Source organism: Chiloscyllium plagiosum, unplaced genomic scaffold (genome assembly GCF_037043375.1).
Source record: "Chiloscyllium plagiosum isolate Xiang-an unplaced genomic scaffold, Cpla_swu_hap1 HiC_scaffold_38, whole genome shotgun sequence".
In the NCBI taxonomy this organism is placed as follows: Eukaryota; Metazoa; Chordata; class Chondrichthyes; order Orectolobiformes; family Hemiscylliidae; genus Chiloscyllium; species Chiloscyllium plagiosum.
The window spans coordinates 31,574,202-31,646,290 of record NW_028270176.1 but is presented as its reverse complement, the minus strand read 5'-3'; the positions used below and the strand labels follow the sequence as shown (position 1 = coordinate 31,646,290).

General features: G+C 43.7%; 3 protein-coding genes across 3 annotated transcripts; 2 read left to right on the top strand and 1 right to left on the bottom strand.

Moving 5' to 3' along the window:
- Positions 1–10,977: 10,977 nt before the first annotated feature.
- Positions 10,978–11,901, top strand: LOC148139393 (putative G protein-coupled receptor 139). The gene has a single exon (XM_087980922.1). The coding sequence runs from the start codon at positions 10,978–10,980 to the stop codon at positions 11,899–11,901; it is 924 nt and encodes a 307-aa protein (XP_087837048.1).
- A 12,339-nt stretch (positions 11,902–24,240) lies between these two features.
- On the bottom strand, positions 24,241–57,724 carry LOC122547426 (putative G protein-coupled receptor 139). The gene is made up of 2 exons (XM_087980921.1): positions 57,652–57,724; positions 24,241–25,151 (listed from the first exon to the last, which is right to left on the bottom strand). Exons 1-2 carry the CDS (start codon positions 57,722–57,724, stop codon positions 24,241–24,243), a joined length of 984 nt encoding a protein of 327 aa, XP_087837047.1.
- A 4,430-nt stretch (positions 57,725–62,154) lies between these two features.
- Positions 62,155–63,078, top strand: LOC148139392 (putative G protein-coupled receptor 139). The gene has a single exon (XM_087980919.1). The coding sequence runs from the start codon at positions 62,155–62,157 to the stop codon at positions 63,076–63,078; it is 924 nt and encodes a 307-aa protein (XP_087837045.1).
- Positions 63,079–72,089: the final 9,011 nt, after the last annotated feature.

Here is a 72,089-nt window from a genome sequence, read left to right as displayed (position 1 = left end):
CGCTCTGTGTCCTACCATCAAGCCAATTTTGTATCCAATTTGCCAGCTCATCCTGCATTACATGCGATCTAACCTTCCAGAGCAACCTTATCAATGGCCGAACTGAAATCACAAATCGGCCTGCCCTTTTCAACCTTCCTGTCCACTTCAACAATACACTCTAACAAATTTGTGAGGCATGATCTCCACATACAAAGCCATGTTGACTACTCCTAATCAAACCTTTCCTTGAGAAATACAGTTGTCCAACAGCCTTAAGAAAAATAGGATCAGTTTTTCAAGAGCTCTCAATTCATGGGCATGTCATTCTTCCTGTGAGGTTTCAGATAACTGATGAATCTCTGACCCACTCTGCTTCTCTCTGAACACCCTGCCTGATATCCCTTACAGCACAGACACCATTCCAATAGCCCCATTCCCCAAAGCCCTGTGAAGTGTAATGCAATTTGGATGGTATTTTAATATTCAGCTCAGCAGGCAGTGGTCTGGATTACCTCGTGGGCTGTACCCTGACCAAGGGTATGAGAACGGTCAGTTTCTGGTTGACTGGAAAACTTCCCTCACCTCTTTTTCTCTCCTTTAAACACATTGGAGGTGATTCTGTTCACATCTGAGGGAGTATTCAGGAGGAAATAAATAAAAATAATGAAAAATGTACCATATGTACTTTGTGCCTTGGTGTTACCTTATTCCCTTCACAATCCTGACATGATGCAATTTGTGCGACTTCAGAAAAAAAATGTAAGTTGTGAATGTTGGGTCTTGGTTTTATGTGATTCCCTTCACCAATCTCACACGATCTATAATCATGCACACTCAAAATGTTCTACAGGAAACAAAGAATTTAAGGTTTAACGTGATATTTTCAGCATGAGACACATCACTGAAGCTATTTCTGTCTCCACACATCCATAATTTGTCCACATCGCTCATTTTACTATCATTCCTTTCTCATTCTCTCCATCTGATGGTTCTACATTCATTCACAACTGTGTTCACTCATTCAAGGTATATCACTGGGATTGGCTCGCGGAGCATTTGTGACCCATCCCTAACTTCCCCGGTGGAGGGGTTGGTAGTTCACAGTGAAGCACTTTTCTGAGGGTCTGGAGTCATCTGTCGGGTCAGACCAAAGAGGGATGGTGGTTTGCCCTTCCCTGATGGATATGAGTGAACCAGATGGCTTTTTAATCCACCAACAATGATGGACTGTTTCACGGTTCCTTTTGAGTTTCTTATCTCCAGATTTTCAGTGTGAGGATATCGCTGTGGTGGAGTGTGGATTCGGGTTCTCAGAACATTGGATGAACAGCCTGTGATAACTCCACAAGGACATCACCTCATCCTAACTTCCCTTCTCTTCCACTCCTTTTACCTTCACTGAATCCTCCAGGTTTCCCTTTCTCTGCTTCTCTCTGTGTCTAAAGACAAAGTCGTTCACTACATTATAATGTGGAGGTGCCAGAGTTGGACTGGGATGGACAAAGTCAGAAATCACACGACACCAGGTTATAGTCCAACAAGCTTCTTTGAAATCACAAGCTTTCGGGGCGCTGCCCCTTCATCAGGTGAAGTGGAGGGAAGCTCACGTGGACAGATGTTACATGCGGAGAGATAATGGCAGAATAATGCCAGGAGATTGAGACAATCTAAAGAGGACTGTTGAGGGGCTGAATAACAAAAAATGTGCAGGTGATCAAACATGACGGATGGTGTGAGTGAAGTGTCAATCGCTGAATAACATGTGAAAGGATGGTCTATGATCTGATTAATTGAGACAGAGATATAATTACAAAAAATAAAAGTAATGTGGTGCTAGAGTCAATTGACATGACTGGAATAACATGATAAGCACAAGAGGCATATACTGGGTGTCAAAACAATGTAACAAGTAATTTAAAACTATACAAACTAAAACAGTAGAGAGATTCTAGCAGGTTATCCAGGTGATAGCGTCAAAACTGAACATGAAGTTAGTGTTTATAGATACAGAACTGTGTGGTGGGGTTAGTTGTAGTACAACATGAACCCAGGATCACAGATGAGGCCATCCTAATGGGTATGGAACTTGGCTATCAGTTCCTGCTCAATGACTCTGCGTTGTTGTGTATCTCGAAGGCATGCATTGGAGAATGCATACCAGAAGATCAGAGGCTGAATGACCTTGCTCCCTGAATTGTTCCCCAACTGGGAAAGAACATTCCTGTCTGGGCTATTTTTGTGCGGTGTCCATTCACCTATTGCTGTAGCATCTGCACGGCCTCACCAATATATCGTGCCTCGGGGCATCCTTGCCTGCAGCGTGTGAGGTAGACATCACTGTCCGAGTCACATGAGTACCTGCCGCGCCCATGGTGGATGGTGCACCCTAGTGCGATAGTAGTATCCATGTCGATGATCTGACACATCTTTCAGAGGGTGCTGTGGCAGGGTTGTGTGGTGTTGTGGTCAATGTGATCCTGAAGGCTGGGCAGTTTCTTGGGAACGGTGGTCTGTTTAAAGTTTGGTGGTGGTTTGAAGGTGAGAAGTGGAGAGGTAGGGTTGATCTTGGCGAGATATTTGTCACTATCAATGACGTATTGAAGGCTGTGAGGAACATGGCGTAGTCATCCACTCCGAGGAAGAACTAGACGATAAAGGGCACTCTATTGGCTGTGTTGGTCTGCCGGCAAAGATGCCCTGGGCATGGTGTATTAGCGAGACCGTGCAGTCGCTACAACAGAAGATGACTGGACACTGTGCAACAATCGCCAATCCCGGGTCCTGTGACCTCTCGTCTGCTTTTCCTCACAGTTGCTGCCGGACCTGCTGAGCTTTTCCAGCATCTTCTGTTTGTGCTCCATGTTATTTCAATCATTTGGTTTGTCTCCAGCACCACCTTCTTATTACGTTGTTGCCATTATCTCTCTGCCTCATTTAGTCGGATTATACATCATCCCTCCACTCGGTAATCAGCTGTTGACACTTCCCTCACACCGTCTAACACAGTTTGTCACCTGCAGAAACTTATTATCCCACACTCCACTCACACCATTTGTATGATCTTTTGATTTCTCTGCAGCCTCTCCCCCCACCACCCCCCACCCCACCCCAGGTCTCCCTGTCTATCAATTCTGTGTTCTGTGAGCTTCACTCTCACTTCACTTGACAAAGGGGCTGTGCTCCGAAAGATTGTGATTTCAAATAAACCTGTTGGACTATAACCTGGTGTCATGTGATTTCTGACTTTGTCCAAACTAGTCCAAAACTAGCCTCTCCACATCTGTGTTCAGAATGGACCATGGACCCAAGTGGGAAAAGGTGTTGCTTTGAACAAAAGGACACTGTGTGGGACGATGGTCATAGTCTTAGAATAAGCTACTGTCATAGTCATAGAGTTAGAGAGCATGGAAACAGACCCTTCATTCCAACAAATTCACACCAAAAACAATCCTAAACTAAACTAGTCCCACCTGCCTGCTCATGGTGTATGTCCCTCCAAACCTTTCCAATTCATGTGTCCATCCAAATGTCATTCAACCTTTGTCAATGTACCTGCATTCACCACTTGCTCAGAAAGTTCAATCCACACCTGAAACACCATCTGTGTAAAAAGTTTGATTCTGATGTCTTTATTAAATCTTTCTCTAATCACCATTTCTGTGTCCCGTATTCAAAACTCCCCACCTGAGGGAAAAGGCAGTTACCATCAAAGTGATCAGATTTATATTCATTGTTGTCTCATTGAAGAAGAAACTAATCCAAAAAAAAGTGTGCGTGTACATCTGTGTGTGTGTGGATTGATATGGGTGTGTTTTTGCACGTGCATGTGTGTTTGAGTGTGCATCTGTGTGTGTGTGGATTGATATGGGTGTGTTTTTGCGCGTGCATGTGTGTTTGAGTGTGCATCTGGGTGTAAGTGCGTGCGTGTCTGCGTCCAAGCACATTTGTGGATGTGTATGAGTGTGCGTACATGTATGGGTAAGTTTGATCGTGTGCGTGTGTGTGTGTGTGTGAGAGAGAGAATAAGTGTGTGCATATGTGTGCGCTCGCGTGTGCACATGCACATTCGGTGCAATTCTGATCAGAAATGCTATTTCGGTTAGTTTTCTAAATAGCACCAGTTGTTGTGTGTTCAGGAGAGCTCAGCACATTGACAATCTCTTGTTTGTTTCCTGGGCAGGTCACTGCAGCCAAGCGCATGGAGAATACCAGGGTATGGAAAAGTCTGTGAAGCTAAAGCATCCATATCACTTTATCGCAAAATGGAATATTTGTGTCTTCTCAGACTTTGTTTATGTGAATGGGATTTCTTAAAAGTGAGAACAATTAAATTGTAGTTACAGATTGGCAATTCAACACAGCTTTTTTTTTGTCATTGGTTTAAATTGGTTTGATTATGTTAAACAGTTAAATAGCAAAGAAAGCTGCAGGCCCATATTCTTTTAATATGATGTGTATCGTTGGGCAATTTGGTGCTTTAATCAAATGTTCACCTTTTTGATGACTCAGAAAATAGTGGGGCTTGATTGCCAGTGCACAGTGGGATAAACTTGGTTAGACTACAGACAGCAAACTGCACATTTCCGGAGGGATGTAATTGCACTGGAGAGAGAGCAGAGGAGATCGAACAGCTCTCTCTCATCTCTCCTCTGCTCTCCCTGAAAACCCCCTGTTGAAAGGGACAGTTGGACCCCACTTTCAGAGACCCAGAAAGGGTGAATTCTGAAGCCCACTGGTACAGCGTATCATTCAGTCAGATGGTGCAGCTCAATTTTCCTCACTCGCCCTTTGTCTGTTTGTGCAAGAGAATTGTGCCCGTGCTAACAATGCATGATGCAATTCATTCCCAGCATGGTTAGTGATTGGGGGGAAGGTTTCCAGATCCCTACTCTGCCTGAATGATTGAGGTACTTTATGATGTCAGTCTTTCAATGCACTTGGCTCACATTTTAAGACTGTTTGCCCCACCCACACATCTGTTCCTGTTTCCCCCTTTCCACACACATAATCCCATCCTTTATCTCCTCCTGTCATTCAGCTGAATCCACACTGTACATTTTCCAAAGACCAGTACCATCTTCCTGAGGAGCGGTCCCTAACACAGTGATGAACGTACACAGATCAAGTGTAACCATGGGTTTATCAAACTGAAGCCTAACTGGGTTCCCTTTCCATTCCAAACACCATTGAGGAAGGATGGCACTGCTCTGACCATCTTGAATGTTTCTCTGCTTCCTTACTCTGATTGTCACACACGGACAGGTGGATCTGCTTTCTTGGTAAAACGTTAAATTCCTCACTATGTGGAAACTTACACAGCTGACCTTTCCGTGGCACAAGGCAGTTCCACCATTAGATCCATTAGAGGTGGAAAACTCTCTTTGTTTACTTTATGACCAACTTTAAATATGCTGCTCGTTTCCCTCATCACTTCCATAGCAACTGTTCCATGTTCACTGGTAAGTGCTAACATTCCCAGTCTGTGCCTTTACACTGCACCATACAGTGTCATGCTGGTTTTCCACTTGAATTTGCATTCTTGCCCTTTATCCTGATAAGTGCAAGACGAAACTGCAACAAACTACTTTCTTTTTTAATGCTAATTTGATGAGCCGATCCATCATTTGCCATTATGCAGAACACTGAATCCATGCTTCAAAGAGTAAAACACAGAATCGCTAGCAGATCTATCCAGTGTGTATATTAACTCAACTGGAACAATCTTAGCAACTCAATGATATGAACAAGTACACAACTGTTGCTGAATGTGCCATGATATTGGGTTCCTTTGGAATTGGAATCATTGCATCTGGGTGTTGCGTTGATCTCGCACAGAGTGAGTTCAGGTGTGTGAAAGCTGCATGAGCTGAGCTCAGTTGAGTTCCAATGGACTCAGTTGGATGGGGATGGGTTGAGTTGGACTCCAATTGATGGAGCAGGAATGGGCTCGGTTGAAATCCATGTGATTGCTTCATTGTTTTATTCAGTGGAAGATTGCTACATTTTGACATTGATTAGAAACGTGTTTCAAGTTCATTTTAAAATCTGAGAAATAAAATGTTTCCCATTATTTTAAGATCATTTCAATTGCAAGTACTATTTCTGAGCTCCTTAATACACAATGCACCGTTGAAAACATCCTCTTGAGAAGTTAAAGGGCAGCAGTCTGTTGCTGTCCCTTAATTCCAGGGTGTGAGCCCTCCATGGACAATAATATATTGAGTGACTGATGTGAAACAAAACCGAAAGTAAGTAGGAGATGAACAAAAAATAATAATAATGAATGCTGTCAGAAAAGGGTTTGGAAAACAACCACAATTGTTTTAAAAGTAATACCCTTTAGAGAGTGCTGTTTGCAATCCTTTTACATCTCCACATGGAATATACCAATATTGTGGGAATGCACTTTGTTATATGGATGGGTTTGAAGAGGGTGTTTAATAGACTAGAACAGACACCAGACGTCACACACGGTGTTTATGATCATGTATAAGGGAGTGTTGATTCTTATCCCAGGAGCTCAGTCCAGACTCCAAGCCCTGTGTGAGAGTTAATGAATGAGATCACCCAACATTAACAATGCAAGGACCAATAATTCTGCAGGTCTTATTCGCTTTCTTCCATTTCTTTGCAATTGTCTGTGTTCCAGGTGAGGAGATCTTCCCCGTTACTGAATGTGGGGTTTATAGTTCTGTCTGTGTTTTATGGTGAGATATTTGATGGATTACTTTGGAACCGAGATGTGGATGGTCTGATTGAAGGAGTGACCTTGGGGAAGCTGCAGTGCCATTTGATAGGAATGTTACCAGGAATGAGAATCTTCAGTTGTATGGAGAGAGGAAAGAGGTTGCCCAGTGTCCTTGGAACTGAAAGTGATGGGGGGTGTGAAGGAGTGGGGGGTGTTGTGCGGTGGGGGGCGATCGGGGGCATGGGCAGAATAAACCCTAAAACCTGCATAAATGTCCCAGAGCCTGATTCAGCAATAAATAAGATCTTAGATCCTAGATTCCTCACATCCTGCTTTTCCCCCAATACCCTTGATTCCCCAACTGATCAAGAATCCAGGAACACAGCCTAAAATGTGCAAAAGGATTTTTATACCACAGCTTTCAATGATAAAGATTTTGAAAGACTCACAACTCTCTATGTTCAGACATCCCTCATAATTTCAGTGCTAACTTTTCACTCCTATATTCGGAGACTGTGCCCTCTTGTCCAAGACCCTCTGATGATGGAAACATCCTCTCAGCATTTACCTTGTCCAGCCTCTCAAGAATCCTAGTTTTTCCAATGGTGTCACCTTCCATGTTTCTGAACCCCAGTGACTAGATTCTTTACCTGTGTAACCTTGGTAATCCCTCCACTTCAGAGGGTCATGCCAGTGAACCTTCTCAGAACTGTCTCATATGAAATATGTCCTTCCTGAAATAAGTTGACCAAAACTGCTCACATTTCTCCAGGTGTAGTCGCCCCAGCACCTTGTACAGGTGCAGTAAGACTTCCCCACTCTTATGCCCCAACAGTCTTGGGATAATGGCGGCATGGTGGCTCAGTGGTTAGCACTGCTACCTCCCAGTACCAGGGACCCGGGTTCGCTTCCAGCCTCGGGCGACTGTCTCGTTGGGAGTTCACACGTTCTCCCTGTGTTTGCATGGGCTTCTTCCAGTTGCTCTGGCTTCCTCCCATAGTCCAAAGATGTGTAGGTTAGGGTGTATTTGACGTGGGAAAGTACTCATAGTGTACAGGGATACATAGGTTAGGTGCATCACTCGGGGGTAAATATAGAGCAATAGAGTAGGGGAATGGTTCTTGGTGGGTTACTCTTCAGAGGTTCGGTGTGGACTTGTTGGTCGAAGGGCCTGTTTCCACACCATAGGGATTTTATGATTCTATAACCATTCCATTAGCCTTCCTGACTACCAGCTGCTCCCCTGTGCTCGCTCTCTGTGTTTCGTGCACAAGTCTCCCCAAGTCACTTAGAGTTGCAGTTTTCAATGATAGAGATGATTAAAATTATAATAACAGGGTGAAGGGAAGTGATGCTTCCAGTATCAGGACTTGTATTAACCAGAGGACAGAGAGTGTGCACAACTGTTGAAAAGGCAAGGATTGGAAATTGGTTGTATGTTTGAGCAGTAACACTGCTTTGATTTGAACTCTGTTCCTGAGCAGTTACTAAATGGAGGAGATTACTGTGAACTATATTAAAATAAGGAATTGGAGAACTTCAGATCTATAAAGAGCTTTTAGAGAATTGTACATCCTCCTTGGATCAGAAAGGGTCTGGGAATATTTCACAAAGCTGCCTCATCTAGTCAATAGTGTTGATGGAGAAAATAAGGGGAATGTTTCCAGTAATTGGAAATCTGTAAGCAGAGGAAATCGGTTTTACACAGCTCTTCTTCAGAGCAGGGATGAAATGAGAGTTCCGTTACTAGCCATTTGTTATCAGTTCAATTCACTGCCTGAGCAGGTGCTGGAGGGAGATGAGTGCTGGCAATTTTATGAAGGGTATGGGGTAAGAATGGGAAAGGATTAAAGTCACGGGTCACAGAGTGAAGTTGAGGGGTGGCGAGGGAGAGAGAGGGACTATATAGAAAGCTCCAACATAAATCCAGTGTTATGAGTTGAATGGGATCGATCTGTGCTTTATTATTCCATCGGTCTATGCATCCCCATGGAATGGTGAACACTTGAGTAATTTATAACATTGCAGGAGTGAACAATGGAATCCAATTCTGACAGAAGGAATTTGCCTTTGTGGTAAGGCCTACATGTGCTGGTGTCAATGATGTAAAGCTAACTGGCCAACCTGCAGGCTGGATGGTATTGTTAGGTAGAATACAATGGGCAAGGGGAACAAATGAGCTTTGAAGGAACACTGTTTCATGGTAGTGAGTGTTTAGAGGTTGGAATGTACTGCTGAAAGGAATGGGAGAGAGGGGTTCAATCTGGGCAACCCACACGGAATTTGGTTTTCATTCTGAATTGGAAGAATATGGTACAATCGATGTGTACCATCCACAAGATGCACCGCAGACATTCACCAGGGCTCCTTAGACAGAACATTCCAAACCCATGATCACCTCCATCCAGAAGGACAAGGGCAGAAGATACATTGGAACACCACCCTCTGCAAATTCCCCTCTGAGCCACTCACCATCCATACTTGGAAATATATTGCCGTTCCTTCCTGGGTCGAAATCCTGGAATTCCCTCCCTGAGTGAATTGTGAGTCTACCTTCAGCACATGGATGCCAGCAGTTTCAGAAGGCAGCTCACCCCCACCTTCTCAAGGGGCTGCCGGACATGGACAATTAACGCTGAACCAACCAACAATACTCTCATCCCTTGATGAATGTTTAAAAGTCTCAATTTCCTGTCAGATACCACAAAATCTATGGTCCAACCATTGTCTTGAATAGGAAATCTATTTGCAATTACTGTGCAGTATTGTTGGTTGCTCTCAGATGTCTTGTTGCTGTTAGTTACTCTTTCTTCTACTGAGGGGACTCATGGTTAGCAGAGCAACAGTATTGAAAATTTTCACATTGATATCAATCACCATCAATTCATTAACCAGTGTGGGTGGTACTTTGGCTCGGTGGTTAGCACATCTACCTAACAGCACCAAGGACCTGGGTTCAATTCTCACCTCAGCCACCTGTCTGTGTGGAGTTTGCGCATTCTCCCTGTGTCTGTGTGGGTTTCCTCCAGGTGCTCTGGTTTCCTCCCACAGTCCAAAGATGTGCAGCTCAGTTGAATTGGCCTTGCTTGATTTCCCATGCTGTTAGGTGCATTAGTCAGGGGTAAATATAGAGGAAAGCAATGGGTCTGGGTAGGTTACTCTTCAGAGGGTTGCTGTGGACTTGATAGGCTGAAGGTCCTGTTTCCATGCTTTCGGGAATCTAATCTAATCAACATTCACTCTTCAATTTTGTGGAGTAAAGAGATACTTCTATTTTGTTGATGACTTTAAGAACACTATTCAACCAAAAAATAGATTTGTATAAGAGACCTACTTTAGTTTGCTTTGCAATGTCAATATTATTCTGAATAACTTTGTGCATTGCAGAGAGGGCTGTGAGAAACATTTAATAATCTGTTCATCATGGACGCAGCACGTTCTTGTTTAGGCTGTACATGAAGAGAAAGATCTAATCATATTTCGGTTTAATCTTCCAATATCCATCAGCGCTCCTTGCTAATCTAATTCAGAATGTCAGGATAGATGTAGCTTCAGTCATTTGCCATGGATGTGAATTCAAATACTTGACAGGGTTTGCTCCGAGCTCATTTCACCTTCTCAGTCATGAACATATTGACTTGAAGTTGTTGTCATTCACTTTGTGCACATTCAACATGTTATACAAAGGGAGACTTCTCTGTCAAACCATTTAGAATGAGATAATTTTGTCCATCTTGTCACCAGCTCATCATATTGAGGATTTATAACTCCCATTCAGTTCAGCTTTCTCGCCTTACTCAGTTGCTGCTTTGAGTCATTGTTTTGCATCAGTTGAATCTCAAGATTCTGTGTTCAGAGCGGACTCTAGAATTTCAGCACAATACTACACTTTATCCTGTGGAGCAGTACTGATGGTGCCCTCGTCAGTCTGAGATGCTGATTCCATTTGCAGTATCAGGCCAGAGCTACTTCTGCCTGATTTATTGGATACTTAACATCCCAAGGCTCCACTGATCCTTGGTATCCTCATCAATCTATCTCCCTTAATCTGCATCACACATGAAAATAACAAGTATCTATTATTCTGCTTGTTGGAATTTGGTCAACCTTGGCTACACCTTTCCTTAATTACAATATTTTTCACTTTTAAATCATGCACCGTAGGTAAGAAACTTTTTTCAGGCATCTTGTGATCACTCATTTGGACTCCTCCCTGCACTTGTTGTTGTAGCAATGTCCCTATTTTTGATATTGGCACCTACTGTGGCATTGAAGGGTCATGATCCCATATACGGAATAACTTTTCAATGTCTCTTCCAGCTAACCTCGTGACGATTGTGATCCTGATTCGCGGAAAGTGTGGCATCACCAAATGTATATCCATCTATTTGATTTCCATGGCAACAGCAGATCTCCTCGTCATTGTATTCAGTGTAATACTCACAACACTTGGTTTTAAATATTTCCCAGTTTCCTTCCTGTTTTATACAGTGGTGTGCAGTTTTAACAACATCATGGGTTATGCTGCTATCGACTGTTCTGTCTGGTTGACCATTGCTTTCACCATTGACCGCTTTGTGGCCATTTGTTGCCACAACCTGAAAGTCAGGTATTGCTCTGCTAGAACAGCCACCTCAGTGATAACCATGGTTTGTTCTGTGAGCCTTTTGAGGAACATTCCATTTTACTACAAATACAAATCTTTGGGCACATGGGGTGGTGTGCCCTGGGGATGTGGCATCAGACCAGAGTTCTACATCTTGCCAGGATGGGTGGTATTTTTCTGGATCCACCAGTTGCTGAACCCATTGATCCCCTATCTCCTCATCCTGCTGTTCAATGCCCTGACCGTCAGGCACATTGTCTTGGCAAATCGGGCACGCAGGGGCCTCCGAGCTCCCAGTAACAGGGACCAGAGAGGAGATGCAGAGATGGTCAACAGGCGGAAATCCATCATCCTGCTGTTTGTTGTCTCGGGCAGTTTTATATTGTTGTGGATGACCAAGATCAGTGTTTTCTTACTGATGAAGGTTACCAACAACCATTTTTACCCCAGTTATGACCATCCTGTTATGATTGCTGACACATCTGGGACTGTGCTCTTCTACCTGAGCTCCTGTACAAACACTGCCCTTTATGCCCTAACCCAGAGTAAATTCAGAGAGGAGCTGAAGAGGGCTCTGAAATATCCCTTCACTCTCATCCGTGAATGTATCCCTACATCAAAATAAGAAACAAGTTTGAGATGGGAGCACAGTTTATACGCCTCATGATGCTGTCTCCAGTCCTTGGGACTCACCTGAATTTCCCTGTTATTTTCCGTATCAGTAGGAGAAGAGGCGGAATTGTCCTCTTGAACCATGAGACTCAAACCTGTGTTGGCTGGATGTCAAGATGAGTTCATTTCTCCTGGTTCTGTCACTGGCTATTTCTCTGTCACTTGATTTCTAGCCCCTGGCCCAAGTGAACATATCACCGCTTTCCTTGCGAAAGTTAGAAGCCACATGACACCATTTTACAGTCCAAAAGGGTTATTTGAAACCACAAGAATTCAGTGCATAGGTGAAGTTGAAGTCCATCCCACTCCAACAGCAGCATGTTTATATCTTCTTTTGAGAATTGAAGTTGCTCTTACAAAAAAAGATGGTCCGTCTATTAAAGAGACATGGATTCACGGGCATATGTCTGATCAAACAATGTCTGTTACATAACGCCTGGGCAATTTATTTGATCTCCAGGACCTTGAGATGCTGTAATGTTGTCCTGTGAACCAAAGTAATCATTCTCCTCCATTACACATCAGCAGTCACTGCCCCAATCTCCAGGGTGTCCCTAATCTCGGAATCCTGGATATGAAAACGTATCCGTTTGTGACCCTGGGCCATCGACAGCTCTTTGTACTGGAAAGGCAGCAGGACAAAGAACATCTTTTATATCGGTGCAGCCTCTCCAGCCCATCAGCCGGACAACTATGACTGGAAAGCTTCCCTCACCTCCTTTTCTCTCCTTTTAAACACATTGGTGGTGATTGTCTCCATATCTGAGAGAGTATTCAGGAGGAAATAAATAAAAATGAAGACAAATGTATGTTGTGGGCTTTATGTCTTGGTTTTACGTGATTCCCTTTGCAAATCACACATAATCTACTGTGTTCTCCAGGGGAAATAAAGGACCATCTCAAGGTTTAAAGTAATACTTTCAACATGAGACACATTATTGATGCTATTTCTCTCTCCACACATCCACAATTTGTCCACATCTGTCTTATCACTTATATTCCTTTCTCAATCCCTCCATCTGTTGTTTCCACATTCATTCACTTCTGTTCAAACTTATTCGAGGGGCATCACTGGGATTGGATAGACCAAGATATATTACCCATCCCTAATTACCCAGGGGCCAGTTTAGAGTGAAGCACATTGCAGTGGTGCTGGAGTCACATGTCGAGTCAGACCAGGCGAGGCTGGTAGATTTCCCTTCCCTGAAGGGAATGAGTGAACTAGGTGGGACTTTATCCCCCAACAATCAAGGACTGTTTCATGTTCATCCTGAGGTTCTTAATTCCAGATTTGTATTGAAAGAAAACCTCCATGATTTGGACTCAGGTCCCCAGAACGTTATTAGTGTCATTGGAATGAACAAGCCAGTGATAACAAGGCCATCACCTCACCCCATCTTCCCTTCCCTTCCACTCCTTTTATCTCCACTGAGCCCTGCAGGTCTCTCTTTCTCTTATTCTCTCCCTATCTAAACAAAAGTAGTCAATTGAAATCAGGAGAGTTTGTGGGAATGCCTACAGGATAAGGTGTAATACAGATCAGAGTTCCCAATACGGCCTGATAGTATCTGTTTATATTGGAGAGAAACTGTATCAGGTCAGTCAATGTCTGTTACATAAAGCCTGGGCATTTTATTTGATCTCCAGGGCCTTGATGTGCTCAAACGTTATTCTGTGATCCAAATCAATGATTCTCCTCCATTACACATCAGCAGTCACCGCCCCAATTTCCAGAGTGTCCCTAATCTTGGAATCCTGGATATGAAAACATGTCTGTTTGTGACCCTGGGCAGCTCTTTGAACTGGAAAGGCAGCAGGTCCCAGGCAGGACAAAGAACATCTTTTATATCGGTACAGCCTCCCCAGCCCATCAGCTCATGTTTACCTGGTTTCCCAGTCCCTGGGAACAGCAGAGAGCACACCAAGTTCTGGGTCACAGCGTCAGTCAGATTGAACAGCAACACTTCACCTGTACCCTCCTCCAATCTTGCATTGGCTGCACCCAATGTGGCCAACTCGACGCTGGGGAAATCAAACACAAAATGGCTGACCATTTTGCAGAACACCTGTGGTCCGTGAGCAAGTGTGACCCTGACCTTCCCAAAGCCGGTCATTGTAACCCAGCTTCCTGCTCACATGCCCACATATCTGTCCACGGCACGCTGCAGTGTTCCAGTCAATCCCAGCGCAAACTGGAGGAACAACCATCACATCCTCAGGCTAGGCGTTTGACAGCCTTTTTGGCTCAGTGGTGATTTCAATTCCTTCGGAATGTGGACCCATTCCTTCCCCTTCATTTAGCTTCTGTAATGCTGCTGCTCCTTTAGCAAGTTTATGTGGTCCTTGTTTTTTTTTTATCAGACACTGAAAAGTCTAAGTTTGAAGGGTTTTAGGGTAGTCTTGAAGCTGTTGGGTCCAAAGAAGCAGATCTTTTGCGATCCTCCTTTCTCCCGAACTTCCTTCCTGTAAGACCCTGTGTTTGATTTTGCCTTGTGTGCCAAGGAGTGTTTGTGGGGATTGTGGCAAGTATTTGGAACAGTGTCATTAACTGGGATAATCTGCTGAGTTTCCAAATAGTTGAAGTCAGTTCTGTATTATGTTCTCTTTTATTTGTGTTTCATTTGATAATCTTGCAAATAAGTTCCTTTTTGTTTAAAACTAAGTGGTTTGATCAATTGCATCCACATTACACCTAATTAAAGCAACTACCAAAATTAGGGTCCAGGCTACTTCCTTGTAATGTTTCGAGAGGGCATGGCCTGATCCATACAGGATTGTGGGCTCCTTGTGAGATTTGTTCTATTGTTCCAAATTGGGATTAGGAGTGTTGGGACTTGAAAGCAGTGAGTCAGAGGTGTAGAGTCTTTTGTTCTGGGTGTTGGATTCAGTTGGTTTAAACAGAGCTTGTGATAGCAGTGGCTCTTTCAGTCACCAAGAGTTTTCAAGGGGTAGATGAAGAGACTTTGGGGGTTTTACAAAAGGTGAGCAAAGCCAAGTTGCTGAAATTAACAGAGAAACTGGGGTTGGAGCTTGGAGATAGAATTACAGGAATACCTCAGTGTTTAAATTTGCTGGAAACACCATCAGACTCTTCAGAGATGGCTAAAGTTCAATTGAAAATGACTCATCTTGAGTTAGAGGCAGAAGGTGGAATCACGATTAAAAGCTGAGGGAAGAGAAAAAGAAAAAAAAATTGCTTGAGCAGAATAAAAAGAAAAAGAGAGAGAAAGAAAGAAAATGGAGAGAGAGTGAAGGAAGAAAGAGAGGAAAGTTGAACTTCAGAAGTTGGCCCTTTGACACGCAAGTCAGCTTAAAAGGATGTTTCTGAAGGCCAAAGATAAGCTTAGTGAGGATGAGCAAACCCCTTGCAGCCAAAAGCCTGATGAGAAACTGTTTAAATATAATCAAGCGTTACCTAAATTTGATGAGAAGGATGTGGAATCTTTTTTTATCTTCTTTGAAAAGGTTCCTAAAGAAATGTGGTGGCCAGAGACCATGTGGGATTTAATTAAACTAAACAAAACTTGGAGGTGGAGCTGGTGAGGTGTTTGCATCACCATCAGATGAAGTATCTGGAGCATATGAGGTGGTGAAGAAACCCATCTTAAGCACATATGAGCTGTGCTATAGGCCCTACAGACAATGTTTCAGGACTCTAAGGACGGACCCTGGTCAAACCTACATTGGGTTTGAAAGGATCAAATAAAAGCTTCGATAGGTGGATGAGGTCATTCAAAATAGAACAAACCTGTGATGCTCTTTGAGAGTCAATTATTTTGGAGGAGTTCAAAACCTCACTTCCTGAAGTAGTGAGAACTCATGTAGAAGAGTTGAGAGTTAAAACAGCAAGATCAGCAGCTGAAATGGCAGATGGTTATGAATTGGTGTGTTGAGTGAAGTTTGGCTTGCAAGATCAATTTCAATTGGTGAGGGATAGAAATTGTGGAAAAGAGACATCTTCACATGGAAGGGGAAAATAGATCACGGTGAAGATCATAAGGATAATTTACCACAGGGTAAAAAGGAAACCCTTGAAAGGGAAAGAGAAGTTAAAAAAAACTCTGGTGTTTTCACTGCAATAAAGTAGGCCAGATGAAATCACAGTGTTGGCAAGTTAGGGAATGCACTGTGAAGCCAAAGGTAGGAAAACAGGATAAGCCAGTGAATTTTGTTGGAGTGGTAATGGAAAGCGCAGAGGGGGCTAGAAAGCTGCACTAGAATGTACAAGCTGGTCGGAGAATGGTTAAGGAGGAAGTGCCAGATCTTCTTAAACCAAGTACTTATGAAAGTAAAGCTTACTCGCATTGGTCGGGAGCAGCAGGTGAAGAAGTTACAATGCAAAGAGATACAGGATTTTATCAATCTGTGATGTGGAAAGATGTGGAGATACACACTTCTGGAGGACTCTTGTCAGAAAAGGAGATAGTAATGTGAATTCACGGTGAGCCAATTATGTAAAGTGAGATTAGAGTGTCCAGGTGAAGAGTGGAAAAGTGATAAGAATCCTGGACAACTCCCAGCTCCAGAAATACAGTTTGTCCTTGCTAATGATATAGTTGGTTCACAGGTAGGAGTGCTGACTGCTGTGGTTGATAAGCCAGTGAAAACTCATGGCAACCTAACTATTGAAGGGCACAAATCCTGGGATTTTTCCTGGCTGGGGACTAACAAGGTCACAAAGTCACCAGTTGAAACAGGAGAGATCAAAGAGTGCAGATAAGAAAGTTGAAGTGGAATTAGCAGAGCCCCTGTTTGATCAGATGATTGACACAAACTCGGAGCAGATAAATGACGTAGCATCTTTTGCTCAGATAAGTTAACTGAGTTACCGCAGAAAGATGAAAATTCAAAGCAATCACTTCAAAAGACCTACACAGAAACAGAATCTGAATGTATCCCTCAATGTTACTATCTTAACAATAATGTCTTAATGAGGAAATAGAGACTATCACATACTCAGACAAATCAGAAATGGGCAAAAGTTCATTAAGTCATATTAGATTAGATTAGATTAGATTACATACAGTGTGGAAACAGGCCCTTCGGCCCAACAAGTCCACACCGCCCCGCCGAAGCGCAACCCACCCATACCCCTACATTTACCCCTTACCTAACATTACGGGCAATTTAGCGTGGCCAATTCATCTGACCTGCACATCTTTGGACTGTGGGAGGAAACCGGAGCACCTGGAGGAAACCCACGCCGACACGGGGAGAACGTGCAAACTCCACACAGTCAGTCGCCTGAGGCATGAATTGAACCCGGGTCTCTGGCGCTGTGAGGCAGCAGTGCTAACCACTGTGCCACCGTGCCACCCACGTGGGTTATAGAATGGAAGTGTTGTGAGTGCTGTATGAGGTACCACTAGCGGGTCATTTAGGAATGAGAAAAAACTCAAGATAAAATACACAAACATAATTACCGGCCTGGACTGCACAAGGATGTATCTGAATTTTGCTTGGCATGTCATGCATGTCAGGTAACTGGAAAACACAGACAGTAAGAAAGCCTGCATCTTTAATACCTATCCTGCATTGGAGGAACCTTTTACAAGAGTCTCAATTGATTGCATAGGACCCCCACCCGAAACAAAAGGTGGGGATCAGGATATGTTAACAATAATGGATGCATCAACTAGATATCCAGAGGCCACTCCTTTACACAATATCACAGCCAGAAGGGTTGTAGACGAATTAGTCAACTTTTTTCACTCGTTACAGACAATCCACAGATATAAAATCAGATCAAGGCTCAAACTTCACATCAAAATTTTTCAAGGAAGTTATGGACAACTTTGGAATAAAACAATTCTGCAGAACATCCAGAGTTGGAAAGAGCATCAGATATTAAAGACCATGTTGAGGGCTTATAGTCAAGACTATAAGACAGATGATTGGGATAAGGGAATTCCATTCATGCATTTTGTAATCAGAGATACACTAAATGTATTGACAAAATTCAGTCCATTTGAATTCACTTTGGGGCATGAAGTGAGAGGATTGCTAAATTTGATTGAGGAGAAAATTGGAAGTCAGAATTCAGAGACTACATGTATGGACTATGTGTCAAATTTTTGAGATTGATAAATAGAGTGGGGAGGTGCCCAGTCAGCAGTCAGAAGTATCACAGCATGAAAGGAAACAGGAAGCAGACAAAAAAAATCACAATTTTGTAATCGGAGATAAGGTGTTAACGTTACTTCCAGTGATAGGTGAACCTATAACAGCAAGGCTTAGTGGACCTTATGAAATCGAGATGAAATTGAGTGAGGTGAACTACTTGATAAAGACTCCAGACAGAAAGAAATCTCACAGAGTTTGTCATGTGAATATTCTCAAAATGTATTTTGACAGGAAAGAAAAGCAAAAGGAGATGTGTTACTGGCCACAACAGAGAGAAGAACCAGGTTCAGGATTCTAAATTGGGCATTCCTCCAGTTAAATGGGACAATGCAGAAGTTGTCAAAAATTGGAATAAATTATTGAGTTATCTTCCAGAGGAAAATCAAAATGACCTGAAAGAGTTACTACAATCACATGGGGAGATATGTAGAAATAAGCTGGGAAATACTAACCTAATTATGCATGCTGTAGATATAAGAGATGCTGTTCCAATTAAGCAACATCCTCCTAGGGCATAACCCTCCAAAGTTGGCACCGGGTTCAGAAGGAGATAGAATGCATACTCCAAGGTGGTATAATCGAACTGAGTTATAGTGACTGGAGCTCACCCATTGTCATGGTGTCAAAGCGAGATGATATCTAACGGTTATGTGTAGACTATCACAAAGTCAATGCAGTTACAAAGACTGATGCATTTCAAATTCCACGATTGGAAGTCTGTGTTGATAAGGTGGGACAAGCAACTTGCATTTCTACGTTGGAGTTGCTCAGAGGGTACTGGCAAGTACCTTTGTCAGAAAGAGCAAAGGCAATTGTGGCTTTTGTAACACTGAATAAACTGTATCAGTTTAAAGTCATGCCTTTTGGTATGAAAAATGAGCCAGTCACATTTCAGAGATTAACCAATAAGGTCACTTCCGGTTACCCAATTGTGTAGTTTCTTTCAATGACCTAGTGATTTTTAGTCAGGCATGGAGGAACATTTGGAATATTTATCAGAATTGGTCGATTAACTTCAGAAGGCAGACTTAGTGGTAAACCTGGCTAAAAGTGTATTTGCCAAAGCCCAAGTCACCTTCCTGGGCCATGTTATTGGATATGAACAAATGGCCCCACATGATGCAAAATCAAAGGAAATTGGAGATTTTCCCAGATCATCGACAAAAGAAAAGCAGTACTATGATTACTGGGATTGAGTGGATTTTATCGAAAATTCTTACCAAATTTTAACAGTGTCACTGCCCCACTAACTGAATTGCTAAAGACAGGCAAGATGTTTCAGTGGACAGCAGACTGTCAGAAGGCATTTGATTGCATTAGCTCAAGAAGATAGCTTCGTACTAACTTCTAAAAGGCAGTGAAATGTCAATGATAAATATGACACTAGTTAAGAGACAGTCATCTCCTGTGAAATAGTGACAGATTTATTCAATTAGATAGACACTTATTAACCTTGCCTCTGGGACAACATACATTCCTGGAATCACAAAGGAAGATCCAACAAAACCTTACAACTGAACACCGACCAGACCTGTAATGTTGGGATGGGAGCCTAGTGCTCCCCCATTAGATCCTGCGCTTACCACATCATTGTCACAGTGGGGTGACTGTCATTGCCAATGAAATCCTACAGGGGACACTATTGCACACTGCCTCTTTTTCAATCATTCACAGGACATGGACATCACTAGCTTGGATAACCATTTATTGCCTATCCCTAATTGCCCAGAGGGCAGTTAAGCATTAACCATATTGTTGTGTGTCTGGAGTCGCAAGTTGACCAGACCAGGTACTTAACCTGCCGAAAAGGACATCAGTGAATTTGATGGGTTTTTCCAACAATTGACAATGGATTCGTGGTCATAATTCAACTCAGAATGCTAGATTTGTATGAGATTCAAAACCATCTGCCATGTTGGGATTCGAACCAAGTTCCCCAGAACATTAACTGGGTTCTGGATTAAAATTCCAGCGATAATGCCATGAGAACATCATTACACTCTGAGTAAATGACATGGCCCTTCATTCAAGGCTCTGTCTCAATGCCCTATCTCAGATGGTTTGTCCTGGCCTGCTTCTGTTTGTCAACGTCCAGCCCTTTGTTGACACTTGCTTGCAATGGTTTCCCTTCCTACACGCTTGGCATGACCTCAGAATCTGCCCAGAATTCCGCTCTGTTAACTCTGCCATTTCCCACCCACTCACTGGCCTTCAGTGCTACAGAACCTCAGTTGTTCAGTCATGGCTAGTTATTGCTTACGGGTGAAGTATGATGAAACTTTTATGAAACTTTTACCATTGTGTGGTACAACGTGGAGAGAAATGTGACAACGTTAAGGTTCAGTCAACAAGTTTATTAAGGAACTTCATCAGCTACAGACGGAGTAAAAGCCATTAGTTGCAGCATCAGGACCCTAGCACTGCAGGTGTCTGTTCTTGTAGAGTTACATCCCCATCTCACAGAGGGCACTACAGAGTCAACGGTCTCCTCAGTGTTTCTGGAGGCATGTGTAGCTCACCTCAAGGATATTCTTCCCAATCATTGGAGAATCTGAACAGCTCTGGTAAACATCAGTGGAGAGAGTCATAGCCAGGTTCTGAAAGAAGATACTCGTACCAAACATGAAACGTCAACTCTGTTTCTCTCTGTGCAGACCTGTTGAGTTTCTCTGGGTACAATTTAGGATTTTTACCTTTTTTTAACTTTATAGTCAACTTGTTCAGCGATGCTATGACCCAACACTTAACACAGGCCTGCTGGCTCAGAGATAGGGACACTACCACTGTGGTATGGCAGCCTGGATCAGTCACAGTTACTGTTCTGATTTTTACATTGCAGATCAATCAGTCATGTTGAGTAAAAGCACACAATTCCAACAAAATGGATTTGAATTCTGTTTATCACAGGATTATCTCCTTCATAATAATCTTTAAAAGACTCACAGGCTTTTTATTTTTTTGCAGAAGGAGTAATGGTTTGAGAGATTCGGACTTTGCGATGTGGGATAACACAACCATATATTGGAGGGTATGAGGAGTGGACATATCTCCCCAGTTTCCAAGTTGTTATCACAGACTTTACACCAGGGCTGGATGAGCCAGTTTAACAGTAAGGACACCGAAATGGCACAGAGCACTGATAGGCTTTTGCGAATAAAATAGGAAGGTGTGTAGAACAGTGAGTGCCTCATTGATTTCACATCCACAGGGAGTAGATCAGAGGATGGGAACATGGATGGCGATTTGGACCGGGTTAGCTGTTGGTGAATGGGGAAGAGGTGGGATTTTGCTTGTGGGTTTTTGTCAACTGGCTGGATAGACTTACAATTAATCCCAGCACAGTGGAGGATAACTGCTTATAATAAAACCAAAATACTGCAGATACTGGATATCTAACACAAACACAGAGAGAAACTCAACAGTTCTGGCCACTTCCAGGGAGACGAAGACAGAACTGTGTTTTTGACTCTTCAGGATTTAGAGCCATAGAATCATAGAATTCTACAGCACAGTGACAGGCCAAACTGGCCCATATCGACTAAAATGCCCATCCACTCTCACCCCATTTCCCTGCACTTGGCCCATATCCTTCTAACCCTTCCCTATCCATGTATTTGTCCAAATGCCTTTTAAATGTTGTTGGTGTACCCGCCTCAACCACTACCACTGGCAGCTCATTCCATATACGTACCCCTCAGGTTCCCTTTTATTCTTTCCCCCTCTAACCTTAAACCAATGCCCTCTAGTCCTCGATTCCCCAACCCTTGATCTTATTCACCCCCAGTAAGGTGAGCCGTCAGTCTCCTACATTCTAAAGAAAAAAGACCTTGCTTGCCCAACCCCAACCTATAACTCAGACAATTGAGTCTTGGCATCACCCTTGTAAATTTCTTCTGCATTCTTTCCAGTTTAATAAAATCCTTCCTATTATAAGGTGACCAAAACTGAACACAATACTCAAAGTGTGGCCTCACTGACATCAGGTATAAATGCAACATAACTTCCCAACTTCTATACTCAATGCCCTGACTGATTAAGGCCAGTGTGCCAAAAGCCTCCTTCACTGGCCTGTCAACCTGCAACTCCACTTTCAGAGAACCGTGCACTTGAACTCCAGTTCCCTCTGTTCCATTATGACCCTTAAGGCTCCAGCATTCTCCGTGAAACCCCTACCTTGTCTTGACTTACCAAAACACAAAACTTCATGCTCATCTGTGTTAAACTTCATTTGCTATTTCTGGGACCACTTCCCAGCTGATCAAGGTCCTGCTGTAATTTCTGAAAACCTTCCTCACTGTCCACGATAGCACCTATTTTAGTGTCATCAGCAAGCTTACTAATCATGCCTTGTACATTCTCATCCAAATCATTGATATGGATAACGATGGACCCAGCATCAAAGCCTGAGGCACTCCATTAGTCACAGGCCTCCAGTCTGCCAAGCATATTTCCATTATTACCCTCTGCTTCCTATCATCAAGCCAATTGTGTATCAAATTTGCCAAATCCCCCTGGATTCCATGCAATCTAACCTTTCAGAGCAGCCTACAATATAGAAGCTTCTCAAACTCCCTGCTGAAATCCATATAGATTACATCTATGTGGGCGGCACGGTGGCACAGTGGTTAGCACTGCTGCCTCACAGCGCCAGAGACCCGGGTTCAATTCCCGACTCAGGCGACTGACTGTGTGGAGTTTGCACGTTCTTCCCGTGTCTGCGTGGGTTTCCTCCGGGTGCTCCGGTTTCCTCCCACAGTCCAAAGATGTGCAGGTCAAGTGAATTGGCCATTCTAAATTGCCCATAGTGTTAGGTAAGGGGTAAATATAGGGGTATGGGTGGGTTGCGCTTCGGCGGGTCAGTGTGGACTTGTTAGGCCGAAGGGCCTGTTTCCACACTGTAATCTAATCTAATCTATCATCCTGTCCTTGTTAACCTCCCTGGTCACTTCATCTAACAAATTTGTGAGGTATGATCTCTCACTCACAAAGCCATGCTGACTATTTCTAATCAAACCCTGTCTTTGCAAACGCATGTGTATCTTATGTCTCAGAATCCTCTCAAGTAACTTACCCACCATAGATTATTTATAGGCCCCAGGTTTTTCTTTGCAGCCCTGCTTGAATAATAGCACAACATTTGCCACCCTTCAGTCTTCTGGGACCTGACCCATGGCTAACAGCATTGCTTTTACATCAGCCAGGACCCCAATGATTTCTTCTCTAGCCTCTTGTAGTTCTCTTGGATATATCTGGTCAGGACCAGGAGATTTATCCACCTTCATACCTTCTAATAAATCTAACACTTCCTCGACTTGATACGGACCGTCCCGAAGATATCACCACTAACTTGCCCAGGTTCCCAAGTCTTCAGGTCTTTCTCCATGGTAAACACAGAAAAGAAATAGTCATTGAGGACTTAGGTCCTTGAGAGGTTCCGTTCTCCCTCTGAATATTCTTTTTCCTTTAATATACTAAAAGAACCTCTTTGGATTCACCCTAATCTTCTTAGCCAAGGCTATCTTGTGTCGCCTTTACACCCTCCTGATTTCCTTTTTCGGTAAACTCCTGTATTCCCTGTATACCTCCAGGGATTCCCAAGATCCCAGCTGCCTGTATGTGAACCATACCTCTTTTCTTTTTCCGGTCAAATCCTCAATATCTCTTGTCATACAGGGCTCCCTATTCCTCCCAAACTTGTCTGTCACCCTCATGGGAACTTATTGACCTTGAAGTCTAGCTATCCCACTTTGACAGGCCTCCCACTTGGCAGAGGTCCCTTTGCCTGCAAACAAACTACTCCAATTAACCCCTGCCAGCTCCGGTCTAATTCCATCAAAATTCACCTTGCCACAGTTTAGAATTTGAACCGATGGATCAGTTTTCTTCCTCGTCATAACTATTTTAAAATTAATAGAACTATGGGTACAGGTCCCAGAGTTCTCCCCACACTGCCACCTCAGTCCTGCCCAATTTTCCAGGAGTAGGTCGAGTTTTGCCCCTTTCAGAGTAGGACTCGCTGTACAATGCTTGAGGAAATTTGGCTGAGAGCACTTAACAAATTCCACCCCATCTAAGCCCTTAACACTAACTTACTGAGCTTTTAACTACTGCATTTCTCCAGTATTCTCTGCACTTTTGTGAGATGTGGCTCGAGATCTAACCACATTTGTTACCTGAATGCAGGGAGTAATTCACGGATGAGAGTAAAAGGATATTTCAGAGCCCTCTTCAGCTCCTCTCTGAATTTACTCTGGGTCAGAGCATAAAGGGCAGTGTTTGTACAGGAGCTCAGGTAGAAGAGCATAGTCCCTGATATATCAGCGATCATAACAGGATGGTCATAACTGGGGTAAAAATGGTTGTTGGTAATCTCCATCAGTAAGAAAACACTGATCTTGGTCATCCACAACAATATAAAACTGCCCGAGACAACAAACAGCAGGATGATGGATTTCCGCCTGTTGACCATCTCTGCATCTCCTCTCTGGTGCCTGTTACTGGGAGCTCGAAGACCCCTGCGTGCCCGATTTGCCAAGACAATGTGCCTGACGGTCAGAGCATTGAACAGCAGGATCAGGAGGTAGGGGATCAATGGGTTCAGCAGGTGATGGAGCCAGAAAAATGCCACCCATCCTGGCAAGATGAAGAACTCTGGTCTGATGTCACAGCCCGAGGGTACACCACCCCATGTGCCATATGGTTGGTACTTAAAGTAAAATGGGATGTTCCTCAAAATGTTCACCAGGCAAACAGTGCTTACCACGGCTGCTGCTGTTTTCTCAGAGCAATATCTGGCTTTCAGATTGTGGCAGCAAATGGCTACAAAGCGGTCAAAGGTAAAAGTGATGGTCAACCAGACGGAGCAGTCAATAGCAGCATAGCCCAGTATGGCATTTGCACTACACACCGCTCTATAGAAGAGGAAGGAGAATGGGAAATACTCATAACAGAGTACATCGATGATGACACAGAAGAGAACGGCCAGTAGATCCGCCATTGCCATGGACATTAGGTAGATGGATATACCTTTAGTGACCCCGCACTTTCCCTGAGAGAGAACCATAATCGTCATCAAATTAGCTGTAAGATAAGTTCAGACGTTGATGAATATTAAAGAAGATGGAGCATCATTGTTACATTGTGGTACAAAGAAAGAGTTCGTCCATCATATAAAATAGCCAAAGTTAATATTAAGCATAGTCAGGCAAATCAAATTGCAGTTTTCCAGTGGTTTCAAAACTATTGAACCAATCTCATTAACTTTACCTGCATCAGGATAAAATACAGAAATGTTGGTAGAAAATACCAACAGGCTAAACCAGTGTGAGCATTTTGGATTTAGAAAAAAGTATCTTAACGTTTGCAAACACTTTTCATCACCTCCAAACTTCCGAAAGTGCTTCAAAATCCAACAACGTTTTGAAATGTATTCCTTCCTTGTTCTAAGTTCAGGTCATTCTGCTATAACACAGTGCAAATTAACAATAACACAATTGATGAATAGTGGATGTTGTTTGGATCACGCGAGTTTCTACTAAATGGGTATAGTGATTTTCCAACAGCGATCTTCTATAGTACAATTTTCTATAGCACGAGACCACAGAGGAGCACAACGTCGTGTAATAGCAGACCTTCCTACTTCTGCTAATCTCAGTGTGTGTCTTGGGTACAGCTGATTATCAGGAAAAACCCAACTGGTTCATTTATGCCTTTTAGGGATGGAAACCTGTCACCTTTACCCAGTCTGGTCCACATGTGACTACAGATCCACAGCAATGTGGTTGACTCTTAACTGCCCTTTGAAAAATTTGGAACGGAAAATAAATGGCACCGAGCTAGCGACAATGAATTAAATATATCCAGATTTCCTTTTGAGAGGCACATCCCTTAAGGAAGTGAACACTGGTCTCTTACCCCACCCACAGCATGCGGAAGGGAATAGGATGCCATATGTGCAGGAAGGATCTGACTGGACCCACTATTCCAAGTTGTACAAAAGTTATGTCTGGGGCTTTGTTTTTTTTCTAAGTTCTGGTGAAAGTGATTTCCATCAAATGACTTCCACAGTCTGCACAGGTGACTGTTCAAATAGGAAAGACCCTCTCTTCTCCCATCAGATGAACACTGCCTGAGGGGATCTAAAACCACCTTCACAAAGGGCCGAGCGAGGAGAGGCAGATAGAGTTGAATTTAGATAAATGTCTATGAGGTACTTCATTTTGGAAAGGCAAACCAGGGCAGGACTTATACACTTAATGGTAAGGTCCTGGGGAGTGTTGCTGAACAAAAAGACTTTGGAGTGCAGGTTCATAGTTTTTCAAAAGTAGAGTCACAGGTAGATAGGATAGTGAAGAAGGCGTTTGGTATGCTTTCCTTTATTGGTCAGGGTATTGAGTACAAGAGTTGGGAGGTCATGTTGCAACTGTATAGGACATTGGCTAGGCCACTTTTGGAATATTGTGTGAAATTCTGGTCTCCCTGCTACATGAAGGGTGATGCAAAACTTGAAAGGGTTCCGAAAACATTTATAAGGATGTTGCCAAGTTTGGAGGGTTTGAGCTCTCGGGAGAGGCTAGATAGGCTGGGGTTGGTTTCTCTGGAGCGTCGGGTGCTGAGGGGAGATATTACAATAGTTTATAAAACCATGAGGGGCATGGACCAGGTGAATAGAGAAGGTCTTTTCCCTGCGATGAGGGAGTCCAGAACTGGAGGGCATAGGCTTAGGGTGAGAGGGGAAAGATATAAAAGGGACATAAGGGGCAACATTTTCACACAGAGGGTCGTGTGTGAATGGAATGAGCTGCCAGAGGAAGTGGTGGAGGCTGGTACAATTACAATATTTAAATGCATCTGGATTGGTTTCAAGGGATTTGGATCCAATGCTGGCAAATACGACCAGATTTACAGGTATTAAGATTATCTGGTTGGATGGACAAGTTGGACTGAAGAGTCTGTTTCCCTGCTGTATATCTCAAAGACTCTATGGCTCCGTAAGGTTTTTTTTTAATCCCTGGAACCATTCTGTTCACTCTCCAGCACCCCATCTGGAGCATGACATAGACAACTAACAAAACATATTTACAAGGATGTTATCCCGATTGAAGGGTTTGAGTTATATGGAGAGTTTGGTTAGGCTGGGACTTTTCTCCCTGGAGCATCAGAGGCTGAGGGGTGACCTTATTGAGGTTTATAAAATCATGAGGGGTATGGATAGGATAAATAGACAAAGTCCTTGCCCCAGTTTGGGGAATTCAATACAAGGGGGCATAAGTTTCAGGTGAGAGGGGAAAGATAGAAAAGGGACTAGAGAGGCAACTTTTTCACACAGAGGTTGGCTCAAACTGAAAGAGTAAGTGATGGAGGTGGGTACAATTACAACATTTTAAAAACGTTTGCACAGCTACATGAATAAGACAGGTTCAGAAGGATATGGGACAAATGTAGGCAAATGGGACTAGTTTAGTTTAGGAAACCTGGTCAGCACAGACGGGTTGGGCTGAAGGGTCTGTGAAACTCTATAACAATATATCATTCATCAAATATCTTACCCAGGAACACAGGTAGAAATACACTCATTTAATGAAGGAGAAGGATCAGCTCACCTGGAACACAGACAACGGTGAGGAAATGAAAGAAAACATTTAGGATCTGCAGTATTATTGGTCCTTGCATTGTTCACGATAAGCAATCCTATTCACCAAATCTACAGTTCAGATTCCCAAGTTAAAAAGGCCGCCTTACTTATACAGCCAGGTAAACCCCTTGTGGCACAGTCACTGTCAATCCAGTACATTGGACACCACACTAAGACTGCCTTATCATTTTGTGAATTCCCTCAGCTCTGGTATTTTTTATTACATCGAAATGGAACTGTTTCTGAAGTGAATTCCCAAAGGACTCTCATTAACTCTCCAATGTGTTTGTTTCTCAATCTGATTCTTTCAGCACTGGCTTTCACAGGTTTTTTAAAAAAAAAACACTCTTTCTATTTTTACTTCACATGTCAAGCACTGGGTATGCTATTGTCAATGGAATAGACGACACCCAGACTTGTGAGCCCAAGAGAGAGGGAGCTCCCAAATAAATCTGATGTGTTAAACAGAAGGCTGTGGTGTAGTGATACTGTCACTGGACTGGGATCCCCAATTCCAAGGAAGTATCACTCAACCCAAAATGTTACCTCTGATTTCTTTCCACAGACACTGCCACACCTGCCGAGCTTTTCTAGCAATTTCTGTTTTCTGTTAGAATCCCCAGCTGTTGTTCAAATCCCACCATGAAATGTGGTGAAATATGTGTTCATTTTTTAAAAAAAAACATTTGAAATAAAATATCTCTTCCAATTGATTGTGATTTAAGAACCAACTGGTTCACTGCTACCCCCTAGTGACAGTTGCCCCTTAACTAGTCTGGCCGGCATGTGGCTCCACCAGCGATGTCATTGACTCTTAACTGTCCTCTGGGCAATTGGGGATTAGATTAGATTCCCTACAGTGTGGAAACAGGCCCTTCGGCCCAACATGTCCACACCGACCCTCCAAAGAGCAACCCACCCAGACCCATTTCCCTCTGGCGAATGCACCTAGCACTATGGGCAATTTAGCATGGCCAATTCACCTGACCTGCACATCTTTGGATTGTGGGAGGAAAGCGGAGCATCCGGAGGAAGCCCACGCAGACACGGGGAGAATGTGCAAACTCCACACAGAAAGTTGCCAAGACTGGAATCGAACCTGGGACCCTGGTGCTGTGAGACAGCAATGCTAACCACTGAGCCACCGTGCCGCCCCATTGGTAATAAATGCTGGTCTAGCCAGAGATGCCAACATGTCAAACAAATTTTGGAACAAAAGTGAAAGGATATATATTTTGCTGTGATCCTGTTGATCAAAGTTATGACTTAAGAGACAAGCCACCCATATTGATTAGATACCAGATGAGTTGGGAAATCAAGATGTATGGGACAAGGGCAGGAAGTTGGGTGTGAGAGATGTCATGATTCTATTCATTGATGCAACAGGCTCGAGGGGCTGAAAGGCCTACTCATGTTCCTACTTCTTACAGTGTTATGCACTAGGAATACAATGCTCAGCATCTTCTCTCTTTAGAGGTGAACCAAGTCACAACAGATCCATTTCACAGCAAGATCCAATACTCACTCATTTGCTCAAGAAGATGAACTGCGTCGTGTCCAATTGCTTTCTGACTTGCTGAGCCTTTCCACTATTTTCAGATTTTAACATCTAAATGCAGAGATATAATGATCTACTTAATATCCTTTCAAGGCAATTCCTTTCAGGGAGTCAATGAGAAAAGCAGAAAGAGATGGACAGCTCCAGAGTTTTTTTTTAAAGGGATCAGTATTTGGATCTTAACCCATTTCTATAAGCTAACATCGCTCATCACAACCAATTCCAGTCATTGATTCCTCATCCTGTTTGTGTTTTGGAGGATAAATTTGCAACATGCAAATCAGTCAGACACCAGACCATTGTAGTCCTTACTGAATAATGGGATAGTGTTAAGCTTATTCTCTCTCCCATCGTGAAACCCCTTGACGAGAGTGTGTGGCAAGTACTCCAGTTATGAAGGGGGGGGTTCTCACTCACCAGCAACCATGTGCTTGTTTATAAATATCACACAGATTAGTCATGTTCAAACACCACAAATGTTAAAAAAGATGATCAGACCCATCTTTGAGTCCCATCTGTTATGGACAAGGCCAGACCCCCTCTTTAAGGAGGCAGCCTAGACCGTAACTTTGCTGTTTGTTTAGGCAGGTGTATAGTGGATATTCATGATGTAAATTATCGGGGTGGACTGCCAAGTTTTAAACACACAAAAAATATTGACAAAATTACGGAATGAAACACAAAAAACAGAAAATAGAATGCCCGATAACTTATCCTATCCAAACCCGACTTAATGATGTTGTTCCGAAAATACACACATCCCTTAACACAAACAGCAAAACACAGGCAACTCACAGCTCAAAATCACACGGGCAGAAGGAACGACAGTACACAGCCTTTCTTTACACATACAACTGCGGAACTGAACCAATAAACCTCAACTGCCAGGACAGGCCAATCCCCTTTCATTATACAAGTCATTTCTAAAACATGAAAGCATTTGGCCTGAGGTATCATCTGTTTGAGGGTAAACAAAAAGTGCCCCAATAAACCATTCATCTCTGCATCAACTCAGCCGTTTCAGAGTGGGCTGTTGTTCACGGCCCCTCTGAGAAAATCAAGGACACAGTCATTTTGAGGAAAAGGACCAGCTTTGTGTCTGACTGCGTGGAAGTGTTTGTATGTCCAAAACTGTCCTCTTTTCTCTTGCACTATCTTTGCACAACTGCTCACAAATAATTTTACTTTTAAACAGTACAATAAGGGCCCTACAGTCTATAGAGTCTACACTGATTTAAAAAAAAAGGCTCTAAATCTATGTTAGACCCACTTCCTAGCACTAGGCCCAAAGCCTTGAATATTATGACACCTCAAGTGCTGATCCAAGTCTTTCTTGAAGGTTATGAGGTTCCCTGCCTCAACACTCCACTCATGCAGTACATTCCAGATTCCTACCATCCTCTGAGTGAAATTCTTTTCCACCAAAACTCATCAAAACCTCTTGTCTTTCACTTTAAAACGATGTCGTCATCAAGAGAAGGCAATGGGATGAAATGCCCGTTGTGTTGGGTGAGGCTGGAAGTGTCAATATTTGGAGGTGATAAAGCCGCTGCTCCCCTTAATTGAAGGATCAACAACGAGGGGGGGTGGGGGGGCATCATTTTAAAGTGAAAGACAGGAGGTTTTGAGGGGTTTTGGTGTAAAGGAATATCACCCAGAGAGTGGTAGGGATCTGGAATGTACTGCATGAGGGGGGGAATTGAGGCAGGAAACCTCACAACATTTCCAAAGGACTTGGATCAGCACTTGAGGGGTCATAATATTCAAGGTTTTTGGCCGAGCACTGCAAAGTGGGCCTACCATAGATCAGGAGCTTTTTTTAATCAGTGTGTACACTATAGACTGCAGGGCCTTTATTGTACTGTTTGTGAGCAGTTGTGCAACTATGGTGCAAAAGGAAAGGGGACAGCTTTAGATACGCACTCATTTACACACAGTTAAATATCACCCAACACCAGGTTATAGTCCAACAGGTTTATTTGGAAGCACTAGCTTTCGGAGCGCTGCTCCTTCATCAGGTGGATGTCAAGCATAAGAGAACACGACACAGAGTTTATAGTGAAAGATTACAATGTCATGCAACTGAAATGATACATTGAACAAACCTGGATTGTTGTTAAGTCTTTCATCTTTTGGGTTGCAGGTTTTGGTTCATTAATATGTAAATCCCAGAACTTCTGTTAAGTCACCTTCTCGAGATAACTTAAGGTTTTATAACAAAAGGTGACACCTCAGCTCAGACAATGCATTAAAATGTGTGAGGCTAGAGTCTGTCTATATCCCAGTCTTGAGTCAGACTGGTTCTATTTCCAAAATGGAATTTACAAAATATTACATGGATTGATTGCCTGTAGATTGTGCATTTTTGAGCTATATATAATTCTGTAAATACAATTTCACCCCATTGACTGATATATGTGTGTGCGTGCCGAGAGAGAGAGAGAGAGAGAGAGAGTGAGAGTGTGCATGTGAGTGTGTGTGTGTCAGTTTGAGTGCACATGAGACAGTGTGCGTTTGCATCTGTGAAAGCTTGGTAAAGTAAATGTGTGCGTGTGATGGATTATATGCCCGTGAAAGGGTAAGTGCATGGGTGTGAGTGTAAGAGGGGGGTGTATGTGTGTGTGTGCGTATGAGAGAGAGCTTGTGTAAGACAGAGGGTCTGCGTGAGTGTGTGAGCATGTAAGAGTGTGTGTGTATGTATGCTTCTATGTGTGTGTATGTGTGAGAGTGTATAGTGTAATGGGGTCACCTGTAGTGTGACATAAACGCAAGGTCCCAGTTGAGGCCATCGTCATGGGTACTGAACTTAGCTAGCAGGGTCTGTTCACCCAATTTGTTCACTATATCATTTCAGTTGCATGACACTGTAATCTTTTGTGATGAATTCTATGTCATTTTCTTCTTATGCTCCGCAACCATCTGATGAAGGATCAGTGCTCTGAAAGTTTGTGCTTGTAAATAAACCTGGTGTTGAGTGATTTTTAACTTTGTCCACCCCAGTCCAACACTGGCTCCTCCACATCACAATTACACACAGTCACTTATTTCCACACACACTCACACATTCGGTTATACACAAAGACCTTTTCATACACACACACATACATGCACATTCATTTGCACACACAAAATCATTCATACACGCGCACACACACTCTCTCACACATGCATACACACACGCTCACATATAGGTACGCATACTCACATACACACTTACACACACATGCACACTCACACACACACTTTCACACGCGCACACAAACACACAAAGAGGGAAAATGGTAGCCATGATCTGTCTAAAGGGAGGTGCCAGAACACACTGCATATTTGATCTACACGACGGTCTTGTTCAAACACTGACAGAGGAGAACTTCTCTCTAAGGAACCCAGTTTGCAGTGCATTTCTGCATTTAAATATTTCTCAACACCCATCATGTGTGACACTCCAAGGTCTAGCTCAAGGATGGGATAATCGAGATAGATCTTCCAGGCAGTCGATATATGCATTGCTCAAAATTTGCATTCTCGGTTCTTGTTGTTTTTTTTTTTGAAAAACTCATGCTGGAGGTAACAAGTCAATATGTCCTTCAGTGATTTGGTGCAATGGTCTGTCATCACGGCAACATGAGGGTGAAACACCACAACTGTTGGAAATCAGATTCTAATCAAGATTGCATCACCTCAGATACTTACTCTGTTGTTGTCTACACTGATGCTCCAAATCTGCTGAGCATTCCTAACGTTGGCTGAATTTAGTACAGAGGTACTGTGTCTGTTACTTTGAATTTTTCAAGGTGATGGCATGTTAGGGAGGGGATGACACAAAAGAAAGCAGGCAGCAAACTCTGTAGCTTTCTTTAATAGAGATAAACATCTCTGTAACCTAATCTGTTTCTATAAGGTATTATTCCTCATCGTGTTGAGTTGCAGCCATTATTCTTTATGTTTCGTGTGTGTATGTGAGTGAGTGAGTGTAAATGTTGTCTGTGAGTGTGTGTGCGTGTGAGAGTGTGCGTGTGTATACGTGTGTGTGTGTGGGTATATGTGTATGAATGTGTGTGAGTGGGTATATGTGTATGAATGTGTCTATGTGTATGAGTGAGTGAGCAAGTGACTGTGTGCATGTGTGTATGTGTACATGAGTGAGTGTCTGTGTGTGGATGTAGGTTTGCTCGCTGAGCTGGAAGGTTTGGTTTCAGACGTTGTGTCACCATACTAAGTGACATCATCAGTGAGCCTCCAGTGAAGCACAGGTGGTATGGCCCACTTTTTATTTATGTTTTTATGTTTCCTTGGGTTGGTGATGTCATTTCCTGATCTGTTTCTCAGGGCGGGGGGGGGGGGGGGGGGTGAGAGAATGAGTGTGTATTTGTGTATGTATGTATGTGAGTGTGAATGTGTGAGTGAGCCTGTGTTTTTTGTGTGAGAGTGTGTGGGAGAGAGTGTGTCAGTGTGTGTGAGACTGAGTGTGCGTGTGCGAGTGAGTGTATGTCTGTGTATATGTGTGTGTGCATCTGTGTGTATCTGTGTGTGAGAGAGAGAGTGTGTTTGTGAGTTTTTATGTGAATGTGTGTGTCTATATATTGAAACACAAATTCACAGTATACAAACCAGTTACACACAAAATCACCGTGTTCCTTTCTGACTGATAGAATAGCAATAAGGCAGTTGTTTCAGCTCCACTGTGACCCCTTGAGCACAGTGTCTGGTGATGGTGTGATTCAAGTCATTCCAAAAGTTTATGGGTCCTGCTATGTGTCACAGAACATGACATCTTTGTGCCTAACTGTAATATAACAAGATTAGAAGGGAGAGGCAAAGAAAATACAAGTTAGAAAAGGTAGACAGATCAATCTCTGATTTCTGTGACATGTAGATGGTGGGACATTGGCACCATTACATTGAGTGATGGTGGTAGCCCTAATGTTGGTCAGACAGTGGATTGTGTAACAGTAGCTTTTATTTTTTGGATCATAGAGTCATACAGCATGGAAACAGACCCTTCGGCCCAACCAGTCCATGCCGACCATAGTCCCAAGCTAAACTATTCCCCCCTGCCTGGTCCTGGCTCATCTCCCTCCAACCCTTTCCTGTTCATGTCCTTATCCAAAGGTCTTTTAAATGTTGTAACTGTCCCCACCCCACCCCCCCACCCCCCCCCACCCCCACTTCCTCAGGAAGCTCATTCCACACATGAACTTTGCATCTTATGTCTTTTTTTAAATCTCTCTCCTCTCACCTTAAAGATTATCACCCGTAGTTTTGAAATTCCCCTCCTTTGGGAAAAGACAATGATCATGAACTCGGTCTATTTTATAAACATCTATCAGGTCACCTCCCAACCTCCTGCACTCCAATGAAACAAGTCCCAGCCTTTCTTTATAACTCAAACCTTCTGAAACTGGCAACATCCTGGTAAATCTCTTCTGAACCCTCTCCAGCTTAATAATATCCTTCCTATAACTGAGTCTAAAAATGGAAAAGGTTACCACTTCAAACTGAGGGACAGTGGAGAAACAGATTGCAGTTAAGAAAATGAATGATCTGTGGGAATTTGTTGTAAATTGGACTTATTCAAGCAGTAGGATACAATGCTGGATGCTTCCGTTGGAATCATAGAATCATAGAATCCCGACAGTGTGGAAACAGGCCATTTGGCCCAACAAGTCAACACCGACCCTCCAAAGAGTTACCCACCCTGACCCACTCCCCTTCTACACTACACTAACCCCTAACTAATGTGGCCCCTGAACACAATGGGCAACGTAGCATGGCCGATTCACCCTAACCTGCACATCCCTGGGCACTGTGGGACAATTTCCCATGGCCAATCCACCCTAACCTGCACATCCCTGGACACTAAGGGACAATTTCCCATGGCCAACCCACCCTAACCTGCACATCCCTGGGCACTATGGGACAATTTAGCACGGCCAATCCACCCTAACCTGCACATCCCTGGACACTATGGGACAATTTAGCATGTCCAATCCACCCTTACCTGCACATCCCTGGACACTATGGGACAATTTCCCATGGCCAATCCACCCTAACCTGCACATCCCTAGACTCTATGGGACAATTTAGCACGGCCAATCCACCCTGACCTGCACATCCCTGGACACTTTCGGATAAGTTAGCATGAAAATGTGTTGCTGGAAAAGCGCAGCAGGTCAGGCAGCATCCAGGGAACAGGAGAATCGACGTTTCGGGCATAAGCCCTTCTCCGATAAGTTAGCATGGCCAATCCACCCTAACCTGAACATCCCTGGACACTATGGGACCATTTCCCCTGGACAATCCACCCTAACCTGCACATCCCAGGACACTATGGGACAATTTAGCGTGGCCAATCCACCCTAACTGACACAACCCTCAACACTAAGGGCAAATTAGCATGGTCAATTCACCCAACCTGTACATCTTTGGATTTGGTCAGTATGAGTCCAGGGGCTAGTTTGCTCAGTGACAGCCTTTTGATTGGTTTTTCAACCACAGCTGCTTGTGTGTGTTCAAGAGGACTCAGCATAGTAACAACCGCCTGATTGGTTCCTGGGAAATCGGCGACAGTTTTATGTTTGGACAATGAAGCATGTCCAGCCAGTGCAGGAGAAACCATCTCACTCCTTTCTGTGAGTAAAAGGGAGTAAAAGGAGATCCCAAGCAACAAGTTATTCTTCCACCCCCATAAAAACTCTAATTGAAAAGGAAAATGGGTAAATCAAAATTACTTCAGGTACTCTGAAAGGATGAGTTTGCTTTTAAAATGTCATGCTGTGGTGTATTCACACCTTGTATCATCCTCAAACAGTTGAAAGGAATCAGAAGAAGACTGAAGGAGAGCATTGAAATGACACCCGGACTGGTGCCAGGACTCTGCTTTACTGGTAATTACTTGTCTTATTTCTGTCTTATCTTCTCGCCTTGTGCATCTGCTTCTATGTGCATGGAATTTTTATTGGAACGTGTAGAATTGGTGTTAAAGAGAATTAAAGGTTAATAATTCTTGCTTCTTTTCGACCAGCAGTCAAGAACAATCTATTTACAATAAATAAACGTCTGGGTTTGGTAGTCTGCTAAATCAGGGACTTTGGATAGTTTGATTATGTATTTTTATATTTGTGCTGACACCAGTGTGGTACTGGATTCCTAATTCCCAATTAGTGGTCAGCCCTCTAGTCTTCCAGGACAGTGATGACTTTACCGCTTTACCTCAGAGAGTCACAACAGTTGATTCAAGATGCTTGCAGGTCACGTGAACGGGTGAATGGCCTTTGTGCTGTGTCCTTTCAAACTGCAGTTTCCGGCTTCTGGCAAAGAGAGAGAGTGGTGCTGGAAACACACAGCAGTTCAGGCAGCATCCGAGAAGCAGGAAAATCAATGTTTCGGGCAAAAGCCCTTCATCAGGAATTCCTGAAGGGCTTTTGCCCGAAACGTCGATTTGCATGCTCCTCGGATGCTGCCTGAACTGCTGTGCTTTTCCAGCACCACACTAATCCAGAATCTGTATTCCAGCATCTGCAGTCATTGTTTTTAGTAAAGAGAGAGAGAGAGAGATTCTGCCTTTCTTATTACCTGCAGTACAGGGTTGATGAGGAATTTTGTCCACTGGGACTCACACAGTACACACTTTCACCCACTGGCACACAATGAATTGTGTTGAAACTATCTGTTAGTATCTGCTTCCGTGTACTCTTTAAGGGCGACATCACAAACATTGTACTAAATGGTGTGGTGGCTCAGTGGTTAGCACTGCGGTCTCATGGCATTAGGAACATTGGTTCAATTCCACCCATGTCTGTGTGAGATTTGCAAACTCTCCTTCTGTCTGTGTGGGCTTCCTCTGGGTCCTCCAGTTTTCGCTCACAAGCCAAAGGTGTATGGGTTAGGGTGGATTGGCCATGTTAAATTGTCCCATAGTACCCAGGGATGTGCAGGTTAGGGTGGATTGGCAATGGAAAATTGTCCCATAGTGCCCAGGGATGTGCAGGTTAGGGTGGATTGGCCATGGGAAATTGTCCCATAGTGCCCAGGGATGTGCAGGTTAGGGTAGATTGGTCATGGGAAATTGGCACATAGTGTCCAGGGATGTGCAGGTTAGGGTGGGCTGGCCATGGGAAATTGTCCCATAGTGTCCAGGGATGTGCAGGTTAGGGTGGGTTGGCCATGGGAAATTATCCCATAGTACCCAGGGATGTGCAGGTTCGGGTGGATTGGCCATGGGAAATTGTCCCATAGTGCCCAGGAATGTGCAGGTTAGGGTGGATTGGTCATGGGAAATTGTACTATAGTGCCCAGGGATGTGCAGGTTAGGGTGGATAGGTCATGGGAAATTGTCCCATAGTGTCCAGGATGTGCAGGTTAGGGTGGATTGGCCATGGGAAATTGTCCCTTAGTGCCCAGGGATGTGCAAGTTAGGGTGGATTGGCCATCCTAAATTGTCCCATCGTGCCCAGGGATGTGCAGGTTAGGGTGGATTGGCCATAGGAAATTGTCCCATAGTGCCCAGGGATGTGCAGGTTAGGGTGGGCTGGCCATGCAAAATTGCCCATAGTGCCCAGGGATGTGCAGGTTAGGGTGGATAGGTCATGGGAAATTGTCCCATAATGTCCAGGGATGTGCAGGTTAAGGTGGATTGGCCATGGGAAATTTTCCCATAGTGCCCAGGAATGTGCAGGTTATGGTGGATAGGTAATGGGAAATTGACCCATCGTGTCCAGGGATGTGCATTTTAGGGTGGGTTGGCCATGGGAAATCGTCTGATAGGCTCCAGGGATGTGCAGGTTAGGTGCAATAGTCAGGAGTAAACGTAGAATAACAGGGCAGGGGAATGGGTCTGGGTGGGTTGCTCTTCGGAGGGTCGGTGTGGACTTGTTGAGCTGAAGGACCTGTTTCCACTCTGTAGACAATCTATGGTGTGGATGCCCGTTGAGCTGTTAATGGTGGCAAGAGAGAAAAAGAGATGTGAATTAGGTGTAATTTAAGGTGCAATAGGGAGAGAGTGGTTCTTTACCACTCAGAGAGCATAAGCAAGACCATAAGCAAGTCAAGGTTGTGAGGTGGGATGTGAGGGAGCGATAAATAGAGAACCAGCATCATGCAGGGGGCATATCTTGGTGCTTGCTTGAAAGTTTCTACACATCGACAGGACGCACCCGTGAGTATTTGAGTACAGGAGCAGGGATAGAGTCACAGAGACAGCCCCTTTCATCTTTAACTGGTCCACACTGACCAAAATGTCCGTCCATCCTAACCCCCCATTTCCCCGCACTTGGCCCATATCCTTTTAATCCTTTCCTACCCATGTATTTGTCCAAATACCTTTCAAATGTTGTTGATGTACCCGCCTCAACCACTTCCTCTGACAGCTCATTCCATATGCGTACCACCCTCTGTGTAAAAAAAGTTGTCCCTTAGGTTCCCTATTATTCTTTCCCCTCTGACCTTAAACTGATGCCCTCTAGTCCTCGATTCCCCAACCTGGGGAAAAGACTGAGTGCATTCACCCTCTCCATGCCTCTCATGATCTTATACACTTCGGTAAGGTCCCCCCACATGAAGGTCTTTTGCCCGAAACGTCGATTTTACTGCTCCTCGGATGCTGTGCTTTTCCAGCATCACTCTAATCGAGACTCAGGTTTCCAGCATCAGCAATCATTGTTTTTACCTAAGGTCCCCCCCCTCAGTCTCCTACTGTTGAAAGAAAAAAGATCCTAGCTTGTCTAACCTCTCCCTAAACTCAGACCATTGAATCCTGGCAACATCCTTGTCAATTTATCGCTACAATCGTGCAGTGTCTCCGTGAGACCACGCATTCAGTATTGGGATCTCTGCATCTGAAGAAAGATGCTCTGGTGATGGAGAGAGTGCAGTGAAGATTTCCCAGGCTGATTCCTGGGATGACAGGACTGATGCATGGAGAAGGTTCGGTCAGTTTGGATTATATTCACCGGAAGAATGGAGACCGGGGAATCTTGTACGAAACAAAAAAGTTCAAACACCAGACACGGTAGACGCAAGAAGGATGTTCCAAATGACGGGGGAGACCAGAATCGAGGAGTCACAGGCTAAAGATATGGGGTAGGCCCTTTAGGACTGTGATGAGGAGAAATGTCTTCACCCAGAGAGTGGGGGGGGGGTCCCTGTGGAATTCTCGCCCACAGAAACTAGTTGAGGCCAAAATATTGAATGTTTTCAAGGTGTTAGATATAATTCTCAGAGCTCAAAGGGCCAAAAAACATGGGGAGAAAGTGGGAACAGGGGACTGATTTATATGATCAGCCAAGGTCACACTGAACATGTAGCAGGCTTGAAGGGCCGAATGGCCGACTGCTTTTCCTATAATCTATCTTTCCATAAGTAATGCAGATGGAAGGTAGCTTTAAATATGACAGTTTTGATCCGGAAACAAACTGTATGGAGTGGCCACTGTGGTTGAGGTGATTTGACGGGGCATGCAAATGAACAGCAACAACAATGTACACTTGTGGAGTAACTTTCAGTAACATGAAACAACTTCACTGGAGCGTGATAAAGCAAAGGCTGTCACTGAGCCACAAGCGGAAATGTTAGGGGAGTGGTCACGGAGTTTGAACGAGAGAAGAGGGGAAAGGGTGTGGAAGATATTCCAGAGCTTCCATCCCCCACCAATGCTCAGTAACAGCAGTGTGTACCATCCCCTCCCTCCCCCCACCGACACTCAGTAACAGCAGTGTGTACCATCCCGTCCCTCCCCCCACCGACGCTCAGTAACAGCAGTGTGTACCATCCCCTCCCTCCCCCCACCGACCCTCAGTAACAGCAGTGTGTACCATCCCCTCCCTCCCCCACCGACCCTCAGTAACAGCAGTGTGTACCATCCCCTCCACCCCCCACCGACGCTCAGTAACAGCAGTGTGTACCATCCCCTCCCTCCCCCCACCGACGCTCAGTAACAGCAGTGTGTACCATCCCCTCCACCCTCAGTAACAGCAGTGTGTACCATCCCCTCCCTCCCCCCACCGACGCTCAGTAACAGCAGTGTGTACCATCCCCTCCACCCCCCACCGACCCTCAGTAACAGCAGTGTGTACCATCCCCTCCCTCCCCCCACTGATGCTCAGTAACAGCAGTGTGTACCATCCCCTCCCTCCCCCCACTGATGCTCAGTAACAGCAGTGTGTACCATCCCCTCCCTCACCCCACCGACGCTCAGTAACAGCAGTGTGTACCATCCCCTCTCTCCCCCCACCGATGCTCAGTAACAGCAGTGTGTACCATCCCCTCCCTCCCCCCACTGATGCTCAGTAACAGCAGTGTGTACCATCCCCTCCCTCCCCCCACTGATGCTCAGTAACAGCAGTGTGTACCATCCCCTCCCTCACCCCACCGACGCTCAGTAACAGCAGTGTGTACCATCCCCTCTCTCCCCCCACCGATGCTCAGTAACAGCAGTGTGTACCATCCCCTCCCTCCCCCACCGACGCTCAGTAACAGCAGTGTGTACCATCCCCTCCCTCCCCCCACCTTGTCACAAAGTATGAAAATATGACTTTCCATCTGGCAGAGAGACTGAAATTTTGACTTTTCGTGCAATCTAACAGTAGGAAGTTCCTTGGCTCACAGGAAGGTCAGTGTGGTACTTTTTACAAAATAAGAATTCAACATTGCACCAAGAAAGCAGATACATCTATCCACGCGTGACAATCAGGACGAGGAATTCAAGAAACATTCAAGACAGTCACTGCAGTGTTAACATTTCTCAATAGTGTTTGGAATGGAAAGGGAACCCAGTTAGGCTTCAGTTTGATAAACCCATGGTTACACTTGATCTGTGTAAGTTCATCACTGTGTAAGGGACCGCTCCTCAGGAAGATGGTACTGGCCTTTGGAGAATGTACAGTGTGGATTCAGCTGAATGACAGGAGGAGGTAAAGGATGGAATTATGTGTGTGGAAAGGGGGAAACAGGAACGGGTGTGTGGGTGGGGCAAATAGTCCTAAAATGTGAGCCAAGTGCAAGGAAGGACTGATATCATAAAGTACCTCAATCATTCAGGCAGAGTAGGGATCTGGAAACCTTCCCCCCAATCACTAACCATGCTGGGAATGAATTGCATCATGCATTGTTAGCACGGACACAATTCTCTTGCACAAACAGACAAAGGGTGAATGAGGAAAATTGGGCTGCACCATCTGACTGAATGACATGCCACACCAGTGGGCTTCAGAATTCACCCTTTCTGGGTCTCTGAAAGTGGGGTTCAATTGTCCCTTTCAACAGTGGGTTTTCAGGGAGAGCAGAGGAGAGGTGAGGGAGAGCTGTCAGCTACTCAGTTATCTTGGTTTAGTTCCCTGCACAGAAAGGACAGATGGAGAGAGAGAGAGAGAGATAGGAGCACACTCTATGCAGTCTGTTGCCCATCCTCAGGGATGATGAACAATAAATGCTGTCCCAGACAGTGATACCCATATCCTGTGACTGAGTAAAACATAAAAGTAGGTGGGTAGGGTGGCAGAGTTGGAGGAACAAGTCTGCAAAGGCCAGAAGTGGCCAAGAACATTACAGCATCGTGAGGCTGGAAGAAATTGCAGCGAGAGGCAGAAATGAAGGGGCTAAAGAAATTAGGAGATTGGGCAGTAACATTTTTGATTCTATGGGGCAGTCATCATCTCAACAGCACATCGAGTCTACACTGGTCAAAAGCAATCACCGAACTATTCTAATGCCATTTTCTAGCACTTGGTCCATATCCTGGAACATCTCGCCATTGTAAGTGCACATCTACAATGTTCGAAGGGTCTCTGCCTCTCCCACTGTCACAGGCAGTGAGTTCCACTTTCCCTCCACCTTCTATGTGAGAGCATTTCCCTCACATCCCATCTGAACAACCTGCCTCAACCTCAAATCTATCTCCCTGGTTATCCATGCCTCCAATCAATGGGGAAAGCCTCTTCCTGTCTCTTCTGTCTGTGTCCCTCATACAGTTACACATCTCAACCATGTCTCCTCTCAGTTACCTCTGCTCCAAGGAAAGAAACCCACTCTGTCCAATTTCTCCACAGAACTGAAACTCTGTCCAGCCCAGACAACACGCTGGTAAATCTCCCTCTGTACCCTCTCCAGTGTAAACACACCCCTCCTATCATGTGGATTCCAGACCTGCACACAATACTCTCGCTGTGGTCTAACTGAAGTGCACTGGAAATCCAGCCCCACTATTCACCAAGTTCTCAAGAACATGAACATTTGATGAAAGCACCACATGACCCAATTGTGCACAAATATCCAATTTCCATTAAAGGAATATGCACACCTGTTTGTTTTCTCGCATTATTGAGAAAATAGCTATTTAATTGGAATCAAATTGTTATGTGTTGAGATATAATAAGATCAAGGAAAAACAAATTCATACCTCCATTTCAGATGTGTTGATCCTTTTCAGATCCTTTTGATTTCTTCAAAAAGTTTGATGATGAATGAGGTTGTGGGGACACCAATTCTCAGTCTCCCGTTCACTGCTTGAAAATTTGTCAATTCTGTTTCTCTGGAAGTCATTTCCAACTGTCCCTTTTACCAGAGGGTTATCAGAGAGAGCAGAGGAACACCAGAAGGGAGTGCTGAACTACCAGGATGTCTCAGGAGAGAGAGGGACATGGATGCTCTGTCTTCACAGGCTGATCCTTACCCTTGTATTGTCCACATACTTGGTTGTAGTGACCTCCCAGGAAACAAGCAAGAGATTGTCACGGTGGTGAGCTCTCCTGAACACACAACAACTGGTGTTGAGTAAAAGCAAATCAAATTTTGTCTTGCCCTGAACACACCGTCTCTCTCTCTCTCTCACACACACACACACATAGACACACATGTGCGTACACACACACCCACACTTTCTCCTACGCACACGCGCACATACACACATACGCATACACACACTTTCTCCCTCACACACACAAACACACACTCACACATGCACTCACACGCACACTTTCTCCCTCACACATATACAAACACAAACACGCACAGATGCACACACAAACACACACACACACAAACACACACACTTTCTCCCTCACACATACACAAAGATACACACAGATGCACACACACAAACACACACATGCTTTCTCCCACACACACACAAACATATACACACACACTTACACATACAAACACATACACACACGCTTTCTCCCTCACACACACAAACACATGTACACTCGCTTTCTCCCTCACACACACACACATACACCTACACACACAGAAACACACAGAGTATCTCACATGCACAATTTTTCTAATATATGATCTTGCTGTCTGAACCAGACAACAATGTAAGTAAAACTGTCAATATGCTCAAATAATTATTTTAATATTGAACAAACTTTACTGCTATTTTCTTGATTAAAGAGCAAACTTTGTTCTATTTTTGATCGACAGGCCAACACCCCCCTCCCTATCTCTGTAACCCACACCAGCTCCTACACCCCCTCCCTACCTCTGTAATCTCCTCCAGCCCCTACACCCCCTCCCTATCTCTGTAACCCCCTCCAGCCCCTACACCCCCTCCCTATCTCTGTAACTCCCTCCAGCCCCTACACCCCCTCCCTATCTCTGTAACCCCCTCCAGCCTCTCTACTTCTCCCTATCTCTGCAACTGCACCCAGTCTCTATAGCGCTCCCTACTTTTGTAACACCTTCCGTCACTACACCTCCTCCCTATCTCAGTAACACCCTCCAACTTTTCCAACATCCTCCGTATCTGTTCCACCCTCAGTCCCTCAAACTGTTTGTGGAGATTCCTGAAAGATTGGATGAAAATACACCAGTCCATAGAAGTGAGAAACTTTAGAACCAAATACTTCTATGAAAATACCATTTCTTCAAAAACCATTGTGAACTTGTCTCCATAGACAATGGGAAAGACTGCAGAAGGAACTCGTCAATGAGAAACTGAAATACATGGCAGAGGCATGTGATTTCTCTTTGCATGAGTCTCCTGAAGGACAGGTTTGCATGAAATGTTGAATATTTTGAATGTTAAGCTCATGGAAAACAGTCTTCTGTGCTAAATAAGTGCTTGTTTTTTGTCTCTGTTTTCCAATAAACTTCTGTTGTCAACAAAGCCTTTGATGCCATGGTGTGGGTATGTCACAGTGACAAACCACGAGATTAACAAACCCCAAAAATTAATGATTCCAGAATCAAGGTCACTGTTTAAGGGACAGGATAAACCATTTAAGGCTGACACCAGGACAAATATCTTCAACTATAGTGTGGTGAGCCTCTGGAATTGTTTATCATATCAAACTGCTGAGGGCAAAACATGGAATGTTTTCAAGATGGAGTCAGATATAGTTCTGAAAGCTAAAGGGATCTAAGGGTATGGGGGAGAACGCAGGTACACAGGACTGAATTGGATGATCAGCCATGATCATATCAAATGGGATTGACATTAAATCATTGGGATGAATGGCCTTCTCATGCTCCTATGTTTTATGTTTCAAGATGATCTATCAAGCCAGGTATCATTCTGTCTCATGGGACAATCAGCTTGGACACTATCATGTTGTTGATTTGTTCTCGTTTTGACTAATACCCACTGACTGATGTACGTAGAATGAGGAATCTTACTGCTGTGTGCAATGTTTCATTTCTTGTCACTTATAAAGTATCACAATCGGCCATTCTGTGATGTGAGATTTTCCCTCACGTGCTCAGGTACAAAAGGGTAGAAAAATCAAAGAAGGAGTCCATTCTGCCCTCTGAGCCCATTCTGTCACACCATGGCTGCTCCGTCCCTCTCCCTGTTCGACCACCATGCCTCCACATGCGTTGGCACTCTCGCCCAACCAAAACATCACCATCTGAGCGTCAACATGGGCGAGAACTGAACTGAATTCTGGGAGAAAAGGAAGGCTGGTTCCCCAAAGGGAGATTTCAGGGAAAGATCAACTTTATTTCTGATGGAGGCACTCAATGTGTCTGTTCTGGGGCCCTGTTCTGGAGTGGGAGGATCCAACTTCCACATATATTGAATACAATGAGTCCTTTATAGCTCAAACGGTAACTTTCTACAACAGTAGCAGAACAAGGGAGATTTCCCTTGGTTTCGAGCTGAGAATTTATTCGCTGTCCACAATGTCCAGGGGAACAGTATAAACTCACACAACTCTGGGCTTCAGTCACTACACCCACAGGATCTTGGTGACTGATGTAAGGAGCAAATTCAAATAAGCTCCCCTTTCCAAAACCAATCATAGCCAACGCTGCAATGATCAGTTTGAAAAACAGACCACTTAATTGTTCATGAAAGTCTTGGGGTGGGAAAGGGGAGAGGTTAGGATTTTTATTTTCTTCTATTTTCAAAAGGCCAGTGCAGAGGGAATGTACAACATCACAGGAATTTGCTTAATGAGTCTGCTCAGTACACTGGATGTAACATGGATTGTATCACAACGGGCTCATCTTTCTGTGTATATGAGGAATCATTGACAATTCGGTTTCTGAAATTTGCCTGCTGACTCAGAGAATAGGGTCACCCATCATGCAAAGTCCAATAGTTTGAGAGATTCGGTTTGTTTTCTGCAAGTTACCTTGCAGTTGTCTGTATTCCAGGTGAGAAGATCATCTCACCTTGTTTAAATGATTGTAGTCTGTCTCTATTTAATGGTAAGGCATCAGAAATGTGACTTCGAAATCTGGGACCTTGTGGTATTACAGTGAAGCTATTAACCCAGAAACTGGGAGCACAGAGCATCACATCTCTGCAGTGTTTCATGCATTGTACTCGGGAAGATAGTTGCACTAAGGATGAGAATCTTCAGTGTAGTGATAGATGAAAGAACTTGAGCATTGACTTTAGAACTGAGAGGGACGTTGAGAAATTATTTAGGTTTTTAAAGCTATGACAGTTGTTATGAAGTTGAAGGCATGTACTGTATGTTTAAGAGAGTTGAAAGTTGGCAAGCACCTGTCATGTGACTGACTGCAGGCCCAAAGTGCACTGGAAAATTTGAAAATGTAACCTGTAGCTGTAATTTAGATACCAGAATTATTTTCACAGCAGTCGAGAAAGTGGTGCTGGAAAAGCACAGCAGGTCTGGCAGCATCTGAGGAGCAGAAGAATCAATGTTTCACGCAAAAGCACTTCATCAGGATTATGTCCAAAATGTCTATTGTCCTGCTTCTTGAGCGCTGCCTGACCCGCTGAGCTTTTCCAGCAACACAGTCTTCTCTCTGATCTCCAGCATCTGCAGCCCTCACTTTCTCCTCCTTGTTTACACAGCATTTCAAATTTAACCAATCAGTTTAAATTATGCCCCAAGATACTAAAACCACTGTCTGGTTTAAAAACATTAAATTGCCGTAAATTTAACAGGGAATTTATTTGTGGAAAGTGGAATTTGGATAGTTCTCTGTCACTCATACTTTAACAGATTACGAGGCGAGGTAAGTTTTTCTGGCTGTTTGGTTTAATTGGCAGAAGAGTTGCCATCATGGTGTAACACAGTGCAAGTAAAGGGTAAATAATGTCTCAATGCAAGATTATTTTTCATGCCAGAGGAAAGGATTTTTGAAAGGGCCAGACGTGAAATAAGATTTGAATCCATGCAACAATCAGGATACTTGTAGTTCCCTTCCTGAGCAGATGTTGGGATAATATAAAGGGGAACAATTTCTAAGGGAGTTTTGAATAAGTACAGAAAAAGATCAAAATCAAAAAAAAAACTGTCAGGAAAGTTCAGAGCAATGAGACTGTGAGGATAGTTGAATATTTCTTTTGAGTCAGTGTTATGAATGGATTGGGATCCTTCTGAACTCTATAATTCTGTCAATCTCTGATGGGTATGTCATCATATAAAACTCAATCGTTGAAGGAGTCTTGTATAAGTTGCAGCTTTGGATGAGAGAACCACCCAGTTTTGCAAGGACAGGTTAGCTTTCAGAACATGGAACAGTACAGCACAGACACAGGCCCTTCGGCCCATCACGTCCGTGCCAAAAAAAAGAACATTCAGAATATATTTTGCGAGCATGTTGTAAAGAAAAGGGATATATGAAAAATATTATTAAAGTTAAAGTAATTGAGGATAGTGAAGCACATGGGAAAACTTTACTTTCACTGTTTGCTGGGTCTTGAAGCTGAAAGTGGAAATTGCTATTCCTCTGCCTCTTACAACTAAAAGTTTGGGTAATCTTCCTGCTGCTAGAATTACAAGTGAGACAATTTTTTAAACTGTATTTGCCTTTGCCAAGTGTGTGTTTACAAGATATTACCGTGGATCTGAATATAGGCTGGAATAACTAGTTGTAGTCAGGAACAACCATTTAATACATGGTCTTAACTTCAAAGGCAGCAATAAAATGGCTTCTTAATGCAAATAGCATGACAAAATGACTTCTAGGCTGCAAATTGTCAATTCTGCTTAAAACTGCAGAAAATGGCTTTTAACCCTGCTAAAAGCTGAATTAACCACAGTCTGTCTCAACAAAGATTAGCAGACAATGCTTCCTTTATAGTGTAGAAATAATTAGACAAGATAAGACATTACTAACAGAACTTGCAAGTGCAGGTGCAGAGACTAGGTTCACGAGATAGGAGTACTTGAATGTTGAAAAACAAGTGTGGTTCCCGGGAAACATCATTGAGCTAGGTTGCTGTCAATAAAGTCATTTCATTAAAATTGATTGTTAATTGTTTGAATGTACTCTGTGATTATAGCCTGCACTTCTCTCAAAAAAAGCATAAAATTGTCTTTGTCTTAAGTCATGTACACAGTTTCTCCAAGGAACACGGGAGTGTCTAATGTCTGTGTGACTGGATAATCTGTGCCCGGCCGAGTTTGAATAAAGTGTGAATGCTTGCAGAAACAGAATTGCAAGTGTTTATTGACCGATTATGGAACAGAGAGGATACCCTCCCCCACCCCCCGCCAATCCCATGGATGCAGATCTTCATTACAATATTTGACAGATGCTGTTCAGTTGTTAAATAAGCTAAAATCATGTTATGTTTCCACTGGAGTTAAGTACATCAAGTCTTCTTTGTTGTGTTTGTATTTTAACTGTAGCATAAGATTGAAGTGTGTTTTGCTTCAAGCCTGGTGTGAACAATCAAATTTCAGCTGGAGCACAAAACCTTATATTACCTCTAAAAATAAGAAAAATTAGAGTCTATGCTATCTTTTTCATATACTTTGAGGGAGTTTGGTGTGATCCATAGCAACTCATTCTGCTGGGGTTGCAAGAATGAGGCAGGTTTTCCTTTTCTTTCAAAAGCTTCTGGATGGTGCTACTTCTGCTTTGTTCTCTCATCTCCCCCGAGTTATAGAGTTGTTGAAAATTCTGAGAAAATAATTTAAGAAAATATTAAAAGTGTCCAGAGGTCTGAGAAAGCTTCTTGTATTCACCAGTGAATTCAGAGTTCAAGAAAGTTTCACATTTCAAGTGTCTGTAATACAACCTGCCATCAAAAGATTTTATAATAACCTAGTATTCATTATTAAGATAGTTGTACTGAAAACTACATTTTTTTTACTTTTATCAGTCTGTTAACATGTGAATGAATGTATATGCGAAGAATTATTGAGTTTAACTTGGAGATATTGTTTAAATTGTCTTATTGACTATGTGTGTACTGCTGTGAATAATTTTTTTTGTTACAAACTTGAGGCACAAGATGTATTAGTTATACTCTCTGGTTAAGAACAATTAAGCAAATTTGCAGGACATTGCATGTTTTCATTTGATTGTTTTGCAAATCCAGTGATTGGGAGGCAGTTTTGCATTGGCTGGTTCTTCCTCTGTCATAATAATAGGATTGATCAGATATTTTAAGCAGAATTGGGCTATTATGTTGGAAGGAAGATTGTACAGGTACACTAACAGAGCACAACACCCTTGGAAAGGAACACATTAGTGGGCTTCGTGAGTTTTGAAGACAATCAGTAGTTGTTACATGCTAGCCTTTAAAACAAGTCTTTATTCCAGATTTTAGCAATTTTAAATTTAGCCATTTGTAATAACAGGATTTGAACAAATTCCCCTGGCAGTGTTAACTATGTGCTTTAGCTTGCTAGATCAGTGAGAGTAACACTATAGCAACATCTTTGTCAGTTGTGTGGATATTCACTGTGTCAACCATAGCTTGTGATGCACTGTATCCACAAACTTCTCAATTCATCTTCCAGCCGAATTATGATTCTCTGCTGGGGCAAGTGTGGCATCACCAAAGGCATTTCCCTCGATTTAATCTCGATGGCAACAGCAGATTGATCGGTCATTTTGTTTGGTGTAATCATCAATGTACTTGGTAACAGATATTTCCCACTCTCATTCTTGCTCTACACAGCAGTGTGCAGTGTAAATGCTATGTTGGCCTGTGCTGCTGTAGACTGCTCTGTCTGGTTGACCATCGCTTTCACCTTTGACCGCTTTGTGGCCATTTGCTGCCACAATCTGAAAGCCAGATATTGCTCTGAGAAAACAGCAACAGCCGTGGTAAGCACTGTTTGCCTGGTGAACATTTTGAGGAATATCCCTTTACACTTTAAGTCCCAACCATATGGCACATGGGGTGGGGTGCCCTGGGGTTGTGGCATCAGACCAGAGTTCTTCACCTTGCCAGGATGGGTGGCATTTTTCTGGCTCTGCCAGCTTCTTAATCCATTGATCCCCTACCTCCTCATCCTGCTATTCAATGCTCTGACCGTCAGGCACATTGTCTTGGCAAATCGGGCACGCAGGGGTCTTCGAGCTCCCAGTAACAGGGACCAGAGAGGAGATGCAGAGATGGTCAACAGGCGGAAATCCATCATCCTGCTGTTTGTTGTCTCGGGCAGTTTTATATTGTTGTGGATGACCAAGGTCAGTGTTTTCTTACTGATGAAGGTTACCAACAACCATTTTTACCCCAGTTATGACCATCCTGTTATGATCGCTGACATATCTGGGAGTATGCTCTTCTACCTGAGCTCCTGTACAAACACTGCCCTTTATGCCCTGACCCAGAGTAAATTCAGAGAGGAGCTGAAGAGGGCTCCGAAATATTCATTCACTCTGATCAATGAATCACTCCCTGCATTTCAGTAACAAACACAGGTGGATCTGCAGCTTCCCAGTGGTACATATCCCTCCGTGGACCTTTCTTGGTCTCAAAGTATTTAATCTTCCTTGACTTTAGCTCAAATACTGAGTTTAGGGTGGGAACATTTCTCTCATTGCTGAATGCAACACTGTCCAATTCTGGAAGTGTTTCCAAACTCCATTGTTCATGAAAGTTCCTTATCAGAGTTTCTGAGCGCTGGAAAATCTGAAAAGATTCAACCATCCCTCACACACAAAACCCCATCACCTCCCCTCCCAATGCCCTGAAATTGACAGAACAAAATCTGATCCAAATATCAAAGGCCCGACACCTCATGGCCTCACCTCTTTCAGTGTGGGGTACTGCTGGTATTCCCGATGAGGGCGACCCACTCTGCGAGAATTTGGATGGAAATATCTTTATAAAATCAGTGCCAGTGAATGATATGCGAGTGAGTGAATATGATCTATGATGATTGGGCTTACATTTAAGATATTAGCCATGTTGCCTTGTTCAATATCTGTATTGCATTTTTATAAATAAATTGCTATTTTTCACAGCATGACTATGAGACGATTCCCCAGCCTGCAATGTGGTCCTTGTAAATGCAGTGTAGGTCATGTTGTACCTTCTCTGTTAACGACTGATTTTTCTTAGTTTTGGATTTGAACGAGGAGATGAAATTGTTGAATTAAATTTGAACTTTGAGCAGCAATGTATATTTATTAAAAAAGATGACAGAGCAAAACATTGCTTATTACAGTTTGGAAATGGCCTGGAAAGATAATACAGGTTAACACTGCTCGAAGGACACTGCAGACAATTTGGCAACACAATGTTGTTATTTTCGGGGCCTGGCAGATGCTTGTAGTTGATGTGGTTAATCAAGGGAGGAGCAGTGCTGGTCAGCCAATCCTAACCTGAACCCTAAACCTAACCATAACCTAGACCTCACCCTAACCCTGGCCACAACCCTAACTCTAACCATAGGCCAAACCCTAACCCTAAAGCTAACCCTAACCTTAACCCTAACCCTAAAAGTAACCCTAATCCTAACCCTAAACATAACACAAACCAAAACTGTAACCCTCACCCTAATCCTAACCCTAACCTTAACCCTAACCCTAAACCTAACATTAACCCTAACCCTAAACCTGACCCTAAAACTAACCCAAAACCTAATCTAAATTTGACCTCTAACCCTAAACCTACCACTAAACCTAATCCTAACCCTAACCCTAATCCTAATCTAAACCCAAACCCTCACGATTTGACCCTGACCTCCAATCCTTGAATGCCCCTTAAGAAGTCAACCATTCTGGATACTCTTCAATGTCACAGCCCCAGTTCAAAACTGAAAGCAGTGGATGGGAAACACGTGCGAGGTTTTTAATAGCCGCATGTTTTTGACCGAAGATTATTATTGATTCCCTTTCTCTCGGAGTCCATGACATATCGAAATTCACTCTACGCATGTTTTAAAAAGGTATTCAGAGGGATGCATGTATTTATTGTGGCTGAATAAATTGCATGTTGTGAGAGTTGTTCCAGTTCTGTTATAAGAATCTTCAAGTGATGTATGATGCTGTGTTGTCAAAATGATCTTAAACGGCCATAGAAAATAGGATCAGGAGTAGTCCAATCAGGCACTCCACCATCCAGTAGGAACATGGCTGACCATCCAACTCAGTCCCCTGTTCCTGCTTTCTCCATATACCCTTTGATCCATTTGCCCTGACATCGAATATCAGAGCACGAGGAGAGTGATGTGGATCATCAGTTTGCAATCCCATGATGCATTTCATTTTCCATTGCGACTGGGAAAAGTCACATGATATTAAAGTACTCTTTTAACATGGAGACAGACAGATGGATTAAATCATCCTCCCTCCCTCTGTATTCACAACGCTATAAATTTAAATCATTCATAGACCCTTAAAATTGACACAATGCTTCCTAATTAGACTTCTAAATATCTGTTTCAGACTCTGCCAATAATCAATTCGAGACATTGCTTTTTGTGTGTTAAACAGAACACTCAGCAATTTATTAAAAAAAGGAGTAATGTTTGCAGAATAAATATAAACAGCAAAGTAATCCAATTGATCTACACTTTACATTTCTATAGGTTTGTTTTCAGTCTCATTCACACAGCAGATGGACAGACAAAAAAACACACAGTGCTGGGATACATTAAAGGATATAAGAATGCTGGCCAGAGTATTTAAGTGGTTTTTAGGATGGTTCATGGGCAGGGATGTTGGTTTCTTGGTGGATTCTCTGAAGATGTGGATCAGATCCACCTTTACAGTTCACTCAGATAAAGACAATTATGCTTATAACTTAGTTTTCTGTTCTCTGAGCTTCCAAGAGCTGATTAGGGAAGTTGGGTATGAAGATTGAAATCTGTATGCTGTATGCTGAATATTCAGATTGACAGGAAACGCAGTCCAAAGCCAATCCAATCTCTGACTACTCCCTGACAGACTGACCCTCTCCTCCATGATGTCCCAGTTACCATTCAACATCTGCACCCTGCCTTTTCCAGACTTGCTGGAACCCATTCCCAGGGACTGACCTCATCAATAACCAACCTCTGTTATCTGTTTCAAAAAGATGGCGTTAGGGGCTGTCCCTTCAGTGGGAATGATAATGCGAAAGTATATGAATTGTCTAGGATGTAAAATCAATGAATTAAGTTAACAATTTATAAGGAGGGTGACAAAAGATTATTTTTAAAAAAACTTGAATTTGGGATGATTCAGTACTAATGAAGATAAGTTTTCTTCTCTGTTGTCTATATATTAGGCACTTGTTGAAGAGATGCATCTTGGGAAAGGGTCTTCATCTCTCTTAAGTGTAGAGGCATGCTTATTATTATCTGTGGACCAAAAATGGAGCAAAATGTTGCTCTTTAACCAACAAAACTGTATAGTAAAATCGGTTCAATATTAAACAATTAGTAGAGCATGTTGACAGATTTATATACATTATTGTCTTGTTGGGACAGCAAGAGAGTGTCTCAAAAAATTGTTGCGTGTGTGAGAGAGTCTGCGTGTTCCTGTGTGCATGCAATTCTGTGTGAGAGAGCACGTGCATGAGTCTGTGTCTTTGTGTGTGTGTGTGTGTGAGAGAGAGAGAGAGAGAGAGCGTGCATGTGTCTGTGTCTCTGTAAATGTGTGTGTGTGTGCATGTGATTCTGTGTGAGAGAGCACGTGCATGAGTGTATATATGTGTCTGTGTCTTTGTGTGTGTGTGTGAGAGATAGGGAGCATGCATGTGTCTGTGTCTCTGTGATTGTGTGTGTGCGTGTGTGCATGTGATTCTGTGTGAGAGAGTGTGCATCAGTGTGTATATGTGTCTGTGTAATTGTGTGTGTTTGTATGTGTGAGAGAGAGAGTGCATGTGTCTGTGTCTCTGTGATTGTGTGTGTGCATGTGATTCTGTGTGAGAGAGCATGCATGAGTGTGTATATGTGTCTGTGTCTTTGTGTGTGTGTGTGTGAGAGAGAGAGTGTACATGTGTCTGTGTCTCTGTGATTGTGTGTGTGTGTCTGTGTGCGTGTGTGAGTATATCTGTCTGTGTGAAACAGAAGGAAAGTGTATTTACACGTGGATCTGTGCTTGTGTGTGAAGCAGAGGATATGTTCAGGGCAAGATACAATTTGATTGGTTTTTAATCAGCACCAGTTGTTGTGTGTTCAGGAGAGCTCAGCACATTGACAATCTCTTGTTTGTTTCCTGGGCAGGTCAGTGCAGCCAAGTGTGTGGAGAATACAGGTGTAAGGGCCAGAGCATCCCTATCACTCTCTCCTTTCTACATGGAGAACTGAATGAAGACACCCTGGTAGCTCAGCACTCCCTCTCAGCGTTCCTCTGCTCTCGCTGAAAACCCTCTGCTCAAAGGGACAAATGGAAATCACTTCCACACAAACAGAAATGACAAATTTTCAAGCAGTGAACGGGAGACTGAGAATTGGTGTCCCCACAACCTCGTTTCTCATTGAAAGAATCTAAAAAAAAGAATCAACACATCTGAAATGGAGCTATTAATTTGTGTTTCCTTGATTTGATTTTGTCTCAACACATAATAATTTGATTGCAATTCAATAGTTATTTTCTCAATAATGCGGAAAAAAACAGATGTGCATATTCCTTGAACGGAAATTGGATATTTGTGCACAATTGGGCAATATGGTCCTTTCATCAAATGCTCACATTCTTGAGAACTTGGTGAATAGTGGGGCTGGATTTCCAGTGCACTTCAGTTAGACCACAGCGAGAGTATTGTGTGCAGGTCTGGAATCCACATGATAGGAGGGGTGTGTTTACACTGGAGAGGGTACAGAGGGAGATTTACCAGCGTGTTGTCTGGGCTGGACAGAGTTTCAGTTATGTGGAGAAATTGGACCGAGTGGGTTTCTTTTCCTTGGAGCAGAGGTGACTGAGGGGAGACATGGTTGAGATGGGCAGCAGACTGGCGGTACAGTGGTTCAGTGGTTAGCAGTGCCTCACAGGACCCAGAAAGGGTGAATTCTGAAGCCCACTGGTACAGCATATCATTCAGTCAGATGGTTCGATCCCAGCCTCTGGCGACTGTGGAGTTTGTACATTCTCCCCGTGTCTGTGTGGGTTTCCTCCGGGTACTCCGGTTTCCTCCCACAGTCCAAAGATGTGCAGGTTAGGTTAGGGCCATGCTAAATTGCTCGAAGTGTTAGAGGGAAATGGGTCTGGGTGGGCTACTCTTCAGAGGTTCGGTGTGGACTTGTTGGGCTGAAGGGTCTGTTTCCTCACTATAGGGAATCTAATCTAATCTAAACCAAGATAACTGAGTAATTCACAGCTCTCTCTCATCTCTCCTCTGCTCTCCCTGAAAATCCCCTGTTGAAAGGGACAGTTGGACCCCACTTTCAGAGACCCAGAAAGGGTGAATTCTGAAGCCCACTGGTACAGCATATCATTCAGTCAGATGGTGCAGCTCAATTTTCCTCACTCGCCCTTTGTCTGTTTGTGCAAGAGAATTGTGTCCGTGCTAACAATGCATGATGCAATTCATTCCCAGCATGGTTAGTGATTGGGGGGGAAGGTTTCCAGATCCCCACTCTACCTGAATAATTGATGTACTTTATCATTTCAGTCCTTCAATGTACTTGTCTCACATTTTAAGACTGTTTGCCCCGCCCACACTCCTGTTCCTATTTCCCCCTTTCCACACACATAATCCCATCCTTTATCTCCTCCTGTCATTCAGCTGAATCCACACTGTACATTCTCCAAAGGCCAGTACTAGCTTCCCGAGGAACAGTCCCTTACACAGTGATGAACTTACACAGATCAAGTATAACTAAGGGTTTATCAAACTGAAACTTAGCAGGATTCGTTTTCCATTTCAAACAGCATTGAGAAAGGCTGGCACTGCTCTGACCATCTTCAATGTTTCTGTACATTTATACATGGATTGTCCCATGTGGATACATGTACCTGCTTTCTTGGTGAAACGTTGCAGTCCTTGTTCTATAGAAACTACTACAGCTGACATTTCCATGACACAAGGCAGTTCCAACAGTTATTTTGTACGAAAAGTCAAAATTTCAGTTGCTCCTCCAAGTGGAAAGTCGTCTTTTCTTACTTTGTCACCAAGCTCAAATGCCCTGCTCATTTACCTCATCACTTCCTTAACAACTGTGTCATGTTCGTTGGTAAGAGATAACATTCCCACTCTTTGCCCTAACACTGAACCATACAGTATCAATGCTGGTTTTCAGATTGAATTTGCGTTCTTTGCCCAGATGATTGTCAGAGAAAACCTTCAACAAATTATGTCTTTTTTCACCTCTACTTTGATTAGCTTGTTCAATATTTGTCAGCATTTATAACACAGGATCCATACCTCAAACAGAAAAACACAAAATTGGCAGCAGCTCTGTCCAACTGGGTCAAATTAAGCAACTTGGCAATCTGGACAAATACATAACTGTTGTTAAATGTGCCACAGCATTGCGTTCCTTTGCAAGTGGACTCATTGCACCTGGGTGCTATGTTGAACTGGAACAGAGTGAGTTCAGACATGTGAAAGCTTCATGAGCTGAGCTCAGTTGAATGTGCCACAGCATTGTTGAATGTGCCACAGCATTGCGTTCCTTTGCAAGTGGACTCATTGCACCTGGGTGCTATGTTGAATTGGAACAGAGTGAGTTCAGGCGTGTGAAAGCTTCATGAGCTGAGCTCAGTTGAGTTCCAATGGACCCAGTTGGATGGAGATGGGTTGAGTTGGACTCCAATTGATGGAGCAGCCATGGGCTCGGTTGGAATCCATGTGATTGCTTCATTGCTTTCTTCAGTGGAAGATTGTTACAAGTTGATATTCATTGCAAAAGATTTTGATGTGAATATTGTTACCTGTTTGAGATACAGAAAGTTATTTATAATTTTAAGACCGTTTCAATTGCCAGTAATATTTTTGTGGTACTTAGTGTTAACAGAACAGTTGGGAACTCTCTCTTGAGAAGATAAAGGACTGCAGTCTATTGCTGGTACGACATTCCTGGGTGTGAACCCACCATGGACAATAATATATTGAGCGACTGATATGGGAAACAAAACTGATAGAAGGCAATGGTGAACAGAAGGAAGAAAAACAAACGCTGTCAAAATAGAGTTTGGGAAATAAGCACAATTATTTTTCAGTCGAATATCCTTAGAGGAGTACTTTTCACAATCCTTTAGCAGTTCCACATGGAATATACCGGTGTTGTGGGAATGCACAAAGCAATATGGATGGGTTTGAAGAGAGTGTTTAATAGACTGGAACAGACACCAGCCGTCACACACGTGGTTTACGATCATGTATAAGGGAGTGTTGATTCTTATCCCAGGAGCTCAGTCCAGACTCCAAGCCCTGCGCGAGAGTTAATGAATGAGATCACCCAACATTAACAATGCAAGGACCAATAATTCTGCAGGTCTTATTCGCTTTCTTCCATTTCTTTGCAATTGTCTGTGTTCCAGGTGAGGAGATCTTCCCCGTTACTGAATGTGGTGTTTATAGTTCTGTCTGTGTTTTATGGTGAGATATTTGATGGATTACTTTGGAACCGAGATGTGGATGGACTGATTGAAGGGGTGACCTTGGGGAAGCTGCAGTGCCATTTGATAGGAATGTTACCAGGAATGAGAATCTTCAGTTGTATGGAGAGAGGAAAGAGGTTGCCCAGTGTCCTTGGAACTGACGGTGATATGGGGGTGTGAAGGAGTGGGGGGCTGGTGGTGAGGCGATCAGGGGCATGGGCAGAATAAACCCCAAAACCTGAAGAAATTACCCCAGGAGCCTGCTTCACCAATAAATCGGATCTTGGCTGATCTTAGATTCCTCACATCCTGCTCTTCCCCCATTACCCTTGATTTTCCGACTGATCGAGAATCTCGTAAGGCAGCCTAAAATATACAAAAGGCCTTTTATATCCCACACCTGTCAATGGCAAAGACTTCAAAAGACTCACAACCCTCTGAGGGAAGACATCCCTCCTCAGTTCAGTGTTAAATTTCAGCTCCTATATTCTGAGACTGTGCCCTCTTGTCCCAGAGTCTCCCATGAGGGAAACATCCTCTCAGCATTGACCCTGCTCAGCCCCTTAAGAATCCTCATTTTCTCAATGATGTCACCTCCCACTCTTCTTAACTTCAGTGCCTTCAGTCTTAACGTGTGCAATCTTTGCCCATAAGACAATCCCTCCATTTCAGGGATCATCCCAGTGAACATTCTCCAAGCTGTCTCAGATGAAATGATATCGCTCCTTCGATAATGTAACCAAAACTCACATTTCTCCAGAAGTGCTCTCCTCAGCCCCTTGTACAGCTGCAGTAAGGCTTCCCTACTCTTATCCTCCAACCCCCTTGGAATAAGGGCCAACATTCCATGGCCCTTCCTGATTACCTGCTGCCCCTGTGTGCTCGCTTTCTGTGTTCCATGCACACGTTCCCCCATGCCCCTTTGTGTTGCAGCTCTCTGCAGTTTTTCAGTGAGGACAGGTCTAAGGGAAGTAATGATTCCAGTAGCAAAACGTTCATGAACCAGAGGACAGAGAGGGTGCACAGCTGTAGAAAAGACAAGGATTGGAAATTGGTTGTATCTTTGATTTGAATTCTGTCCCTAAAAGGAGGAGATGACTGTGAACTATTTTGAAATAGGGATTTGGTTAACCTCAGATCCATGGAGAGCTTTCAGAGAATTGCACATTCTCCTTAGAACAGAAAGAGACTGGGAAGATTTCACAAAGCTGCTTCATCTGATCACTGGTGTTGATGGAGAAAATAAGGGGAATGTTTAAAAGCAAATTACTGCGGGTGCTGGAATCTGAAACCAAACGAGAAAATGCTGGAAAATCTCAGCAGGTCTGGCAGCATCTGTAAGGAGAGAAAAGAGCTGACATTTCGAGTCTAACTGACCCTTTGTCGGCTTTGACAGTCAGTTAGACTCGAAACGTCAGCTCTTTTCTCTCCTGACAGATGCTGCCAGACCTGCTGAGATTTTCCAGCATTTTCTCTTTTGGAAGGGGAATGTTTCCACTGACTGGACATCTGTAAGCAGAGGAAATTTTACACAGCTCTTATTCAGACCAGAGATGAAATTAGAGTTCCATTACCAGCCACAATTTGTTGCAAGTTCAAATCACTCGGAATGGGACTACTTGGCACCGATCATTTGGCCCGGCCGTTTTGGCTCTAAACTGTTTTGTTGCTCATTACTTTGGCGCTGAGCTGTTTTGGCGGCAATTCAGAATTTAAAAAAGTCTTGTAGAGCCCGTAAGAAATTTGTTTTTATTGCACTGTAAGAAATAAATCTAATTATTTTTTATTCATTATTTTTAACCTATTCATTATGAAAATGAATTTCTGCATTTTGCTACGTTCATCAAACACATATAGATAACCATCGTGTGAAAATGTTGGTTTGTCTCTCCTGCTTAGAATGCTTTCAGCCATTTCTGGTATAGGCTCGACAAGAAAATAGAAAGAAAATTGTATGACAGCTTTCCAATGTGAAGACAGAAGGGCTTAAGTATCATTAAGGCAGTAGATGACTATTAACAATTGTTAAATGAGAAAATGATTACAAAACGAGATGTCAATCTATGGTGGGTCATTACAGCTTTGACTATCAACTCTTGCGAGTTGAGAAAATTATATCAGGCTGTTAGTCATCCTCTCTTCTATAACCAAACAAGATTTTTAAAAAATTCTGAATTGGTGCCAAAACAGCTCAGCGCCAAAGTAATGAGCAACAAAACAGTTTAGAGCCAAAACGGCTGGGCCAAATGATCGGCGCCTAAAAGGGCAGCGCCAAAACGTACCCGACCCCAAATCACTGGCTGAGCAGGTGCTGGAGGGAGATGAGTGCTGGCTATTTTATGAAGAGTATTGGGTAAGAATGGGAAAGGATTAAACTCACGGGTCACAGAGTAAAGTTGAGGGGAGGGCGAGGGAGAGAGGGACGTTAGAGAAAGCTCCATCACAGTTCCAGTGTTATGAGTTGAATGGGATTGATCTGTGCTTTATTATTCCATCAGTCCATGCATCCCCATGGAACGTCAAACACTTGTGTAATTTATAACATTGCAGGAGTGAACAATGGAATGAGACAGAATGAATTAGCCTTTGTGGTAAGCCGTACATGTGATGGTGTCAATGATGTAAAGCTAACTGGCCAACCTGCAGACTGGATGGGATTGTTAGATAGAATACAATGGGCAAGAGGAACAAATGAGCTTTAAAGGAACAGTGTTTCATGGTAGTGAGTAGTTAGAGACTGGAATGTACTGCTGAAGGGAATGGGAGAGACAGAGTTCAATCTGGGCAACCCACACGGAATTTGGTTTTCATTCCAAAGTGCAGGACTTTGGTAACAGCAGTGTGTACCATCCACAAGATGCACTGCAGAAGTTCACCAAGACTCTTTAGATCGTACTTTTCGACACCATGACCACTTCCATCAAGAAGGACAAGAGCAGCAGATACATGGGAACACTACTCCCTAAAACCTCCCCTCTGAGCCACTCATCATCCCGACTTGGAAATGTATCGCCGTTCCTTCAGTGTCGCTTATTCAAAATCCTGGAATTCCCTTCCTAAGGGCATTGTGGGTATACCTACAGCACACGGACTGCAGTAGTTCACGAACATCGCTCACCCACACCTTCTCAAGGGGGTAACTAGACATGGGTAATTATTGCTGAACCAACCAACAATACCCTCATCCCTCAGTGAATAAAAAATTTCAATTTCCTATTGAATAATGAATTCCATGCCCCAGCCATTGGCTTGAAAAGGAAATCTTTACAATGACCGATCAGTTTTATTGGTTATTCTCTGACATCTTATGGCTGCTAGTTACTCTCTTTTCCACTCAGGGCACTCTTGGTTAGCAGATAGACAACATTGAATCATTGCACTCTGATATAAATCACCATTAATTTACATACAGAATTCAATTATCTAAAGAGTTGCATTCCACTTTGTTAATGATTTTCAGAATACCACTCAGATAATAAGTAGAGTTCTATGAAATATTGACTTTAGTTTGCTTTGTAATGTCAATGTTGTTCTGAATAACTTGTGCAATACAGAGGTGGGTATGAGAAAAAATTAATAAGCTGTTCATCAGAGCCAGACTATTTCTTATTTACCCTGTATGCAGAGATAAAGGTCTAATCATGTTCAGGTTTAATGTTCCAAAATGCATCAGTGCTCCTTGCTAATCTAATACAGAATGTTAGGTTGGCTGTAACTCAGTTATTTACTCTGGATGAGAATTCCATCACATCTCAGGGATTTTTCTACGAGCTCACAGCGCCAGAGACCCGGGTTCAATTCCCGCCTCAGGCGACTGACTGTGTGGAGTTTGCACGTTCTCCTCGTGTCTGCGTGGGTTTCCTCTGGGGGCTCCGGTTTCCTCCCACAGTCCAAAGATGTGCAGGTCAGGTGAATTGGCCATACTAAATTGCCCGTAGTGTTAGGTAAGGGGTAAATGTAGGGCTATGGGTGGGATACGCTTCGGTGGGTCGGTGTGGACTTGTTGGGCCGAAGGGCCTATTTCCACACTGTAATGTAATGTAATCTAATCTAATCTTCTGTCTGTTCTCAATCATGAACATATTGGCTTCTGTCTATAGTCATTCACTCTATACACATTTATCTTGTTATACAAGGGAAGGTTCTGCGTGGAACCACTTTGAATGAAGCAATTTGGTCCATCTTGCATCCAGCTCTCCAACTTGCATATGGTGGATTTATAACTCCCATCACATGAATCTTTCTCACCTCACTCACTTACTTTAGATCGATTTGTGGTCAACATTAAAACTGAAGCTTCTGTGTTGAATGTAAATTCCAGGATTGCAGCACATTATTCAAAGCCTGTCCTGCAGGAGTGCTTGTGTACCGGGCAGTCTGAGATGCTGATCCTGGATGTGACATCAAGCCAAATGCACATCTGCCTGTGTTATTGGATATCAAAGATCTCACAGCACCAAGAACCTTGGATTTCCTCATCAATCTCCCTCCTTCAATCAACATCTCACACAAAGACAGAATGAAATATCTGGAATGAATGAGATTGTTGCTTACTGGGACTAGGTCAATCTTGGTTATATATTTTCTGAATTATAAAGAGATCTTTGCTCAAATATTACTGTGTAGAAGATAAAGTTGCATGAGGCCTCTGAACTCCTCCCTCTACTTGTTATTGGAATCATTTCCCTGTTTGTGATTTAGGTGCCCACTATGGCATTGAAGGCTCATGATCCCACATATGGAATAACTTGTCAATGTCTCTTCCAGCTAACCTAGTGACGATTGTCATTCTCTCTCGTGAAAAGTGTGGCATCACCAAGGGTACTTCTCTCCATCTGATTTCTATGGCAACAGCTGATCTACTGGTCATTGTCTTCAACATCATCCTGACAACACTGGCTTTCAAATATTTCCCAGCTTCATTTCTGTTTTACACAGCGGTGTGCCGTACTAACATTGTCATGGGCTCCGCCGCTACTGACTGCTCTGTCTGGTTGACGATCACTTTCACCATTGACCGCTTTGTGGCCATTTGTTGCCACAATTTGAAAGCCAGATATTGCTCTGCCAGAACAGCAGCCTTGGTGATAACCATGGTTTGCTCCGTGAGCATTTTGAGGAACATTCCATTTTACTACAAATACCAATCTTTGGGCACATGGGGTGGTGTGCCCTGGGGCTGTGCCACCAGACCAGAGTTCTTCATCTTGCCAGGATGGGTGGCATTTTTCTGGATCCACCAACTGCTGAACCCATTGATCCCCGACCTCCTGATCCTACTGTTCAATGCTCTGACCATCATGCACATTGTCTTGGCAAATCGGGCACGCAGGGGTCTCCGAGCTCCCAGTAACAGGGACCAGAGAGGAGATACAGAGATAGTCAACAGGCGGAAATCCATCATCCTGCTGTTTGTTGTCTCGGGCAGTTTTATATTGTTGTGGATGACCAAGATCAGTGTTTTCTTACTGATGGAGATTACCAACAACCATTTTTACCCCAGTTATGACCATCCTGTTATGATCGCTGACATATCTGGGACTATGCTCTTCTACCTGAGCTCCTGTACAAACACTGCCCTTTATGCCCTAACCCAGAGTAAATTCAGAGAGGAGCTGAAGAGGGCTCTGAAATATCCCTTCACTCTCATCCGTGAATGTATCCCTACATCAAAATAAGAAAAGTGATTGAGACTGAAGCACCCCACACAGTTTGTGCCCCTCTCTGAGCTCTCTCCAATCTTGACCTCTCACCTGAATTTCCCTGCTATTCTCCACTTGACAAGATGAACAGGACGAATTGTCCACTTGAGCAACAGGACGTGTTGGCTGGATCTGGGAACTAATGTATGTCTATTGATCCTTCCCCTGGCTATTTCTCTGTTACTGGTTCTGTATCCCCTGGCCCAAGTGAACACATCAGCCCTTTCACTGAGAAACAGAGTTATCCAACAGCCTTAAAGAAAATATGGTCAGTTTATTAGGGACACACTGATTCAAGGGCACATCTCTCTTCCTATGAGGTTTCAGATGATTGATGCCTCTCTGACCCACTCTGCTTCTCAATGTGGAGACTGTCTATTCTATACCCTGCCCGATATCCCTGCCAGCACAGACTCCATTCCAATACCCCATTCCCCCAAAGCCCTGTGGAGTGCAATGCCTTTTGGATGGTATTTTAATATTCAGTCCTGCGGACGGTGGTCTGGATTCCCTGCTGCGCTTGATCCTGACCAAGAGTATGAGAACGGTCAGTTCCCTGTCCGACTGGAAAACTTCCCTCACCTCGTTTTCTCTCCTTTTCTCTCCATTGGAGGTGGTTCTCTACATGTCTGAGAGAGTATTCAGGAGGAAATAAAGAAAATGAAGAAAAACACATGTTGTGGATATTGTGTCTATGTCTACAGTTTACCTAATTCCCTTCACATGAGCGACAATCATGTACACTCAAAAGGGTTAGATTAGATTACTTACAGTGTGGAAACAGGCCCTTCGGCCTAACAAGTCCACACCGACCCTCCGAAGCGCAACCCACCCAGACCCATTCCCCCATATTTACCCCGTCACCTAACACTCGGGGCAATTTAGCATGGCCAACTCACCTGACCTGCACATTTTTGGACAGTGGGAGGAAACCGGAGCACCCGGAGGAAGCCCACGCAGACACGGGGAGAATGTGCAAACTCCATACAGTCACCAGAGCGGGAATTGAACCCGGGTCTCTGGTGCTGTGAGGCAGCAGTGCTAACCACTGTGCCACCATACCACCCATAATGATCTCTGGGGGAAAAAGGATATCACAGGGTTTAATGAGATACTTGCAACATGGGACACATCATTGCATCTACTTCTCATCCACACATCTATAATGTGCCCATATCTCTCATTTTACTATCAGTCCTTTCTCATTCCCTCTATCTGTTGTTTCTACATTCATTCACAACTGTTTCAACCCATTCGAGGGACATGGCTGGGATTGGCTAGACCAGGATTTATTATCCACTCTTCGCTCTCCTGCTGATAATCTTGCAATTATCAATCCGAGTTAATGATATCCTAACTAGTGGAAACAGAATATCTTTCCCCTGTCAAACCATTTCATAATATTGAATACCTCAAAACAGTCACCTCTTGAGCAGCGTCGAAGTAAAAGCGAACCCGGGAGACGACAGCAAAGGTAAGACAGTTTGTTTTAAAATTGCTTACCTGTAGCGGGCAGCGGTGTGTTTTTTTTAACTCTCTCTCCACAGAAAGAGTGGGAGCAGCAGAGGAAGTGACGGCAAGCAGAGGGGCAGCCGGGAAGGAAAAGTGAGTATATAAGTCAGGAAGTCTCGGGAGTCTCGCATGGTGTGTTGCCTGCCCGGTGCCAGGGTGCGAGACATCTCCGACTGGCTTGAAAGGATATTGGAGCGGGAGGGGGAGGATCCAGTTGTTGTGGTCCACGTTGGTACCAACAACATAGGCAAGACTAGGGTGGAGGACCTGTTTGGGCATTACGAAGCACTAGGCAGGAAATTGAAGCACAGGTCCTCAAGGGTCATAATCTCCGGATTACTGCCCGAGCCACGTGCCAATTGGCTTAGGGGCAAGAAAATTAGGCAAGTAAACACGTGGCTAAGGGATTGGTGTGGGAAAGAGGGATTCCACTTCATGGGGCATTGGCATCAGTTTTGGAACAGGGGGGATCTGTACCATTGGGATGGTCTCCACCTGAACCGATCAGGTACCAATGTTCTAGCGAAGAGGATAAATAGGGTGGCCAGTAGGACTTTAAACTTCTGAGTTGGGGGGAAGGGACAGTGAAAGCGACAGGGAGTATGGAGGTAAATGGCAAGATAAGCAGCAGGATAGCATGTTTCCAGGCGGATTTAAAATTGAGGCAGACTGAGAATGCAGTAAAAAGCAAGGATAACTTAGGACATATGACTTCCAACATCTCTAATGATAAGGAAGTTAGCATTAAGGCACTTTACCTGAATGCTCGTAGCATTCATAACAAAGCCGATGAACTAATGGCACAGATAATAGTGAATGATTATGATGTAGTAGGCATCACAGAGACTTGGTTACAGGGGGGTCAGGACTGGCAGTTAAACCTCCATGGTTTTTCAACTTATCGAAAAGACAGAGAGGTGGGCAGAGGGGGTGGGGTTGCCTTGTTAGTTAAGAACAAAATTAAATCTATGGTATTGAATGACATAGCGTCGGATGATGTGGAGTCTGTGTGGGTGGAATTGAGGAACCACAAAGGCAAAAAAAACATAATTGGAGTTGTGTATAGACCTCCTAACAGTGGTCAGGACCAGGGACGCAACATGTACCGGGAAATAGAGAAGGCATGTCAGAAAGGCAAGGTTACATTGATCATGGGAGACTTCAATATGCAGGTGGACTGGGTAAATAATGTTGCTAGTGGATCTAAAGAAAGGGAATTCATGGAATGCTTACAGGATGGCTTTTTGGAACAGCTTGTCATGGAGCCCACAAGAGAGCAGGCTATTCTGGACCTAGTGCTTTGCAATGAACCAGACTCTATAAAAGATCTTAAAGTAAGGGAACCCTTAGGAAGTAGCGACCATAATATGGTAGAGTTCAGTCTGGAGTTTGAAAGGGAGAAGGCAAAATTGGATGTAATGGTGTTACAGTTGAATAAATGTAATTATGAGGGCATGAGAGAGGAACTGCCTAAAATAGACTGGAAGCAGAGGCTAACCGGGAAGATAGTAGAGCAAAAATGGCAGGAGTTTGTAGGTATAATTGAGGACACTGTACAGAGGTTCATTCCCAAGAAAAGAAAGATTAACTGGGGAGGGATTAGACAACCTTGGCTGACAAAGGAAGTCAGGAAATGTATTAAAGAAAAAGAGAGATCCTATAAAGTGGCTAAGAACAGTGGGAAATCAGAAGATTGGGAAGGATACAAAAGCAAACAGTGGATAACAAAGAGTGTAATAAGAAATGAGAGGATCAAATATGAAGGTAGGCTAGCCAGTAATATTAGAAATAATAGTAAAAGTTTCTTTCAGTACATAAGAAACAAACGACAGGCAAAAGTAGACATTGGGCCACTTCAAACTGATGCAGGAAGCCTAGTGACAGGAGATAAGGAAATAGCAGGAGAACTTAATAAGTACTTTGCGTCAGTTTTCACAGTGGAAGACATGAGTAATATCCCAAAAATTAAAAGGTGTCACGGGGTTGAGTTGAGTATGGTTGCCATTACGAAAGAGATAGTGCTAGAAAAGTTAAAAAGTCTTAAAATTGATAAATCTCCTGGCACCGATGGGATACACCCTAGAGTTCTGAGAGAGGTGGCTGAGGAAATAGCAGAGGCATTGGTTGAGATCTTTCAAGAGTCACTGGAGTCAGGAAAGGTCCCGGATGATTGGAAGATGGCTGTTGTAACCCCCTTGTTCAAGAAAGGATCAAGGCAAAAGATGGAAAATTATAGGCCAATCAGCTTAACCTCGGTTGTTGGTAAAATTCTAAAATCCATCATTAAGGATGAGGTTTCTAAATTCTTGGAAGAGCAGAGTCTGATTAGAACAAGTCAACATGGATTTAGTAAAGGGAGGTCATGCCTGACAAACCTGTTGGAATTTTTTGAAGAGGTAACAAGTAAGTTAGACCAGGGAAACCCAGTGGATGTGGTCTATCTAGACTTTCAAAAGGCCTTTGATAAGGTGCCACACGGGAGGCTGCTGAGCAAGGTGAGGGCCCATGGTGTTCGAGGTGAGCTGCTGGGATGGATTGAGGAATGGCTGTCCAACAGAAGGCAGAGAGTTGGGCTAAAAGGTTCTTTTTCAGAATGGCAGCCGGTGACGAGCGGTGTCCCGCAGTGTTCGGTGCTGGGGCCTCAGCTGTTCGCATTATATATTAATGATTTGGATGAGGGAACCGGGGGCATTCAGGCGAAGTTTGCCGATGATACGAAGTTAGGTGGACAGGCAGGTAGTACTGAGGAAGTGGGGAGGCTACAGAAGGATCTAGACAGGTTGGGAGAGTGGTCCAGGAAATGGCTGATGGAATTTAACGTGAGCAAGTGCGAGGTCTTGCACTTTGACAAAAAGAATAAAAGCATAGACTACTTTCTAAATGGTGAGAAAATTAATAAAGCCAAAGCACAAAGGGATCTGGGAGTGCTAGTCGAGGATTCTCTAAAGGTAAACATGCAGGTTGAGTCCGTGATTAAGAAAGCGAATGCAATGTTGTCATTTATCTCAAGAGGGTTGGAATATAAAAGCACTGTTGTGCTACTGAGACTTTATAAAGCTCTGGTTAGGCCCCATTTGGAGTACTGTGTCCAGTTTTGGTCCCCACACCTCAGGAAGGACATACTGGCACTGGAACGTGTCCAGCGGAGATTCACACAGATGATCCCTGGAATGACAGGTCTAACATATGAGGAACGGCTGAGGATACTGGGATTGTATTCGTTGGAGTTTAGAAGATTAAGGGGAGACTTAATAGAGACGTACAAAATAATACATGGCTTGGAAAAGGTGGATGCTAGGAAATTGTTTCCGTTAGACGAGGAGACTAGGACCCGTGGACACAGCCTTAGAATTAGAGGGGGTCATTTCAGAACAGAAATGCGGAGACATTTCTTCAGCCAGAGAGTGGTGGGCCTGTGGAATTCATTGCCACGGAGTGCAGTGGAGGCCGGGATGCTAAATGTCTTCAAGGCCGAGATTGAGAGATTCTTGTTGTCTAGAGGAATTAAGGGCTACGGGGAGAACGCTGGTAAGTGGAGCTGAAATGCGCATCAGCCATGATTGAATGGCGGAGTGGACTCGATGGGCCGAATGGCCTTACTTCCACTCCTATGTCTTATGGTCTTATGGTCTTACACTCCAAGGAAAATAAACCCAATCTCTCTCTCATCTTTCCTTATGTTTAAAATCCCTCATTCCTGATATATTGCTATAAATCTCTTCTGCACGCTCTCCAGAACTTTAACATGCTTCCTTAAATAAGGTGTCCAGGACTGAACACACTTACTCGCATCTTTTCAGTGCTGCTTCAGCGTCTGGCTGGCATCTAATCTAATCTGCTGTCTTGGAACACTTGAATAAAAGCAAAATGATGTGAAGAAGGTACAACAGGATCTTAATCAGATGGGCCAACGGGCTGAGGAGTGGCAGATGGAGTTCAATTTAGATAAATGCGAGGTGCTGCATATTGGAAAGGCAAATCAGGGCAGGACGTATACACTTAATGGTAAGGTCCGAGGGAGTGTTGCTGAACAAAGAGACCTTGGAGTGCAGGGTCATAGCTCCTTGAAAGTGAAGTTCCAGTTTGACAGGATAGTGAAGGCGGCGTTTGGCATGCTTGCATTCATTGGTCAGTGCATTACTTATAGGGGTTGGGATGTTGTGGCTGCACAGGATATTAGTTAGGCAACTTTTGGAATACTGCATTCAATTCTGGTCTCCCTCCTATCGGAAGGATATTGTGAAACTTGAAAGAGTTCAGAAAAGATTTACAAGGATGTTGCCAGGGTTGGAGGATCTGAGCTACAGGGAGAGGCTGAACAGGCTGGGGCTGTTTCCCCTAGAGCGTCAGAGGCTGAGGGGTGACCTTATAGAGGTTTATAAAATCATGAGGGGCATGGATAGGGTAAATAGACAAGATCTTTTCCCTGGGGTGGGGGAGTCCAGAATTGGAGGGCATAAGTTTGGGGTGAGAGGGGAAAGACATAAAAGGGACCTAATGGACAACTTTTTCACACAGAGGGTAGTATGTGGATGGAATGAGCTGCCAGAGGAAGTGGTGGAGGCTGGTACAATGACAACATTTAAAAGGCATGGGTATATGAACAGGAAGGGTTAGGAGGTATAATGCTGGCAAATAGGACTAGATTAATGTGTGATATCTGGTCAGCACGGAGGAGTTGGACTGAAGAGTCTGTTTCTGTGCTGTGTTTCTCTGTGACTCTATGACTCACTTTTTCAAGATTTCAGCGGCAACTATTCCTAAAAAACTGTAAATCCTGATTCTGTAGGAGCTTGACTCCACCCATTCAGTATGCTTCTATTGTTCCAACTATAAAAATAACTCAAGATCTCGCAAGCTGTTTATTTTATGAAATGTCAGTGGACACTTCAGCACCTGTGTTTTAAAGCTTGTGTTTAAAAAAGTAAGGACAAAGTAGTCCTCATAAAGTCAGAGTTTTATCACATCATAAATCACTGAAACTTTCCGCCCCATGCTGAAATTCCAGCCAGACGTTTATCTGGTGATCACCTATTTGAGAACAAGGTGGCAAGTCCCAAATTCACCTCCCTTTGACTCTGAGCTGTTCCCTCAAATTCCGCAGAAAGAGAGACAGAGTAAGAGAGAGGGGGAGAGAGAGAATAAACAAATGATTACCTCGAATAAAATTCTAATTTGTGGGAGTCATGTTCAAAGTAACGTCAAGTAAGTCGTGACTCAGTGGTTAGCATTACCATCTCACAGCACCAAGGACATGGGCTTGATTCCTGCCTGGGGCAAGTGCATGGAGTTTGCACATTCTGCGTGCATGTGATCTGATTTCCTCCCCCAGTCCAAGGATATACAGTTTAGGTGGATTGGCATTGCTTAAATTGTCCATGGATGTGCAGGTCTGGTGGATTAACCATGGTGTTATGACACCAGGCCAGACCCCCTGAAATCAACTTAAGAAGGTAACCCTGAACCTAATTTGAAAACACAACCGGTATGACAATGCAACTTCTCAAAGAGCTGGTCTGATTTTCTGCAATATCCCATAACCACACTCTTTGGCTAAAAGGAAAATTCAAACACAGCTCCTTACAGGAGAGAGATTACAGAGAGAGTCAGACAGAGAGAGAGAGAGTCAGAGAGAGAGAGAGAGAGAGAGACAGAGAGGGTGCAGAGACAGAGAGAGAGAGACAGACAGACAGACGGGGTGGGGGGGGGGCTGAGACAGAGAGAGAGACACAGAGAGAGAGAGATAGACAGAGAGAGAGAGAGATACAGAGAGGGGGCAGAGACAGAGAGAGAGACAGACAGACAGATAGACAGACGGGGGGGGGGGGGCTGAGACAGAGACACAGAGAGAGAGAGAGACACAGAGAGAGAGAGAGAATCAGCCAGAAATCCTCTTGTTGAATCAGGGAACCATTATTCCCCAGCAGCTTTCTGTGGCCATCAGCTCCCAACAGACTGCTTTCGAAAACCAAACCAAACCAAACAGGAAAAAAAACCCTGAACTGGAAGAACTTTCATTGTACAAGTGTTTTTCAAAAAAAAACTTTAAAACTTTTTCAAGTAGATAGATCCAGAATATTAGAGCCTCAGCTTTTACAACCCCCTTGAAAAAAATCCCAAGGACAATGGGTAAATAGCCAAGGTCTTTTCTGTGGGGTGGGGGAGTCCAGAACTAGAGGGGAATAAGTTCAGAGTGAGAGGGGAAAGATATAAAAGGGACCTGAGGGGCAACATTTTCACTCAGAGGGTGGTGCGTGTATGGAATGAGCTGCCAGAGGATGTGGTGGAGGCTGGTACAATGACAGCATTTAAAAGGCAGTTGGATGGGTATGCGAATAGGAAGAGTTTAGAGGGATATGGGCCAACCGCTGGCAAATGGGACTAGATTGGATGTCTAGGTCAGCATGGACGAGTTGGGCCGAAGAGTCTGTTTCCATGCTGTACAGCTCGATGGCTCTGTGGTGACATCACCTGTGGAAGGAGCAGCATCATCAGAATGGTAATTGTGGGGTTTTGGAAATGGGTCTGGGTAGGATGCTCTTTGGAGACTTGATGGGCTAAATGGCCTCTTTCCAAGCTGTAGGGATTCTCTGATTTATAAACCTCCAATTCAAACCTGGGATCAGCATGAAATGATTATCAGTCATGGTGAGGGAAGGAGCCTGAGCAAGGAGAGGGCGCTCTGATAGCTTACGGTTTCAGATAAACCTGTTGGATGATAAACCAGAGGCGCATGAGTTTTGACTTTGTCTACCCCAATCCAACACCGGCACCTCCACATCTATCACAGTGAGAACAGCATCACCTTCACCTCAGTCCTAGCTGATCTTTCCTCATGATCCATGATCATTGAAACATATCAGATTCTGAAGGGGTTTGACAGGGTGAGAGAGTGTTTCCACCCTCCCCATGGGAGAGTCGAGGAGCAGAGGGCACAGTCTCAGAATAAAGGGGCATCAAATTCAGACTGAGATGGGGAGGAGTTTCTTCCTCAAAGGGTTGTGAGTCTTTGGAATTCCCTACCGCAGAGAGCCGCGGGCAGTCCTTGCGTATACTGAAGGCTGGTGAATTCCTGATCAAACGCGGAATCAAGGGAAAGGGCAGGAAAGTGGACATGAGGAATGTCAGAGCAGCTATTGATTGGTCGAACAATCTCAAGCAGCTGAACAGCCTCTTTTTCCCATTTCCCCCGGTCCTATGGTAGCAACAAGCCCACTGCCTGACCCGAAGAATCTCTAATCTCATTGTGACTTGCCCTTTGATGAACACGATCACCTCAGATTTCACCAGTGAGAATGACTTTCCTCTCGCAGCCGAAGGGAATGAAAGAATGACCCATGTACAAAACCAACGTCATCTATAAAATTCCATGCAAGGACTGCCACAAACACTATGTAGGACAAACAGGAAGAAAGTTAGCCACCAGGATACACAAACACCAGCTAGCCACAAAAAGACATGACCCTCGCTCCCTC

Bases quoted from the DNA above. Each gene is read 5' to 3' on its own strand.
- LOC148139392 (XM_087980919.1), top strand. From the start codon at position 62,155: ATGTCTCTTCCAGCTAACCTAGTGACGATTGTCATTCTCTCTCGTGAA.
- LOC148139393 (XM_087980922.1), top strand. From the start codon at position 10,978: ATGTCTCTTCCAGCTAACCTCGTGACGATTGTGATCCTGATTCGCGGA.
- LOC122547426 (XM_087980921.1), bottom strand. From the start codon at position 57,724: ATGGGGGAAGAGCAGGATGTGAGGAATCTAAGATCAGCCAAGATCCGA. The intron at 25,152-57,651 runs GTAATTTCTTCA...CTTATCTTACAG, and splicing joins TGGTGAAGCAGGCTCCTGGG to CTAATTTGATGACGATTATG.